At 35.9% G+C, this 70,690-nt stretch overlaps 8 protein-coding genes, 1 long non-coding RNA gene, 2 other non-coding genes and 1 pseudogene across 18 annotated transcripts; 4 read left to right on the forward strand and 8 right to left on the reverse strand.

Annotated features, from left to right (window-relative positions):
* Positions 1–287: 287 nt before the first annotated feature.
* Positions 288–5,776, forward strand: LOC141832063 (uncharacterized). Of its 2 annotated transcripts, none has more exons than XM_074719535.1 (5): positions 288–620; positions 2,203–2,369; positions 2,464–2,760; positions 3,703–3,966; positions 5,235–5,776. In XM_074719535.1, the coding sequence occupies exons 1-5, from the start codon at positions 353–355 to the stop codon at positions 5,607–5,609; spliced, it is 1,371 nt and encodes a 456-aa protein (XP_074575636.1). In that variant the 5' UTR covers positions 288–352; the 3' UTR covers positions 5,610–5,776. The 2 variants fall into 2 exon arrangements, with proteins under 2 accessions (XP_074575636.1, XP_074575637.1); XM_074719536.1 differs by having other exon boundaries at positions 513–620; positions 2,149–2,369.
* Positions 5,777–6,228: 452 nt separating this feature from the next.
* Positions 6,229–7,532, reverse strand: LOC141832064 (uncharacterized protein At1g66480-like). Its single transcript, XM_074719537.1, has 2 exons — positions 6,793–7,532; positions 6,229–6,486 (listed from the first exon to the last, which is right to left on the reverse strand). Exons 1-2 carry the CDS (start codon positions 7,408–7,410, stop codon positions 6,442–6,444), a joined length of 663 nt encoding a protein of 220 aa, XP_074575638.1. The 5' UTR covers positions 7,411–7,532; the 3' UTR covers positions 6,229–6,441.
* Positions 7,533–16,645: 9,113 nt separating this feature from the next.
* Positions 16,646–18,822, reverse strand: LOC141832070 (MADS-box transcription factor 23-like). Its single transcript, XM_074719546.1, has 8 exons — positions 18,641–18,822; positions 18,073–18,151; positions 17,550–17,611; positions 17,280–17,379; positions 17,156–17,197; positions 16,990–17,073; positions 16,769–16,905; positions 16,646–16,664 (listed from the first exon to the last, which is right to left on the reverse strand). Exons 1-8 carry the CDS (start codon positions 18,820–18,822, stop codon positions 16,646–16,648), a joined length of 705 nt encoding a protein of 234 aa, XP_074575647.1.
* Positions 18,823–21,126: 2,304 nt separating this feature from the next.
* Positions 21,127–23,528, reverse strand: LOC141832660 (uncharacterized). Of its 2 annotated transcripts, none has more exons than XR_012602117.1 (3): positions 23,480–23,528; positions 23,112–23,235; positions 21,127–21,908 (listed from the first exon to the last, which is right to left on the reverse strand). It is a non-coding gene; the product is annotated as an uncharacterized LOC141832660 (long non-coding RNA). The 2 variants fall into 2 exon arrangements; XR_012602118.1 differs by having other exon boundaries at positions 23,042–23,235.
* A 210-nt stretch (positions 23,529–23,738) lies between these two features.
* On the forward strand, positions 23,739–24,592 carry LOC141832311 (small ribosomal subunit protein cS23-like). 2 transcript variants are annotated; one of them, XM_074719801.1, is made up of 2 exons: positions 23,739–24,047; positions 24,141–24,592. In XM_074719801.1, exons 1-2 carry the CDS (start codon positions 23,802–23,804, stop codon positions 24,417–24,419), a joined length of 525 nt encoding a protein of 174 aa, XP_074575902.1. In that variant the 5' UTR covers positions 23,739–23,801; the 3' UTR covers positions 24,420–24,592. The 2 variants fall into 2 exon arrangements, with proteins under 2 accessions (XP_074575902.1, XP_074575903.1); XM_074719802.1 differs by having other exon boundaries at positions 24,144–24,592.
* Positions 24,593–28,108: 3,516 nt separating this feature from the next.
* LOC141831828 (uncharacterized) lies at positions 28,109–32,780 on the forward strand (annotated as a pseudogene).
* An 827-nt stretch (positions 32,781–33,607) lies between these two features.
* Positions 33,608–38,850, reverse strand: LOC141831829 (uncharacterized). Its single transcript, XM_074719230.1, is given in 3 exon segments — positions 33,608–34,765; positions 34,768–34,975; positions 38,644–38,850. Coding segments are annotated over 3 exon segments (1,287 nt in total). The 5' UTR covers positions 38,782–38,850; the 3' UTR covers positions 33,608–33,824.
* A 6,621-nt stretch (positions 38,851–45,471) lies between these two features.
* Positions 45,472–45,544, reverse strand: TRNAA-AGC (transfer RNA alanine (anticodon AGC)). Its single transcript has one exon. It is a non-coding gene; the product is annotated as a tRNA-Ala (tRNA).
* Positions 45,545–45,681: 137 nt separating this feature from the next.
* Positions 45,682–45,754, reverse strand: TRNAA-AGC (transfer RNA alanine (anticodon AGC)). Its single transcript has one exon. It is a non-coding gene; the product is annotated as a tRNA-Ala (tRNA).
* A 3,377-nt stretch (positions 45,755–49,131) lies between these two features.
* On the forward strand, positions 49,132–50,332 carry LOC141832376 (uncharacterized). The gene has a single exon (XM_074719876.1). It carries the CDS (start codon positions 49,207–49,209, stop codon positions 50,212–50,214), a length of 1,008 nt encoding a protein of 335 aa, XP_074575977.1. The 5' UTR covers positions 49,132–49,206; the 3' UTR covers positions 50,215–50,332.
* Positions 50,333–53,991: 3,659 nt separating this feature from the next.
* Positions 53,992–54,663, reverse strand: LOC141831420 (uncharacterized). The gene has a single exon (XM_074718775.1). It carries the CDS (start codon positions 54,661–54,663, stop codon positions 53,992–53,994), a length of 672 nt encoding a protein of 223 aa, XP_074574876.1.
* Positions 54,664–61,274: 6,611 nt separating this feature from the next.
* LOC141831961 (uncharacterized) lies at positions 61,275–66,276 on the reverse strand. 5 transcript variants are annotated; one of them, XM_074719410.1, is made up of 7 exons: positions 66,167–66,276; positions 65,881–66,058; positions 65,093–65,782; positions 62,703–63,066; positions 62,140–62,233; positions 61,767–62,018; positions 61,275–61,653 (listed from the first exon to the last, which is right to left on the reverse strand). In XM_074719410.1, exons 3-6 carry the CDS (start codon positions 65,748–65,750, stop codon positions 61,812–61,814), a joined length of 1,323 nt encoding a protein of 440 aa, XP_074575511.1. In that variant the 5' UTR covers positions 65,751–65,782; positions 65,881–66,058; positions 66,167–66,276; the 3' UTR covers positions 61,275–61,653; positions 61,767–61,811. The 5 variants fall into 5 exon arrangements, with proteins under 5 accessions (XP_074575511.1, XP_074575514.1, XP_074575513.1 ...); XM_074719413.1 differs by having other exon boundaries at positions 62,140–62,221; positions 62,703–63,054; positions 65,881–66,276; XM_074719412.1 differs by having other exon boundaries at positions 62,703–63,054; positions 65,881–66,276.
* Between the last annotated feature and the right edge of the window lie 4,414 nt (positions 66,277–70,690).

Raw genomic sequence — 70,690 nt, forward strand, 5'->3', positions numbered from 1 at the left:
AATGAAAAGTTCTCTCGACGAGCGTCCATTGCCGATCTTTCGACTTGCTTACTCTCCAATTTGTGATCACTTTGTTGTTCTTGGTGCCGAGTTATCCAATTCTGAGAGACTGTTCTTTGTTGAATAAACACTCATGGAGGAGATGGCCGGGAAACGCATGGATTTTAAATTTCTTAAATTTGTGGGGGCATTTCAGAAAAGTGGGAAACCTGATCTTATCATGCGCTCGCATCGAGCTTGCTCCTTTCTGAGAATCGAAATCGCGACCATGGCGGCTGCCAAGGTGCTGACCGCGGTCTTCGATCTTGCCGTCTCCTCCTCCGCCGCTTCTCTCGCTCAGCGCCGCCGACTAATGTGCCGCGCCGCCGCTTCCCGCCTCGTGCCCCACCCGCCTGATCTTGTCCGTTGGGTCCGCCGCGAGGGTGGCTTCGTCCATCCCGACATCGCGGTTGCCGATCGCGAGCCATACGGTTTAGGAGTCGTAGCGACCGGAGATATCCAGCCAGGGTCGGAACTCATCGCCCTACCCAGTCATCTTCCCCTTTTCTTCGAGCGGTGCCTGCAGAACGATGATGGTGGTGCTCATTCCACTCTGATGCAACTTGCTCTCCGAATTCCAGGTAACGAGGTTTCTTATCTGACTGTTTCTATTAAGGGTCTTCTGATACGAGCACTTTTACCTACTGTTTTTTTCCCAACACTGTTCTAGATGAGTTACTGAATTTTAGCTTAGTTCTACTAGCATGTTACCAGTTAATGTCTAGAGATGTATGTCAAGTATGATATCATCCATTACTATCAATGTTACTTCCATCTGAACCGTGCAATTAGTGAAATTCGCTTGCATGTATCCAGTGAGTTGGACAGCATGGATCCCGTTGATCTGATTTCTTCAGTAAAGTTGCCGAATGAACAAATATTTATTCCCCTCAGATGCCAGAAATTCAAATTGGCCTAGCATTGATAAAAATGGATTTTTTGTTAATCTGTCACTAATACTAATAAAAATATGTGCCTTATTTAAATTTTCTTCCAAAAGTGAGCTTATACCAAATGAAAGAAAAAAAGACTGGATACAAAATCTGACATAGAATTGTACACCATGTCAAAAGATTTCCTATAGATTTTTATAAGTTTTGCACACTTGTTGACCATCTTTTAAAATTTGAAGAAACATATTTAGTGTTAAATGGATAATTTTATTTAGGTACTGAACTTTTAGTGATTCATGCATTGTTTTGAGTTTCAAAGAAACAAAAGGATCACTTTTCTGTCTTCAGGAATCCAGTCAGCATTTTCCTCCCTTTGCTCATATTATTCTGCACTAGAAGTGATCTGTGTATAAGTTGTGTTCCAAATTTACCTGGTAGACAAACTAGGGGAAAGACCATTGTCTCCAAGATTAGTTGGGCGAAGCTCCGACACCTAGATTAAAAAAAAAACTAGAAGTGATCTGTGCAAGTGGTCTAGGATTTGACTTTGTTTGTGATGCACTTTGGATATGCTTTGATCCGCACAGTTTGCACATAAATGGAGATAAAGAAGCATCTTAACAAGTTGATCCAAAGTCTACAACATTTATACAACTTGATAGGACAGAGTCACAAACTTTGTGATTTAGACCTAGTTTTCTATAAGGGAAGGAAACAACTAGGAAAAGGACAGTACAAAGGAAATTCATAGAAAGTGGATACAACAATATTTTCTTAGTTGGTATTTCCTTACACAGAGATGGAAAGATGTAGAGTTTCACTTTTTACCATTTCGTTTCAAGGAAGGAAAGATAGAGGGAAACTTAAATTTAAATTTTTTTTTGCTAAAACATAAAATAAAATAAAAAATAGAATTGAGAAAAATAATTTTGATTTTTGAATCAGATTTAACAGACAAAGCACATGAATAGTGCCGCCTTCCAAATCAGGCATAAGCAGTTTTAGTTCTTTTTGATTGAAAAGTGGAAAAGTTTCCTTGTGTCTTTTTTTTCCCTAGGCACTGGGAAATCTTTCCGCCACCTTGTTTCCTTCAGTGTTTCTTTCCCTCATAAGAAACACATCCTAGAAAATGCCCCAAAGTTATCTTTTTCATATTTTTGATGGTTCTTAGACTTCATTTTTTAATATATGAGGTGCTCGGTATTTTGAAAATTAGGCAATACTGATATTTATTGAGGAGTAAATCGGACCATGTGGGAGTATTTAACAGACGAACTATGGTCAATGAGGTTGGGCTTGAGACTTCTCCAGGAAAGGGCAGCTGTTGATTCCTTCTGGTGGCCATATATCAGCAACTTGCCAGAAACTTATAGCGTACCTATTTTCTTCAGTGGGGATGACATAAAAAATCTACAGTATGCTCCACTAATTCATCAGGTCTGGCATCCTTTTGCTTATTAGATAGTTGTTTTCTGTTCTTTCCTTCATACATATCTCAATGTATATTGTGAACATACTGACATTATTTCAGGTAAATAAGAGATGCCGTTTTCTTTTGGAATTTGAGAAAGAGATAAAACTTATGCTTGACAATGTTTCTCCAAGAGATCACCCCTTTGCAGGTCAAGATGTAAATTCGTCATCTCTTGGCTGGGCAATGTCAGCAGCATCTTCTCGAGCCTTCAGGTTGCATGGTGAAGTTCTTAGCAATGACAAGAAAGACATCCCAATGCTGCTTCCACTCATTGATATGTGCAACCACAGCTTTATACCTAATGCTCGAATTTTTCAGGAACAAAACACCAACACTCAAAATATGTCAGTAAAGGCAAGTGTTAGTTGTTCATCCTTCTACAAGTGAATTGGTTTAACTCGATTCTTTTTCCCAATACATTAGTAAGCGATTGATATGATGTGTGACTGGTCTTTTTCATGTTTCAAAAAGTCTTTGCTCTGATGATTACATGTCTTTTCCCTTGCATACAGATACTTAAATATTATATTTTTCTCTGTTTATTCTCTTACCTCCTCTTAAATGTTATGAATGTCCATGTATGTATTCAGGATTTGGAGCATTTTATTCATAGAATATTTTGTTAAGTGTGGAATGTTTTAGCAGATATTTACTTTGATTAGCTGTAATTTTTATATATTAGAAGTTTAGAATGTTTCTACTATATGTTTATGTACGTCATGTTTTTTTTTTTTGTGATTTCTACTCAATCATAAAGCCATCTCACTTGACTCGAGAAGAACTTGATAATACAAGTGAGTAAAAGTTGAACTGTCCTTACAACTCTGTAATGCCATTTTATGTTTTAGGCCAACGGCAAGATGTTCCTTATCCTTGTTCCACCTAGCGATTCTAGCTACTATTTTCATCTTGCTTTATTTTTTTTCTTACTGTTACCTGTAGGATTCAAGAATAGCAGTACTTCTTAATCCTCTTTAGTGATGTATATGCATTTGCTTTTTCTTCATGTTTTGTTAGTGGTATCAATATTGCGACAAATCACAAATTAGCAGATCCGAGCTTCTTCTTTCCATGATTTATGATATATATATATATATATATTGATTTTTCTAGAATGGTTTTACACAGATTGTTCAAAAAATGACAAAGAACTAGCAACATGATAATGTTGATAACATGTGTTCTGCTTGCCAGCTATGTTGTATTTCGATGGTATATTAATTAAGAAATTGTTGCTTTTCTAGATTATCATATTTTAACTACTGAGGCTATTGTTGGTTGGTTGTCTAAAATCAGGTTGTAGCTGACATGCAAATAAAGCAGGATATGCCAGTATTGCTCAACTATGGATGTTTAAGCAATGATATTTTCCTTCTGGATTATGGTTTTGTGATACCCTCAAACCCACATGATCATGTAGAACTGAAATATGATGAGAGTCTTCTTGATGCTACTAGTTTAGCGGCTGGAATTTCCTGTTCAAGCTTTGTATCTCCGGCTGATTGGCAACAGAAGATGTTATCCCGTTTAAATTTATGGGGAGATCAAGCTTTCCGCAAGGTATTACTCTCAACGCATTGTTGTATACCTCAGTTTAAGAGCCAAAGTTCAAACATCTTTCTTCTCCAAGTATTAAGTTCCCTATCTGATGAAGCAGGGAGGAACAACAATTGAACGTCCCATGCCTTTTTTTATGAATTCACATTAGTTATTTATGGAAGCAACTATTGTTTGTTGCAAATTATTGTTGTTATTTTGATATATTAACAACATTTTTTTTGAATTTATAAATATACTTTCATATAATAGGTTTAGTTAATTAAAATCTAGCTATCTACTTGAGTATGCCTAAGCTTTTAAACACATTTCTAGTCTAGTTAAATTTTTTTATTCATAATGGATATCTTAATCTTTTGCCAAATAAAAGATTCACACTGAGGTACTACTGTGGCATCCAAATGTATTTCTTTTCTCTGTAAAATAAATCTGGCGAACATTGAGAATAATTTCCCCAATACTGTGAAATATGGGTACCAAGTAGTACTTGACATGAGCACTTTTCTGAATCATATCAGATCAGGCTGTCTGGGATCACTCATCGCTGACCACAGGCAAAGAATATTGCTGAAAACAACCAAGAACTCAAGTTGTACAAGGAACATGTAAGGACAGAACAACTTCTCAGTATTCATTGAAATGAGGTTTGATGAAAGTTTGGGAGATTGCATGAGGTTAACCTTTTGTTGTTTTCTCTTCTTACTGTGATATAATTGTGAACATTCAATGGAAGTTCCCATCATTGAAGCTAATTTAGTTGAATACTTATGGTGCCAGCCTCACAAGTATTCAAATTTAAAACCTCTTTAGGACAGAGTGGGGAGTATCCAATAGCTCAGGTGCTTGGTAAGGGTAGTGTATGCTGTAGCGATGCTGTGTAGGCAGGACTTCTATATATGAAGGCTGATTTAAGCATTACTTCTTATTAACTATATCTCAAAATACTGAAACTTGATCCAATAATTTAGTAAACAGGATGTGCTAGATTTGACCTGCAAATGAAATCCTTGTATCTCCTGGATCACTAGTTCTTCTGTCGCTCTTTTTGAACTTCCTGTCTATTAGAAACTGACAAATATTCATAAATTTCAGTAATTCCTTGAAATTTTCTTCTGTTTACTAATCTTTTGGTGATCCTAGTTATCTAAAGTAAGGAACTCTGCTGAAATTTTTTTCTCTGAAATATGCTTCCTTTTGATTTTTTTTTTTTTTTGCTGAAATCCTGTACTTCCAGGGCCCAATGTCAATGTTTTTTTGTAATTTCACTGCAGGTGAATTTGGGCGGGCTTGGACTGGTCGACGGCCGCTTGTTAGCTGCCCTAAGAACACTCCTCTCAGATGACAAACAAACTGCTGAAAAGCACAAGTTGGAAACTCTCATGACACTCTCAGATGATTTTCCTTTGGGAGTCTCGACTGAGGTCTCCACTCTTCGAACTGCAATTGCTCTCTGCATCGTTGCACTGGAATCTTTCCCCACGAAGATAATGGAGGACGAAGCCATTCTGATAAAGGAAATATCCAATTCAACCAAGTTGGCTGTCCAGTTTAGGATGCAAAAGAAGTTGATGATCATAGATGTTATGCGCAAGCTCACTCAGAAGGTTAAGGTGTTGGCCAAGCTAGGATCAAGTGCTCAAGGGTAGGTCTTTATCACATTCATTTCTTTAGATTCAGAACTCATGCCATGGTTTTTTTTTTCTTCAAGAGGCAAATTACCTTTCATTTGCACATCCAATATTCCCAGTTAAATTGGCATTATAATTGTCAAATATCTGACACTCGAACACCTGGACCAAATGAAAATTTTAACCATGCAAGCTTCATTGAGGTCAGTGAAGTCTACACATCCTCGACTTCTATTCATCTTCTTAACCATGATGGCTTTAGCTGGTAAGGACCTATGGATTGGTTCAAATTGAACTCTAGGTCCAGTCGGTAATACGATAGTTCGGATCACGACATGATTCAGCTTGAGCTAGGTCGCACAAGCCTTGGCTGTCTGCTCGAGTCTGATGCATCTCGGTCCAAGGTGGTATAGATTTTGCTTGAATCATTTACTTGCTTAGCTATAGTTGGAATGAATGCTTGCAGTTATACAAGTCTAGAAAAGAGAAAATGATGACACACGTAAGGCATGGAGGTGGGACTCAGGCCTTATGTGTGTCATGTTGGGATTTCATGCTGTATTTTCATACAGTCTATCATTTCTCCTTTTATAATTCTCCCATGACATGTAAAATACGTGAACAAGTTGAATATATATTTTGTAAACATATACCAAGCACATTCACTAGATTTGTAGATTCATGTGGGGGAATTGGAAGCACCCTATCGAGGCATGTAGCTTCTCATGCTCCACCTACACGCACATATCCTTCTTAATTAATCTCTTCATTTAATTCATTTTACAAGTACCCTAATCACCTAACCATGCTCCGCTAATCGAAGTTTAATAATCTGCTGAGCAATTAATTATCACGAGATGATCTCATCCGGCAACGCCACGAACCTCGTTCTCTTCTGCAAAACACATTAAAACCAATTTAATTGACCGAAAAAGATGATACGATCGAAAAATTAATAACACGCAATATGGATCGTTATTGTGTTTAACACGGAATTTTAACTCAGACCACATTGGCCTTGTTTGACTTTTGGAAATTGAGTTTGACTTTCGCTGTAAGCACTGGCAGATTCTAGTTTTCTTAATTAGCCACCTTTTAATTTCTACGTATTTGCAGGAATTCCTGTACTATTTATTTGCAGATTCTATTATTAAAATTTTATTTTATTTTATTTTATTTATTGCCATTAAAGATTTCTTACCTCCGTGCGTGGAGTGCTCGGGGTGCGCGGGGTGCGCAGCGCCGGGGTCGCAGGCTCCGGCGAGGACATGACTGACGAGGGCGTCGCGGAAGCGCTTTCTCTGGCGGCGCAGAGCTCCATGATCCTCCGGGCGGCCTCTTCGGGGTCTTTGCTCTCCAGCATCAGCTTCTCCACCTGCGCCTTCGGCAGCCTCATCTTCAGCCGGAGCCCGCCGTCCTTGGTCTCCTCCGCCGAGGCGACCGGCGACTGGCCGCCGGAGCCGGAGGCGGGGACGTAGAGGTCCGACATGGAGCGGCGGGAGAGGAGGAGGCTCTCGAGGCGCTCCTTGGCGCCGACACGGAGCGCGCCCGACCAGGCGCGCCGCGGGTCGCGGTGGCTCGGCGCCCGGGGGAGCTCCACCAGGAAGTAGAGATTCCCCGGAAGGAGCGGCGCCTCCGGGTCGATAGCCGGCGCGCGGACGCCGAGGCGCTTGACCTCCTCGGCGTCGAGCAGGGTGTAGCCCGGGTGGTCGCGCAGGACGGAGGCGGCCTGCACCGGCGGCTTCAGCCGCATGGTGGTGCCGTCCACCTTCATCACCTTGACTATCTTCTTCCTATTCCCGCCCAAACTGTTCCCCATCCGATCTATCGATCGATCGATCGATCGATCTCCTCTCGATTATTTGCTTTGGAAGAACAGAAGCAGCTAGCTAGCTCGTTAGGAGAAGTTTGGGAAGGGCTATAGGGAAGAAAGAGGCCAGGGGGAAGTGCTATAAGGGACGAGAGGGAGGAAAAGGTCAAAGAAGGAGAGCAAATTTGGATTTTCAATTATATTGTCAATTTATTTAGGTTTGACAGGGATTGGAATTAAGATGTGTGTAGGCGTGTTCTTATCTTTGATCTTATTTAATTAATTTTATATTTTATCATTCACACACAAATATTATTATAGATGTGAACCATATAAACCCTTATACTACGTGCGTGCGTAGAAGGGAAGAGGAAAGAATGTTGAAAGAAGAAAAGAAGGAGAAAAGAAAAGAAAGGAAGATCAACGAAAGTGAAATTCGCGTGGTTGAAGATAGAGTCAGAAAGAAAATCGTTTCGTATTGAATCTATATATCTATGACAATAAAAAGATTGAATTGTTGGGATACAATCAAAGTTTTACATTAAAAATATATTAAAAAAACCATTAGTTTATTATATAGAAGATATTTCTATTAGTACGAGGTCTTTTGGATTGAACCTCAAAAATAAAATCATGAAGGTTTTAAGTCCAAAGTGAATAATATCATATCATTGTAGAGGTACTTTGATTCCATCGATACTAACAAGTAGTATCAGAACCATGATCTATGTAGAGCCATGTGGGTATACTAAACAAGTGGTATCAGAGTTATGGTCTACGGGAGCTCTCGGTAAGGAGAGTTCGGATCTGGATCATGAGAATAATAGTAAATATTTTGATTCCATCGGTGTTAACATGAATATAATTCAACATTCCTCATAAAATAAACAACAAAAAGTTTTTAGCATGAATTTTTTTCTCAATTTTTAAATCTAAATTGAGCATTAATGTTTCATGTAAGTGTATCCCAACTTTATAGGTACATTAGTTGGGAAGGTTAAACTTTTTATTCATTTTATCTTAAAATGATTTATTTATTTTTTACCATTTGAACATGTAAGTTTATTTAATTTAGCTTTGCATGAGATAGCTCAAATTCAAAATATAGTATTGTAAATGAATGAAATGTTCATAAGAATTTATTGTTTAATTTGATTAAAAAATATTAATAAAATATAAATTTATTGATGAAGATGACCTTTTAGAAAAGTCATTTCAATTGGATTTGAATTTTGATCTTTATATCTTCTCTTAAATATTTTACCATTATATTAAACTAGTGGAGGCCTATGCATTATATTATATAAATAATGTGACTAATTGTAGATCCTTTTAATTTCAATATATATAATTTTGGATTAAATGATATACAATTATTAGGGAGGCAGTCACTCTTTGTAAGTAAAAAAAAAGTAAAATTTTCTCAATAATTAATAAAATTTTTATTGATATTTTTTTATAATTCAGATATTTAATTTTTCTGATTTTATTAATTTTGAAAATAATTAATTTGATTTTATGAATTTTTTTTATCAATTCTGCATTCATCGAATCCATTCATCTAAAATTTTTTGATAAATCTCAGTCGGCTCTATGACCATTAATCCATCACTTTAGGTCCAGTCACACGGAAATCGACCCTATGACCACCAAGGTAAATCGATAAAGCTGCAGTTGATCGGACAATCCAGATGCCCAGTATTGTTTGGCTTCGTTAGGATTCGAACCCTTGCTCTTTTAAATAAATCTGTAGCGTGTAACCAACTCATGGTGTCAAAGGGGATTACAATTCAGATGTCCACACAATGATTCATCAATTCCCTCTTCTTCCCGTTACGACACATGATGGACCTGAGTCATCACGGTTGAAAATAACGGCTGCTCGTCATAATTGCTGCTACTGGCGGCTAAATCCTAATTTTCTCAAAAAAAAAAAAAACAATAAATGCACACCAAAAAAAGGGTACCGGATGGCATTTAATGCAAATAACGGCATTCGATTTATTTGTAACGGCGTTGCCAATTTGGAATCCGATTTGCCATTAAATAACTCATTATGATTGAGGGACTTCTAATAAGGGTCCAGAACTGTTCATGATCTAGAGAGCTCCTATTAAGGGGTCCATTAGGATTGCTCATGGTTCATATGGAGTCATATGAGGACCTTTAAGAAAAACAAAGAAATAATTAAGGAGCTCCTAGTAAGGGGTTCATTAGAACCGTTAAGGGCTCCCAGTAAGGGGATCGTTCGGAGACTCTCAGTGGTCTTTTGTTTGAGGGGTAAATTGAGTCCCACATTAAAAATATATGTAAAAAGATTCTGGAGTTAATTATAAGATGGAAGATATCTCATTGGTACGAAGTCTTTTATGTATAACTCAAAATCAAAATTATACGGACTAAATTCAAAATGGACAATATCATACCATTGTAGATGAGATATATATAAATTTTATCAGACCTTTCAAGTGATATTAGAGCAGATTTATTTCATATTAGAAATACATAAAGAAGATTATGATATTAGATAATGTATGGATTCCATCAAATTTAACATAAAAAAAGTTTATTTTTTAACGATATTATTATAAGAATTTAAACTTTCATATAGAGTCAAAATTCATTTATTTAGAGTAAAAATAATAGTGCTACAAATACAAAATAAAATACACACTTGCTCTTAACAAAATAAAAAAACAATTATTTTATTGAGTTGTTTATTTGACCAATCAATGACTAATTGCCTATGAAAAAGATTGAATTAATGTGAATGTGATACTTTTTTAAAAAAAATTCTATGGAAATTAGTTCCCATTTTGACATTGTCTTATTTTGAAGCAAACGGAAATTGACAACTTCAAACCTTGGCCTAAATATTTCAAAAGAGAGAAACTTAATTAGATAAATTGTTCTTTAATTAACATTCATAAGACAACGTAGTTAGACATTCAAATATGATTTCCATGATCAACAAATCGATCGTTTTACCAATATGTCGATGTACATCTATCGAAGCTAGATAATCATGACTCTTCGGCCGTTATTACTCATTTCCAATAGGATTTAGTTGTAAATGTGTGACTCCAATGTCTACAATTTACCCTTTCCACTTCTTGACTCTTCGCCCGCTATCACTTATAACCAAAGCTAAGCCTTCGCTATTACAGGGAGTATCGATAGGTACTCAGAGAGTATTGCCCAAGTTCAGCACCCAAATATCGAAAAGGATAGCATAAGAGTGAGAACTATACAGAGCCTTTCAAGAGAAAGAATCCAAAAGTAATCAACTTTGCTCAAACTATACATTTAAAGGTAGATCCGCTATCAATACTTCAACGATCTGCCTAGAGCCGACCCTACAGATATAGAGAGAGACTCATTTAGGTACATAGGTGTTAGACGCAAACTATACGTTTAAGTATTGATTGAGAGAGTAGTTATGAAGAATAGGAGAGACGTGATTTATTCTATCATTATGCTTGTCATCATTAATGAATACGTGCGAATTAGTCTTAAAGGTCTATTTCAAATTTGGATAGCATTAAACATATATTTAATGTCGATAAGTATGAATAGTTAAGAGATAGCAATAATGTTAGAATATAATTATGTTTTTAAAATGAGAAATATATTAAAAATATTTTTTTTTTAAAAAAAAAGAATGCTCTTTAGATGAATATGACATGGTTTTTATCTAATATGAATGTGATGGCAAAGGTTGCCACGTGTCAAGTCCTAGTTGTTCATTAGCACCTTGTTTTAAATGGATGGTTAGGAAATGGACAAAGAGTGTGGATTTATCCAACTAACAACAAAAGTGCATATTAATAATTAAAAAACAAAAACAAAAATAAAAATAAAATAAAAAAAAAAAAATTAAAAAACAAAAAACAAGTGTGTGGGCACAATGGAGCCACCCTAATTGATAGGAACCAAGCTAGGGACCAAATCAAGGTTAGAAATAGGGAAGACAATGTGTGACCTAACTTAATTTGGACCCATTTGCCTCCTAGAAGGGGATTCACATTCTCGCAAGCGACCAAATTAATGTTCTTCGTCATTCGTTCGTCTCTATCGATATATGTTTATACTTTGTTGCCTCCAAAAGAAATGTGTTTTATATTTTATAATGTCAAATATAGTGTTGAACTACTAGAGCTTTACTAGTAGATATCTCCCTCTCAATCTTCTCTAATTGAAAGCACAACAAATGGAGTGTGAGATTAAGGGGGATATATAGACGACTAAGTAACTAGTTAACTAGAAGTCGTTTATTAGCGACATGTACAATCGATCATGAATCCCAATTCCCACCTACACCTTGACAAGGTTTTGGTTGGTGGATTATTTCTCCAAAATTTGGAACTGATTTTGATTGATATGAACAACAAGCATGGTACTGTATTTTGATTGCTCCTGTATTTTTTTGGATAATTCAAATATTTCGCCTCATTAATCTTGGAGATAGATAGCTTTTCCTCTTAATTTATCCACCGAATAAATTTAAAACATAACTTATGTACTTTTGTTTAATTACTTTGATTGATCGATATGTCTGTATGTTTGGGCTTCCACCAACCTTCAATCATTAACGGGAAGAGTGTGTGTTAAGAAATCTTGACTAATAAACAAAGGCACAAGAGTGATTTTAGTATTATTATTTTGTTTTGTTAATTTAAATATCCAACTCTTACAATCCTATTAATTAATCTTGGAAGTGAACAATCCAATCCTACAGTTTAGCCACTAGATAAATCCGGAAAGCACAGTGGGTCCTCATATGGTGGTCCAACATTATGAGTAATTCGAACACCACAGACCAGTTTGATATGCTCTACGAGAGAATCGAACTCTCGTCGTATGATTATCTCATCCTATCATTTACCATCGCACCGTGCCCCGAGACTACTATACCACTTGCTCTTTTACTCACGTACTATTTGTCTAATATACGGAGGCATTTTATTTTGTCTATATATATATATATATATATATTTCAAATGTTGGACTTTTGATAGTCATTAAATAATTTTATCAAAACTGTTTAAGCTGTCTCTAGCTAGAGACCTTAATTAGTCCTATTACCAATCAACTTATAATTAACAATCAAACTTATAACTAACAATCAGGACACGGAAAGAAATCTAATGAAACATGTTTTATGAAGAGTATTTTAATTAATTAGAAATTAGCCTATTAATATAATATTATATGTTGGGTTGCAAGGGTGCAAACATAGTTCCACATCTAAAGTACATGGAAAAGATCATGGAGTTAAAAGAATGGAAAGTATCTCCATTGGTATGAGGTCTTTTGGGAAGAGCCCAAGAACAAAGCGTTTAGGCTCAAAGTGGACAATATCATACGATTATGGAGATATTTTGATTCCATCAACATTATATATATATATATATATATATAGTTTGATTGCAATGAAAATGTAGGCCTTATCAATTTAGGAGAACACCAATATAATGCATGAATTCTTCTAGCTTGTTCAATAGAATTATATTAATTAAGATTCAGCTTTAATTAATTTAATTTGTTGTCTTTTCTCCTGGATTAGTTTCCTTTCCTTCTCGTTGTTGGGCATGTCTGCAAGCAATGCCAAACAAACCATATATATCGCTTGCCATGGCCAGAAACGAACCGAAGGTAGGCTGCCATCTTTTCCTCGCCTAACTTTGAAATCTTCTTCTTCATCTTCAATATAATTTTTTACAGTGGAATTTGATAGTAGTCCAAATTCAAAATCGATTATAATTGATACTAAAGACGGACAACACGACTGCTTACATATGAAATTTTTGACTCCATCCCTGATTGATACAATTAATTAATTCAAAAATATAAATAAAAAATATGTAAATATTAATTTTTCAAAAATATGAAATAAAATATTTAATATTTAATTCATTAAAAAAATATGGAATAAAATAATACTATTGAAGTTGTGATCGATTCTTCTTAGAATATAATCAAACTTATTATTTATTATATCATTATTAATTTTTTCAATCAACTCTCATTCAATATAGATAACCATAAATATACTAAAAACTCTTCTTTTATTTTATTATGAAGAACTATTTTAATAAATTTCATAGTTAAAAATGCTTATTTTGTTATTGTTGCAGAAATAGAAAGATTTAAAACAAAACGACTTAAGCTGTCAATTAAATAAGCATATTAGATTTACTATATATATAAAGGATATAGTTATAATGTATATACTATAATAAATGAGAAGAAAAAAATATTTATCAATTTCTTGATTTATTTATTTTAATTAATTTATGATATAATTCAAAAATAGTTGATAAATTCTGAAATCTTTCATGACCAATAATATCAAATTTATAGTGATCTAATTACATTTTCTAGTGGTTCAGATCTCATGCATCGAAATCAAGAGGATAGAATTTCTTGGCAAGTCGATAGAGATGTGATCAATATTAAGAAGCTTAGAATTTTATATAGGTTCGGAAGCACAATTAAGCTTAAGATGTTTGACTGTCTCATCTTTGAATCTACTATTAAGTTCTTCAACTTGAAAATTTATTACAGTAATAAATACATCAAATTGATAGTGGTGCTCAATTGTGATTGAGTCATTTTGTTGACAAAAACAGTTTGTAACAAATTTATAATGAGCTTCCATGTGAGGTATTTCAATGTCGTACTTGACATAAACTTCTTTCATATAACTAAGTAAAAGAACAAATCCTTCTTCTCTCAAAGTATGAAGCAAAGTTTCAATAGTTAAAATATAGTTCATTGTATTTAAAATATCTAGAGGTTTCTTTTGCAATACTCGACAAAGCATAGTTATTATCTCTATTATTTTTTGCATTAAGTGTAATATGAATATGAAATCAAAAGACTTTATCACAATCAACAAATTATTAGTTTCACCGCGAATGGAGTTAGAAGATCCATCATTCACCATATTTTCTAATACGGTAATCATAGAGCTATATATATCAATCATGCTACAAATTGAGTGAAAATTAGAACTCCAACGAGTCTTTCCAGACCATAGTAAATTTTTAATTTGATTATATCCTCTATCGGTATTATCATTCACTAGTAGCTATTATATGCGCAACTTCAATTCTTTGAGCAGAATATAACTCAAGATGACATTTAAGAGATTATTAATGAGATTACAAATGAAATTCAATTTAAAAAAAATAACCAAATGGATACCTCTTTTTCAACCGTTGCAGTTAATGATAGTTGAAATCGATGAAGCGAAATAATATACATAATATGCACATGAATAATCTTTCAAAAAAGAGCTTGTAATCCATAACAACGCGTATTGCTAGTCCCCACATGTTGTGGATATGCAAATCATAACGACCATGAGATATTTCATTTTTAAGTGTTGCAGCAGTTGTATCAGTCACATATACAATGATAAAGAACTGCTCTCGTTAAAAGCCATCAATATCCATAAATCTTAATACAATAGTTACCTGCTCTTTGTTAGATGTATTTCTTACTTCATCAACTAAAATACAAAACTTTGTGTTCTCGATTTCTTTACGAATCTTGGTTCTCACTTGGTTGGCAAGAACCTATAACAATAAATAATATTAGTACGACATATGAGTCGAAAATCAAACTAAATCAAATGGATAAAATTCTCACTCGAGACAGCTCGTAAATCAACCAATTCAAGCTGGAATTGACCTTCAAAACTCCCAAAATTGTAGCTAAATTGAGCTGACAAAATTTCTAACAATCAGTAGCTTGAAAAACACAAACCAAGGATCTGGAATCGAGTTGAAACTCTTCAACAAAATCCATTTGGGCTGGAGTAAGGTGGTCGTGCAGTGGTTTTGCCCAAATTGCAATCGAAAACTCGAAGGGAGGCTGTCAAAAATCTTCCTATTGAATACACACAATTGAAGACCTAAACTTTAGGAAATCTTCGACGAAATGACAGAAATCGAAGGAGAACAGCTCGCGTACAACCAACGCAAATTGGGATTTGTTTTTCACCATTTCTTGCTCAAACATTCTGATTCAAGCTACAAATCAATGCAATAGGAACTGAGTTAGGTTGGGTTAGGACCAGATGCCCTTTTTTGGTGGTATTTTTTCCAACGATAATCGGTCGAAAATTGAAAGGGGGAGGCGGTTGATGGCAAAGGCGGATCCACCCTTGGGCTAGTCATAGTTGAAATGAAAATTTGACAGTTAACTTGATGGGAATGACCAATATGGGTTTGTGGTGGGCTTGACGGGAATCAGCCCTTCCTTAACTAAACTCAAGGTTCATAATTAGAGCATGATAGTTAGATCCTGAGCATGATGATTTGCCTAATTCGCAATCCAAATTTAAAATTTTTTAACTTTTTAATATATTTTTTATTTTTTGATGGGTTAACTTGCCTAATCTGCAATCCACTTTGGATTGGGTTGAGTTGGGCTGAATTGAAAATTTTCAATCCGCTCCACCCCGTCCCGTCCTGCCACATCCCGTTCTGTCAGATGATGAATTTTTGATAGATCGATCATCTCGTCATTTTCGATAGATCGATCATCTCATCATAGGCCGACTTGTCTAACCGCTATAATGATAATGGGAAAATTTTGAACTCCAATACTTCAGTAACTTCATTGAGAAAAAGGATAGAAAAGAAAATTTTGACAGTACAGCGAAGTAAGTGCTACTCAACTAATTACCTACTTGGGTCCTCTTTGGTAGGGCTAATTGTATTGTAAATATGGTGCTACTCAACTTACCTACTTGGGCCCTCTTTGGTAGGGCTAATTGAATTGTAAATATGTTCAAATTAAAATCAATATACTCTAGAAAACTTTTTTAATGTATCTATGCTTTCACATCTAAATTCAACTATATAATGAATATTTAAATAGGTAGAGTAAAAATTAAAAAAAGAAAGAAAACTTCTGAGAGTTATGAAAGGAAGGATATAACAGAAATGCTGTTCAATTTTAATATTAAGAAAGTTAGGTGAGAAATCTTGAAATCTAAGAACCACAATACATATTTTATTTGACCTTTCCATGAATGTTCAAGATCTTTTATGAAGTTTGCCTAGTTCATACAATACAAAGGTTTCAAAGACCTTTTCAATAACCCTTAAAATATTACAACCAAACAAATTAACAGTCTGAATTTCTCAAGTCTGAACACCTAAAAAATATTTGCAATAACTGCTAGATCTTCACAATAACAAACACAGTTTCATTTGGAGCCATCTCTCTTTCAGTGCAGCTGATGTCTGCTGAAAATTCAGATCAGATCAAAAGTTCAGTTTCACATCTTTTAATTTCCAAAAGAAAAGAAAAGGCAAAAAAAAAAAAAAAAAGGAAAAGAAAAAGAAGCTACCCTGAAGAGTTGGTACATTCAGTTTGTGGCTGGCTTAGTTGAAGGTGAATGGGCATGTATGTTTCTTCAGTGATACTCAAACTGTGTCGAACACTCGAGGCTCTATCTGTGTCATCCTCCCCCCTTGTTTCATAAATCTGATCACATTGATGGTGTAAAATTGTTTCAAGTTCATAGCCTGGAAATGCACACTGAGTGAAATGGCCTGGATGGATATATACCTTCTTGTGTAGTTGCTCATTTTCTTGCCTCATCAAGTTTACCTTCTTGCATAGTTCCATATTTTCTTGACCAATTAGCCTTCCCTGGGAGGGGGGAAAATGGTTTGAGTTAGGCCATGCATGCCATCAAGATGTGGCATTAACATTACATTAATGTAGTTATAACCTTTCGATCGAGTTCTTGAATCTCTTCGAATAAAAGTTGTTCCTGCAAGAACAGATGTGTGATTAGTGCACAGCTAGCTAGCACATACTGAACACCTGAAAGATTAATGTGTTCCCCAGTTAACCTTCCTCATTCTGACACCTCGTAGACTCAATTCCAGTTGGTTCTGTAGATTCTGCAGATCTTCGACACTCAAACCAGAAAGCTCCTCCCCCATCAGCTTCCTGAAGTCGTCGACAAATTTATAATAACATGCATCACATTCGGCCATTAATTCGATGTTTTAGATGTGAATGATGTCTTTGATTTCTACAATTCATTGGCACTTTTGTCTTTAGGTAGACTAAATTCAACATACTTTTATGTGAATTTGGAGGGTTAGATTAACGCATACCTATGATTTTGTTGCAAGTTGTTGAATTGTTGCCTCAAGCTCGCTGCCTCCTTTTGCCAAAACTAGCAATAAGACCACACGAGTTTTGATAATTTTCGCTAGATGAATATGTAGTTTATTTCAAGTGAAATAGTGAAGAAATTAACAACTTATTCTTCTTTATATTTCTTTATCATGTTGTTTTGATTGATGCAATCTCATGAACAACAAAATGCTTCTTTTATATTCCTCAAACAAAGAACATATTCACTTACACATGATCTTTTTCAATCCATAAATCTCAATTAAATAGAACTAAAAATATTAAAAAACACACATATGAATTAGTTCAAAAACAATCTTCTTGATTATGATAAAATACATATATATAATTAACTTTCTAGTTAACCTAGAGTGTGTGAAAATTAACATTATAATTAAATTATATATATATATATATATATATATATATATATATATATATAACTTGATTAAGCAATGGACATTGTAGTTTGCAATGAACCAGCAGAAGCTTGAAGTGTACCTTAACCTCTGAACCTGCAAACACAATCAAATGGTTCTCTTCTTTTGCCTTGCTGTATTTCTCTATCACAGACTTCATGCTGCCATTTCAAGGAAACATACTCCAGCTTCAATGAACCATAATTAAAGATAAAACAATTCTTTAATGCTAGCTCCAACACTTAACCTAGTTAAGTGTGAAGTTACATGCTCATAATCAATTAATATGGATAAGCAATTGTTAGAGTTTTGAAAAACTAATTATGTCAACTATCTCTCATAATCTTAGGCTAGAAATGATTATTTTTTCTTATATTACGACCCTATTTTCACATGCATGATATTTGTCAAAATAATCTCAAGTTCAGAAACTAATTAACAATATTTTTCTATGAACTAATCATCCAAAACCACAATTAGATCTAGATTATATATATACACGAAGATGTATTCACTAGATCTCAAACCCCCTAAAGACTCTCTTAATTATAAGATCTTAACTTTTACAAATCCTACGAGTTTAAGAAGAGAAGAGACTCCCAAGAATATATAGAAAGAAAGAAAAAAAACATTTGATTTTCATCACTTACTTGGAGCTAGAAAACTCGTAGAGGCGACCAGTGTCAGAGAAGATGATGAGGCCGATCTCAGCATCACACAGGATGGCCAGCTCCTTGGCCTTCTTGAACAACCCAGTTCTTCGCTTCGAGAAGGTCACCTGTCGACTCGTCATGTTATCGATCCTCTTGATCACAATCTTTCCTCGCCCCATCTTTGAGATCACTGCTCTCCCTCCCCTCCCTCCCTCCCTCTCTCTTCTCTCTACAACAAGAACAATGAGTCAATAGCAGACCAGACCATGATTTTCAACCTTTAAACTGGAGGAAAATTGATCTTCAATCTGTTTCCATGCTTGAGAAGAAACCAATTAATTAACTGGAAGGTGGGACGAGACGAAGCTCTCTCTCTCTCTCTCTAGCTTTCTTTGTTGCTTAGCTTGTTTGCGGTGCCGGTGTTATTTATCTGCCAATGTGATGAGCGATTGAATATTAATTACTACGAAATAGATTATTAAAAGGGCAGGGAAATTGAATAAAGAACACGATATTGTTTTAGCCGATTTGTTTAGCTATAGATATATTATAGGTGGAATATGATGATTTCGAGAGAGAGATAGAAAAGTATAGGTGATGGGTTGGAACATGGTGGGAACAAATGGTATACTACTTTAGAATAGAGGTGTCAAATTGGAATTAGACCTAATCAATTGATTTTGTGGTGTATCAGGTCTGATCTAGCTAGTCTAGCTCAACTTGTTATGAGCTAATTGTCACCTCCATAGTTCGTAGGATCATAATCATAAGCAAAATCGATTTGATATGATCGTAGAATCGGACGATCCTATTAAAAGCTCTTAAAATTTTATGATATATGATTAATAATTTAAAAAATCTAAAAACATTATTTGCATATAAATAGATTAATAATTTTGTATATATATACAACCGTCGATATTCGACACCACATATGATATTATCATATGTATAAATTTAAACTAATTAGTAATTGACGTCGGATTATTCTGTAGACTAGTTCTAATAGAGAATTTTCACAGAAAGACATAGAAAATCGCCAAACACATAGAGTTTTCTCTAGGTTTAAGCAAAATAAAGATAATATCATAACATCAACTAAACAAATATTTAAATAGTCTCTAAACTCTAAATATACAAAAGATAAAAATAACCTTAGTAAAAGAATTAAATTTTTTTAAAATCTCATAAAAGAATTTAAATAATATTTTTTAAGCTTAAGAGTACTAGGTCATTATTGTAACACTCTATAATAAATATAGATTTCTGAATAATTTCGATTTGATATATTATAGTCCCATGACTTAATTCGAATCAAAAGTTATAACCTTTCCAAATCCTACCAATTAATTTTGCTCCAATTCTACGATTTCACCACACAAGTGATTCTGAACTATCTAGGAGATCGAGCGATCCTACGATCTGGATTGTGATTGTGCAAACTATGGTCACCTCTATTTTAAATATGCGTTGTAAAATTACTCACATACAATAATGCTTATTTTATTTAGTAGTATGCAAGTTAAATTTAAAAGTTTTTTTTTATTATTGCTATGAAGAGTTAAATTTAAATTCATATTTTTAATTTGTTATCTCTTTGAGCCACCAAAGAAATTAGATTTTTGAATACAAATTTTAGAGGATCAGAGATGAAAAATTGTCAAGGGGGAGATAAAGTAAAAGAACTATTAGATATACGTTAATTTTAATTACTATTACATAGTATTATTATAAAATAATTTTAATCACTATTAAATAATATTATCTTTTTGTAAAAAATCTAGTGGTACATGAACAGTGTGTGTTCTTTGTCAAAGATAAGCATTGCCTTTGTTTACATAAAGTTCTTCTATGAAACCTCACCCACATTTGGTTTTAATAGTGATTAGCACTACTTGTGTTTACCTACCAATTAAATCGACTAATTAGTGGAAGGATTAACTCGCTAAATAAACAAGATTAATGACAAAACTTAAATAATGATCTCCAATTATATTAACCTCGTCATCTACAACTTAAACTTTAGTTGTTCCTAATATAACAATTTCTTTAGTCCTCAAAATGGTTGCAAGGAATCAATCTTCATGAGTGGAAGACAAGAAGCACAACGATCGACAAAAATTAGGGTTAAACAAGTCGATTAAGGTTCCCGAGAGTTTATCTTTGGGTTGTCGTGCAAACTCAAGCAAGTTTACGCGAGAAAGGGAGAAAATAAATTAAAATTTTGATTCGTCATGCAAGATAGCCCTTGCTGCATAAGGAAAGAACATATCTCTAATAAATCTTAATGAAATGAAAAGTAAATCCAACTTGATTAAACTATGAATTTTACTAAATTATGGATTTGATGTTGATTTCTTATTTCACACAAACTAAGAAATGGATGTGTCATTTGCCAATAACATCAAATTTCAAAAGTTTAGTGGCACCAATTTGAGGATATTCAAATAAGTCACTATGTATTCACACCATTTAGTGCTTCCAACCTGTTTACTGTAATAATGATACATAATTAATCAGTCAATTAATTAACATAAAGAAATGGGTTGCTTGGCTAAGTTCCAAACAAGGTTCCAGCATAAATTAATATGAAGCAACAGCCTCAGCATCATCCAGTCACATACATGTCTTTTAGGGGTTTTTAAATCAAGAGATTGATTAAAGTAATCACAGAGTTAATGATCCAAATGAGTGCGAAACCAAGTGTCGAATATTGCCAATGGATCCGACTTGCCCAGTTGCTTACAACTTGGAAAGGTGAAAGAGATTGGAATGCTGAACATGTTTAAAGTAGAAGAAATGCCAAGAAAGCTAGGGCAGCTTTTTGGTTTGCACCTCCCCCCACATGACTCTGAGGGCCAAGGATTTAAAAACCAGATCAAAGTGAAACCAGATCAGGAGTATTCTATATGGCAATGTGATGTAAGATTCAGTCGCGCGGCTAACTTGTATCGGACAACTAGTAAAGATTGATCAAACAATTAGGTAGTAGAATCGATATAGACTGTAGGGCATGGGCTGTTCATTCACTTCAGCAGCCACCCTTTGGAGGCAAAATTGAATTGGTCTGGCCATTGTCCCTGAGCAGCAGCCAGTGTTCCTCAGTAAGAGATTGAAAACAGTTGATTACCACTGCTAGGCTGTTATTGTGCGCCTCTTGCTTGACAGTATTATCGACAATCGCTCCTGGGATGACCTACACATTTACTTGCAACTGTTGTAATTGCCATTGTGCAGTTTCACTTGGTAAGGAGGTGCTGTTTTCCTAAATTTCATGAGAAACACATAAATATATTCAATTAGTAAGTCAAAAGAGATTTATCAAAGATAGATCGACGATTAGTAGTGAGTTTACCAATATGTAATTGACAAATCAAATTCTGATTAATTTGATACCACAACATAGTTATCTTTAGAAGGAAAGGTAATGGCAAATGGTAAATCTAGGGACATTAATCAAAATTAGTCTGTAAGACCATTTAATCACAAACTTGGATACGCATCTAGACAATGTTAATGGCTAGTTCCTTACACCTTTATTCAAGCAAGCACAGTAATATTAACATAATGCAGAGTAAAAAAATCACTCTTCCTATTCGTTGAATTCAACTTCTTGATTCACTCAGTAGACAGTATTAACAAATTTGGAATTGATCAATACAAATAACAAATATGAAATTTAGCTTTCTCTTTGCTATGATGATGGATTTCAATGGTGAACAATGAGAAAGTGTGACTTTGCTAGGAAGGTAGACAGAATTATGTATAGAATTGTAAGATAATAATTGGAAAATGTTAACAAATCAACACCAACTAATGATATTAGATATAGGTAAAAAAAGTGTAAGAAAAAAAATAATTTCTAATATTAGAAGAAAAAAATAGATGGTGAAAATTTAAGGTCAAGAATATAAGAGTTTTTCAAAGATAGAATATTGCAAAAGTTTGAGATTTGAATTTGAATAATATTGTTATTACATAGACTATGATGACAAATAAAATTCAGAATGTAACAACATTGATTCTTGAATCTAAAGGTAGAGGTAAAGCATAGTGGTAAAATTTTAAATAAGTCGTGTTTCTAGTGGTAAAAATTGTAGAAAATCAAACCATCAAATTGAATGACAATAGAATTCCTACATTAGGGAAATTTACATGATATCAAAAGCATGAAAATTTTCCCTAATTCATATCAAAAACCAAAACATTCCAAGGTGGAGATAGCTTCTATCCTAGGTGCCTCATCCAATGGCACAATTAGATCGAATCATGTCATGATCCTCCATCATGAGAGGAGTTTGTAGATAGCTTTATCACCCATTATAGTCCTTCATATACAAGTATGTGGATAGGAATTTGAAAAAGGGGAAAAAATCAACATAGTGCAAGAATACTCACTTTGAGTGGCATCCCAACCAAACATGATTTGTCAGACTAGCATTAGAGAGACTTTTCTTTAAGAACTCACCTTGGCATATGAGGGGATGTCAAGATATACAAGCCACACTCTATGACATGTTCTACCCCATAGTCTCTTGCAAGAAGAGAAGATAGTAGAAGGACCACCAAATGACAAGATTCTGTTCAATCATCTGCAAAACAGTGGCACAAGGTATTGAAGAATGAATATCCTAGATTCCTATTAAAGATTAAATCAAGAGCGAACAGAACAATTCAATTTAGGATTTTGAAGCTGAATCACAAAAAAGGCATTCGTTTTGAACACATACTGTTCCGCAATACAGATTCCTTGGGCACCAGTAACATCATGATTGCTTGTTCCATGTCTGGCAACCGGAGAAGTAAAGAATAAGAACAGAGAGAGTAGAGAATAACCTGGTCTAGGGTTCGCCGATCTCGGACAGCCCGCCGCCCCCTTATCGGCCTCATCTCGTCCTCTTCCCTCTTCCTCTTCCTTGCGCGGCTCACAAGGAGCATACGGAAGGGCCTCCGTACGGCCCAATGAATTCTGGGCTGAGCCTAGGCCCAATAAAAGTGTTGTCCCATCAATATAGGCCCGCTAAGAACCCTTGAGCCGGCCCATGGCACTTTTTAGACCTTATCCAAAGCAAACACGCACAACTGACCGCCTTCGTCCAACCTCTCCTTCGTCCACAACTCGAGCAGAGCGCCGAGCAGCGAGAGATTGGCGAGGAAGATGCAGTCGGCGAGTCCTGCTACCGCCCGACCCGGCCTGCCCACTCTACACCATGCCCGAATTCCATCTCTCAAATCTCTCTTTGCTTCTTCTCTCGCCTCTAGAACCGCCGTCACTTCAAAGTCCAAGGGCAGGCGTTTCCGGCGGCTTTCACTATCGGCTTCCGCCGCCACATCCAGCGAGGCCCTAGAAGCCTCGTCCGATGTCCACCAGTTTGAAGACGGCCTGCAAGCCGCGGAGAAACAGGTAGTAGAGCAGTTAAACCTCGTCTTCCTGCGGCTGTTTTTCGTAAAGCTCGTCCCTTTTTGACGGGATTTCGTTTTGTACGATGGATGGTAGAAGTTGGGTGTGGTGGTGATGCCGATAGCGAAGCCGCGGCTGGTTCTGCGGTTCATATGGATGGAGAAGAACTTGGGACTGGCGCTTGACCAGGTGATCCCCGGACACGGCACCATCCCGCTGAGCCCTTACTACTTTTGGCCGCGCAAGGATGCGTGGGAGGAGCTCAAGACCAAGATCGAGGAGAAGCCTTGGATCTCGCAGAAGCGCATGATCATCCTCCTCAACCAGGCTACGGATATCATCAACCTCTGGCAGCAGAGTGGTAGCAACCTGTAGCACCCTTCCTCCACTTCTTTGCACTTATTTTCTTATTCTCTCTGATATAGGTTAGTTTCGTGTTGATACTGTGTTATAGAATTTACCCAATTATGCATTCACTTCCAAGGATGTTTGTCAAACTAATCTAACCTTTAATCTTCCATAATTCAAAGTCCTTGTGTTCAAAAGCATGTTGATACTGTGTTATAGAATTTTTCCAATTATGCATTCACTTCCAAGGATATTTGTCAAACTGATCTAACCTTTAATCTTCCATAATGTAAAGTTCGTGTTCAAAAGTACTGTTTGATTATACAATATGGATATGTTCACATATGCTGCATTCAAACATTGTCTTACCTTTTCCGTAGATAGTCAGTTGATGTTTAACCAATCGAAAACTCTCATAATTGGACAGGGCAAAGGTGAGGCATTATTTGCCCTGTTCAAATCTTACCTTTTCATAATCTGTATGCTTATTTTTCATGCCCCTTCAAACAGCCTGAAGTTTTGATTCAAGCTTCATCGTTCATTGCAAAGTTGCATATCTTTTGTTGATCATAGATGGCCAAACAATTGTTACAAGTTGTTCTCTTTTCTGGGTTGGCATCACTGAGATAGCAATTGCCATTTTTCTGGGTTCTTGGAACTGAAGTACATTAACCACACTGGTTTTGTTCTTGAGATCATAAGTCATTGTAGGAGTTAGATTTTCAGTAGACATATTACTGTATTTCTTAAGCTTTGTTCTATTATTCTTTAGTCATTTCTTTGGAAGTGTCTATCATTGTCGCTATCTTTTATGCAAAAGATTGTTTGTTCTCATGGCATTTCATAGTGTACCAAAACAGTTGGAATACTGCTTCTTGTTATTGTTACTACTATTATCCTTTTACTTCTAAAGAATTTAACTAGAACAGTATCAGCCACCAGTCACTAACCCAGTCTTCAGATTCCAAACTCTTTCTTTATCTGCAGACAATTCGGTTTGTTGTATCAGCTACATTTTTTGTAGCTATAGTTATTTGTTAAATTTTTTTAAGATTTGAAAATTTTGCAACTTTTTAACAGTGTATTTAGGAAGTTCATAGGTGCCAAAGAACAGTCAATCTCAATTCACATGGTTCCTGGCAATTCTGATCAATAACCATTGAGTTACTAACCTGATGTACTATTGCATAATCCTAACAGTGATAATAGTTGATTCAAGGTTTTTCATTCTTTTTCTCGTTACATTGTTGATGAATAACACAATGATGATTCATACTAATAAGAAATGGTTAGATCACTTATAGACAAGGAAAGGAGTCCTAGTAAATATGGTTGGATCTATAACGGCTTATGCTTATCTCTCTATTTCTTTTTAAGGAGATCATACGACTATATGCTATTGTGGCTTTGCCTTCTAAGTCTATTGCCACCACTCCGCATTAGTTATGGATACCAATTCTCAGTAATGAGACGATTGGTTTTACTCTCACACATGAAAGCAAATCTCACCTTATGTTTATATACTCAAAAGATGTTCTAAACACTTCAAAGTTTATGTATTCTTCAGAGAACAAGCTGCGATAGCATGATTGGATATGAATCACAGGATGTTAGATTCTTTAGAGACAAGAGTCGAGAAATGGAGGTATGTAGACTTTCTCAATCTATGTAGTAGAATCATATAACCAATGATCACATATTAGGTTGTTATATGTTTTAGCCTATAGAATGTCATCAAAGTAAGAATGAGACAACTGAAACACACTTATTTTGTTAAGGAGGAAATGAGCAATAAAGTGGGTATTCAGATATTATCATACCTCAGGATATTTTTCTTTAATTTTGTTGTTGTTAATTAGCATTGTAACATAATTATTATGAGCTTAGTGTGTTACATGATAATCCCAATCATCCCATTTCCCTAAAACTAATATTCTAATTAATATTAACCTTTTCTAAAGAAAATGGTATTATAAGAAAATTTGAATTGTTGTTAGTGGTGTACAAATCTATGCTATCAATTTAGTTGTTATATGCGAAAGGCATCATAATTTTTTAGAAGTTAGAATATGCTCGTACTAACATGATTATCTTATTAACGTCGCATGAAGAACTTGTGCTAAGTTAATCCATAAAATTTATATTAATGATAGAAGGTCCTTATTTCAGAGTTAGAATAAGAGTATTTTAGAAAGATGAAAAATAGAATGAGATATTCTTTTGATATTTATTTTTGCTCTTTGGCAATAATTAAAATAAAAGGTATCTTTATTTTTTTAATTTTTTTTCCTTTTTATTTCAATCAAAATTGGATAAAAATAGAATAGTTGAAATGGGAGATATAGAATACATATCCTCTGTCTTTATCCTTATTTATATTTTTTAAATTTTAATAATAATAAAAAATAATAATAAAAAAGATTAAAGATAAAAATTAACAAATTAGAAATAGGTGTCTCATCATCAATAAAATAAAAGAAAAAATTTTAAAAATTCAAATTGAAAAGGTTAGTGGGCTTTGGATTTTATTTAGGATTTGAGAAAAAAATTCTTTCTTTAATATATAAATAAATTAATATATATATATTCAATTTAATTGAGTATTCAGATTGGATATGGGTATGATTATTCGAATCCAAAAATTTTGATACTTGTTTATTTAATTATTTAATCGAATCTAAAAAATTAAATATTGAATTTTTTGTTGGAAACTATCATCCCTAATGAGATATACTAATATGTAATTTCATCCAAGTAAATGAGGTGAATAGAAGGAATGAAAACATGTTCTATTTACGCCTTTTACATAAACTAAAATTTATGGTAAGTAATAGATTCAATCCAAATTCAGTCTTAAAGTATTTATTAATATCATACAGAAAATTAAATCCTAATAAAAAAATATGTAACTTAAAATATTAAAATGCCTATTTAATACAATATAATTATAAATACAAACCTATAATGTTTAAGGTTAATTTTTTTTTAAAAAAAAACGCCTTCATTATTATAATTTCTTATCACAATTCATTTGGTCGGCAAGTTATCCTAATTTATTGGTATCGAAAATTTCACGGAGTAAATTACACTAATTACTCAATAATTAGCGTTGGGAGACTAATTAGTGATTAATGTTTTATCGATAGAGGTGGATCACAAGCCGAAGCAATAAATTTCGGATCGGATCGGTTTTTTTTCCACATCAAACCCTTCGACCGGTTCATCGTCTCGTCCGAAGGCTTAAAAGTTAAACCCCACGTTCAGCGGTTTGTTTCCTGTTAGCGACCCGGACGTCGGCGAACCGGACCGGGCCGACGGAGAAAAACGAGAACGGAACGAGAGAGCGAGTGACCCACGGCTTGCCTCATCGCCTCCCTCACGAACACCGAAACGCCACAAGGAAACCCAGAGAGGACGGACGTTTCCATTTTGATTCGATCGAGATATCGAGAGAAGAGAGAGAGAGAGAGAGAGAGAGATCTAAGAAGCCAGCGATCTTCCGGTTCTTCTCCGGGTAGGTCGCACAATTCGCTACCGCCGCCGCCTCTGCGGTGAAGCCAAATCGAATCGGTCGCCGCTTTGTGGAATCGCTCTCGCATGCAGTGAGATTTCTGTTTCATTCTCATCGATCTGAATGCTCCATTAGGGTTTGGACTTGGCTATAATTCTGCCTTTAATCTTGGAGAGGTGCAATTTTGCTTTGTGTGTGTGTGTGTGTGTGTGGGTGGGTGGGTGGGTTTCCTCGCGCCTACACACCCTTTTTTGTCGCTATTTCGTTCGTTGTGTTAGGGTTCGCTTAGGATTTGTTTTCTTCTCGTTTTGGTTGGTTTTCTGGGGCATTGTGGCTTTCCTCCCATGGATCTTTGAGGCTTGAACTCCTGGTTCTCTCTAGAAAGTGCTTCCCTGGAGGGAATCCTGTATGCGGGTTTAAAGGATTTGGTAGGCTAATTTTCGTGATGGTCCTCATTTAGTGCCCGTGGCAATGGCGTATTGAGAAGCTTCGCAATTCATTCTGATAGTCGCTTTGATCTTCTGGAGACATGTTTAATACAGGAAATAGATTCGTTGTGAGTTTGTTATAGACTGTTCATAGGTAGAGGGTATCAATTGTCTATAGATAATGGTCTGTGCTGCAAATGGAGAGAAGTGAGCCTGCATTGGTTCCACAATGGTATAAGTTAGCAAATGGGAGGAGTTCAAACAATGCCCTGCGGACAAGCACTTCCAAACGTTCTGGTACCTCTTATTCTGTGTTCTTTGGGATTCATATTGTGTTTCTTGTTGTTTCTTTCAGGTATTGACACACAAATTTTTATGACAATCCTCCTTGACTCCTGCAGATGAAAATGCTATGGAGTTTGGCTCAAGGGATAAATTACTCAGAGACCAAGATAGGAATTTGAGGAGGAGCTTAAGTTCTAACAGTTCTGTTGATTGTGATAGAAGTAGCTTTGGTAAATCACAGGCTTACAGCAGTTTCCGAAGGTCTTGCGACAAAAAACAGAAGAATTTTGAATACCTCGATCGAGAAAATAGATCATTTTTGGTTCACAGTGGCTTTGACTATCATGATTCATCTGTAGGAGTTAGAGCTAAAAAAGATGCCACAAGTTCCCATTCTTTGGTCACAGGAAGACATTTTGACTCCTGGCCAAAAAGACTTGGAAGTAGTTGGGATAATATTGCTTCTCCCAGGGAATGTGTGGTTGGAAGCATTGGCCAAAACATGGACGACTTTCCGTCCCTTCAAACTAAAAGGAGGCAAAGCTTTTCAGATGCAGATGTTGTATTATCTCTTGGTCCTAAGACTGCTGTCCAGAGTCTTCGAGTTGCTACTCCTATCATAATTGGAACTTCAGCTTTGGCAGAAGTACCAGTAAAAGTTGAAACTAATGGAGGTGTGGTATCTTCTGTCACTGGAAGCACTATGGCACAGACATTAGCACATACTCCAACACCAGTTGGTAACACTCTTCAGGTAATTTAAAACACATTAGCTGTTACCGTTTGTCAATTGGTTTAGCATAGAATGTTCTTATCATTAACATGTTTTACAGTCATCTGCTGACACTCAGAGGATTGAAGAACTAACTATAAAAAAATGCAAGCAGCTGATACCAGTGACACATACACTGCCTAAATCCTTGGTAAATAACTTCCTAACTTCCACCTCCTTGTGAAATATTTACTTTCTAGTTTCATGTTTGTGGAATTTATGGGATCTTTGCCCCCATTACTTATTGATTTTTGTTCTTTTGATTGATCTTAGCCATATTCTGTCAGAATTGCTAAATGATTTTTTCATGTATTGCAAAAAATTATGTGTGTAGGGGGCATTTTGTTCATGTAATGATTGAGCAATAACACTTCTAGGATGTGATCCCTTGTTATATAAGGAGTATCAATGTGAGATTAACATGTTTTGTTAATGATAAATTGACAGGAATATCAAATTTTTTGTCCGGCGATAGGTGTATCTCTTAATTTCCAATGTTACCCTTCATTATATATTCTTTAATTTACTATATTCAGTATTTATTGTTTGATTCTTGATTCATATCCTATCACACATTGATCTATTAATAAAATAAAGTTAATAATGAAATATTAAATAAGCCTGACTTTTGATATTAAATAATATTAATATATTATCTGCATTACATAAATATTTGTAAAATAATATAAAATAGTCATCACTTTTATTTCTTACTATTACATTTTTTAATACTACTAATTGTTACTACATTATATTTAATTTGATGATGTACAATACAAGATATATATGTTTGTTATATTTCATGGAGTATTTATTAGTTCTAAATGAAGGGGAGCCTTAGTGCAATGGTAAAGTTGTCATGTAACCTTGTGATCATAGGTTTGAGTCGTATAAACAGCCTCTTGCAATGCAGGAAAGGCTGCGTACAATAGATCCAATGTGATTCGATCTTTCCCTAAGACCTCGCATTGGCAGGAGCTTAATGCACTAGGCTACCCTTTATTTATTTGTTCTAATCTTCTATTTAAAGATGTCATCTCTTTTAATAGGAATCACAATCTATTTTCATGAGTAACCCATGGAAATGTTAGATGCCTTGGGAATTTTTATGGAAGTGATCATACCAAACATGATAATTGGTAATGAGAGAGCTCAATGGTTGAATGTAGATCATTGCTTAAACCTCAACCTTGAGTTGCTTAAAAACTAAAAATGGTTACTTTTTGTTTAACTTTGTTATTGCTTACTTAACCTCTTCAACACTTGCAATCCACTAGGATCTTAAGGAAAGTTGTCTGATGAGTCGATGCCTTTCTTAGCCACTCTTATATCTTGATGATGGTGAGAGAACACAATAACCATTGATCAACGACCTCACTCCTTTAAATAGACTAAATCCCTATATTGACAATAGGAGTATATAGTTGGAATGTTGATAGCCAGGATGGAGGGAGTGACTAGACAATTACCTTGTGTTGCAATTCTTGCAACAATACAAACTCAAACATGATGTTATATACAAGCGTGCACACCTGGTCAATATCAGTGCAATATATGTAGTTGAAATAAAGGACAATTAATCACAATGCTAACATATATATATAATGTGGTTCAGATACAACATATAACATATTCAGTGAGTCACCCTTAAATTACACTAATCTATCGCTTTAAATTAGACACTGAGGTAAGTCTCTACAAGCAATGATACGACACTAGAACTCCTCAAAATGACTAGCTACAGAGCACTTATTGAAGCACCCTCAACTAGACTCCTCCCTAGTCAAGTCAAGCTTCAATCTAGACTCCTCCCTAGGTCATGAAATAGATAGCCTTCCAAGCAAACCACTGAGATCCTGCTCACTTCCCACGACCTACCTCGGTTGTCCATGGTGTGCTTCTATTGTTGCTAGAGAATTTCTAGCAAATGATTCGATGCAATACAGATAAACTCCTAGAAGCAAATACACACTCAAAACTTCAACATCAACCTATAGAAATTTGTTTACTTCATAAATTTGGAAATGCCAGGAAATGAGCAATTGTTCATGTTTGTGTACATTAGTTTGTTGATTTTACAGTAATTTTTTGTACATTAGTTTTGCATCCCATTCTTCTTCTTCTATCTTGGTTGAGTAAATGATTTTTTGGTCCTCTTTCTGTTGTTCCAGCATTTACATTCTCATGTTTATCTTTTGTTTTCAGAGTTCTAACGTATCTGAAAAGACAAAAATGATAAATGCAAAAGGTGGAGGTGGGGATTTTTCTTTTACTAAGGTTGGCCAGCAGATGAACCTTCCTGGTAGGCCACCAGCTAGATCTGATATTGCAAAGACACCTCAAGTGGGAAATTTTCAAGTTCTTAACCGAGAGAAGAATAGCATCTTGCCTGCTGCCAAAGATGGTTCCAGTGTTATCAAAATTATTAACCATGCTGGGCCTGTTCCATCTGCTGCAGTTCCTCCAAAGAGCCAATCTGACCCAAAACTTAGAGTTCATGAAAAAAATGATGCTTTAACACGTGTCTCCATTGGGGAAAGAAACTCCTTTCTCGTGCACAGAATAGGAATGATTTCTTCAATTTGTTAAGGAAGAAATCATTAACTACTTCAAGCTCAATTCCAGAGTCAGGATCCATTGAAGCAATGGAGAATCTGCATACCAGTTCCCTTGTCAATATACAGAAGAATGGCCACCAAGGTCTGGATTGTTCAGCAGAAAATGGAAGCTTTACAAATGAAGGTTGTTTATCTACTGATGAGACTGATAGGCTCTATGCTGACAATGAAAAAACTAAGTCGTTTTTAGATGGAGGCATTGACCCAGAAGAAGAAGCCTTCTTACAATCGCTTGGTTGGGATAAAAATGCAGGGGAGGAAGCTTTGACGCAAGAGGAAATTGATTCTTTCCTTAAGAAGGTATGTTTAACTTCTTTTTTTATGAGCTCGTATCCTTATCTTTATATTGCTTCCTGATTCCATTCCCTTTCGCAGTACGAGTCGCAGGGAAGACCGAAGATTTCCATCAGCTAGATTTCCACCTGGATTTTGGTAAATTGGTATTTAGAGAATACCAAACATAAGCCGTTGATTAGCTGGTGGTGAGGAGGATTTGTGTTCAATTTTGTCCTTCAAGCTCTCAGAATGATTTAGAACGCTTGGGCTAATCTTCCATCCGAGGTCCTATGGCATGCTCCTCGTCTCTCGTGGAATGAAACCAGCAGTGAAATGGTAAAAGTTGGAGTGGTAGATTTAAGTTTAGATAAAGGGTGTCTTTTTTGCTTTAGAATTGATTGTTTTTTTTGTTCTCATAATTTCTTTTGGTTTATTGCAAGAATAGTTCCCAGTAGGCTTTTGTTCATGAAGATGAAGAATCTTGGTTTTTGAAATGGAATGAACTATGAATTAAATAATTATCCATGAAGAATGGAAAGGAAAAAGAGAGTACGTAAGGCGCTTCATTGGCGGCTTCACAGAATTAGAAAATATTTCATTGTGGTTCGTTTACAAGAATTTATTAATGTATTAGATAGCAATTTTTAAATGGTTGAACTTTCTCGCAATCTAGAAATTTATTCTCATTTTTTTAGAAAAAAATTGAAGAATTCAAAATAAATATTATTTATATTGCAAGGATCAATAATTTAAAATAGGTATCAGTTCCTGGTTAGATAAACAAGCTTTTGCCAAAGAAATGGCAGGTGCTAAACCCAGAACTGGAATTTCCCGTTGTATTAACATTAGATCGAAAAGATTATCAGGTTAGAGTTTAATATTTGATTCGTTAGTTCACAATCATGTTTGTTTAGAGGTTTACTGTTTAACATTATTTTTTTAATTCTCATTTTACGTGAGAATTAAAAATTAAATTTGAATAAAATTTCATCTTTAAACCTTAAAAAAATTTATAAAAAATATTGTATCAATTTGTTACATCAATAGGTGTCCATAGATTGCCTATAAATGGATGATTATTTTATTTAACTTTTAAATAAATTATTTTTGAAGTGAATTCGAGTCCTTTGTGAAATATTTAATTTCATTACAAATTAAATTCAAATTTAAGAATTCAAAATCAAATCAAACTTAGTCAAACTCAAGTTTAGGGGAAAATGAACCAAATCGAGCTCGAACTCTTACTATTCGATTCGATTACACTCCTAAATGTTTCACGTTACTATTTTTTCCATTTGTAAAAAATAACTGCAGCACTTTTCCCCTCAATAAGAGAACCCATTAGAATAAGGATTAATCAGCCTTTGAAAATGAAATCCACCAGCAAGGCGAAATGTTTGATAGCTTATCACTTAAGCTTCATTTCGAACAGTTCATAAAAAAAACTATAAATACTTCTATAAATTCAGGTAATGCGCCTCTTAACCTATGAGAAGTTGAGCAGAGAGCACATCATAGAAGATTAAAGATACTATATGCTTTTCAGCTCTTGTGAAGCCTTTCCTTCATCCTCTCAACTGCAGCCCTCAGCGTCTCCTCATCCTTGCAGAAGGTGAATCTGACCAAATTCTTTCCTTCCTCCGGGTTGAGATAGAACACGCTGGTTGGAATCGCTACGACACCAACTTCCTTAATTAGGTACTCACAAAAGGCAATGTCATTTTCAAACCCAAAAGGTGTGTGATCCACCATAACAAAGTAGGTTCCGCTTGATGGATACACTATGAAACCTGCAGCTTTTAGTCCCTCCACCAGTATAGCTTTCTTTGCCAAGTAGTCCCTCTTCAACTCCTCGTAGTAGGTATCAGGTGCCCTCAGAGCTACTGAAGCTGCCCATTGCATCGGAGTCGAAGTGGAAAATGTTAGAAATGAGTGTGCTTGCCTCAACCCCCATGTCAAATGTGGTGGTGCTATAGCCCATCCAATTTTCCATCCTGTCAAGGAGAATGTCTTCCCTAGAGAGTTCATAGTCACAGTCCTTTCATACATACCAGGAAGGGAAGCCATCGAGATATGCTCAGCTTCAAATGCCAATTTATCATAAACCTCATCAGCAAAGACCAACACATCGTTTTCTATGCAGAGGGAGGCAATCTGTTCCAGTTCTGCTCTGGTGAACATTTTTCCGGTTGGATTATGAGGTGTGTTTATCAGTATCGCACGTGTGTTCTTCGAGACTGCAGACTTGAGCTCATCGACTGGGACTGCGAAGTCAGGAGGGCGAAGAGTGATGGCCTTTATTTTAGCATCAGCCATAGAAAGAGTTGCTTCATAGGAATCGTAAAATGGAGCAAAGAGAATCACTTCGTCGCCAGGATTGATCAAACCCAACATGGTCGCAGCAATTGCTTCAGTGCACCCAGATGTCACGGTCACTTCCTTCTCGGGATCTATATGTAGACCAGTGTCCTTGTGGAACCTGCCGCGATGGCGGTATTAAGATCAGCTACGCCACAACCCCTTGCGTATTGATTCTTCCCATCCCTTATAGCTTGAATGGCAGCTTCCTTGACAAAATCAGGCCCGTCAAAATTTGGGAAACCCTGGCCTAAGTTAATGGCTCCATGTTTAACTGCAAGCATGCTCATCTGAGTGAAGATAGTCGTCTTAAACTTCTCCAAACGCTTGGCCACCTACAGTGAGTTCCATTGTCAGTTATGTTAGCATTCAGAATTAGAGGCAAACAAGCAGATATAATTATCTCATAGTCGACTACAAAGTGGAAAAAATAGTAAACATATGAAGTTTAATATAACCAAGAATTTGATGAGACTCGCCAACGTCCATTATCATTTATGAACTACATCTTCAAGTATCAATTACGTAAGTATTGATATTTTAAAAGACATCTTATTGTCCTCAAGTTCACCTCGTGTGATGCCCTCAACCCCTCAAATATACCAAGCTCCACAAGATTACTTCACGTGCTATCTTTCACTCCTCATCTAAGAGTACACCTCACTTCAGACTGCCTTAGAGTATACCTTATGTCAAGCCCTCACTACCTTAAATGCACTAGACTCTCCGTGCTTGCTTCATGTGCCATGATTATCCCCTTGTCTTCAAAGTCCAAATCCATGCCAAGCCTTCAAGCCATTGAACTAACAACCAACCAATTCAACTATGTCGAATCACCAAGCTCTTTGAGCTGTTATGTGCACTATTCTAAATTCTTCACACTTGATGCAAACACAAGAAACATAGGTCAACCCTCACTTAAATACTTTTCTAAACACATCAAAACAACCAGGTTGAAATTAACCTCTTGGGAGCATCATTGCACCAATATGCCACACATATAAAGTGAATTTGACCAAATAAAATTTGCAACATTTGTGCGAACACACTGAGCATGAAGTGAAATTTTTACTATTCATTTAACCTCCATCAAAGGTGCCTCAAAGATTTTTTTTTTTTCACTTTTAGAGTTCTTGTAAAAGAGGGATGACTACATTTTCACTCTGCAATGAAGCAAATGTTTGCCTATGGAATTGAAAATTTAACATTACACCAATCCATAAACTCGAGAGATGAATGAGAAGGAAAGGGCAATTAATTCTAGATGATGTCAAGCATGGTGTCCATCATGATGCCACATTTCATGAATTCAATGATAACCTCCAAAGAAAATGCAAAGGTGTGGAACCCGAACCAAGCCTTAGGAAGAGTTTTTGAGATGACAAGAAGATGAGGATGGTGGAAGTGCAGAATGGATGGACTTGGATAACAAGGAAGAGTCCAATGTGACTTTACATAAGCAGCTAAAATGGTGTCAATTGCCTCAGATTAGTGTACTATAACCATTCAAGAGCAACAAGTGCGATATCATAAAACTTTTAAAGTCCAAAATGAACCCATAATACAAGTACAAATCTTCCTGCATGTGTGAGTTTAGAGAGCATATGTCCATATACAGAATGCCAAATTCATAATTGTGTTGAATACTCTCCAAGACTAGAAATTAAGAACGACACTTTGTACAAGTATAGGCATTGAACATCAGTTTGCAATTGGTCAACATGTGTTGTTGACAATTTTCATTTCATATTCATGTAAAAGGAAAATACTAAAGCTCATCCTATGAGAAAAAAAGTCTCTTCCAATTGCAAATGGAAACTGGAATACCTTCCTCAACCTTAAACTAATTTTACAAAATGTTGTAACAAGCCATTAAGAAGCAGATTTTTAAAAAAAAAAACACCTAAGAGTCATTGACTGGCTATGATTCAATGGTAGAAGTACTTAGCTTGAAAAACAATCCTACATCATATGAGTCAGGTCAGAGCTGACTACATCCCCTCCCTCTTGACGTTGAGCATTAGATACAAAACTAGGTAATGGAGTCTTAACGCATCCTCCAAAATCTCTACAGACAAGGAGAAGCAGTTTGGTGCAGGTGATAAAATTGGTCTGTCTTTAAAGTTGAGTGGCATGAAGGTGAAATCACTATAGTACAATAGGCAATTTGCATCAATTTGAGAGATCAGGTTATGTTGGGGGATTTTATCAGTTCACTAGCCTAGTTTGGCTACTTTGATCAAGCAAAAGTACTAAGAGTTCCCCAAAAGCCAATGAAGCTACAGTCAGTTTGGTTGATAATTGGAGATATGGTGAGATAAATCAAACTGTGCTGTAAGATTTAAGCATAAGCCAAGCTGTGCCATAAGGCCTGAGTAGTGGCCAAACAGCATATAAGATTTTTGAACTGCTAAAAGTACAAAAAGGAAAAAGTGAGGAAAAGTGACCTTTGTGAACCAGAATACAAAATAATGGGCATTGAGATAGATCAAATGACAATGACATATTGTAGGAAGAGCATATAAAGCAGTGAGAAATTGACTTCACGTGAGGTTCACCTCACTTTGCACTGCAAAAAACCCACCACTGTGTGAAAAACTGAGCAAGATAAATACTCCGCTAAAATTTTCACCAATGAGAACACAACATGTCTCTAAAAAGGGTAAAAACTTGGGAATTGCCAGCCAGCAATACAATTACCAAACAATTAGCTCAATGAATAACATGCATCCCAAGGCCTGAATGCCACCATAAAGAGGAACTTGAGTTATAAGTGCATTCACCCTGAGCAATGCCCACCGATAACTAGTTAAGCCTGCAACCTTGTGCAGATTTTATACCAAGCCAGACCTAATTTAGCACTTGACCATAGCTCTTTCAAAGAATCCAAACTTGGACAGTCTAGGACCCTGTACCTATGTTGCTTAATCTCCTCAAATCTCTACGTACCTGGCTCAACTCATATAATAATGGGCATTTCACATCAGATACTTCACCCAAATTGATCCAATTAACCAGTGTGAAAGAATCTGTTTATTGTTCATCCTTCCTCATTCACCTCAAATCTCAGGCACAGGTTACCCAACTCAGCAACAGTTCAACTTTGAATGAGTGCCATAATTAAACTTGCAAGCTGAAAGTACTAGTTGGCTAGGACAGACATCTACAATGAATTTGAACATATCAATGATCATAAGATAGATCACTACCAGATCTAGTACAGAGAGTGATTTTTTTGATAGACAAGATAGCATTCAAGTTCCATGAGCATGAAACATATGCACAATGATGGCAGGGAAAAGAATAAAATTGATGTGAGAATATTGTGTGTGGTGACAAGGAAACATAATGTGGAATATCTTGAGGCCTGAGGTCAACGTGTAATGTGAAGATTAGATGTTTAGAAAATCCTGTTAGAATTTCACTATTGAAAAGGCCTCATCTTTCACTTTTCAAATTTTTGACAAAAAAACACTGGACACTAGAGGGGAAGGAGAAACAATGTAAGAAACGATTCAGCTAAGTTTATTAATCAATTCTGATAAACCATTCAACTACGAAGTCCATTGTCCGAAGCCTACCGTCCTGACTATGAGTGTAGGTCTAAGGATACTGGCCTGGAGGCGTATTCAAACACGTTCCAATATATTAAGTAGAAAATAATAAGTCTTTTTTGCTTCACCCGATTGGAGTGATGTAGCCGTGAATAGGATGGATGGAGTAGTAAATGCGTCATTATCTAGGTTCATATGCCCAATATGCTAGTCGCAAAATCTCACCGCAGAGCATCAAAATTGCAACCCAAATTTTGTTTCGGTGAGGAATAAAACTCAAAAAGGCGGTGACATAGACATTTCCGCTCAGATCCGGCTGCAATCCGAACATCAACCCGGAAACACGGTCGATTCAAGATGCGCCAACCATAAATGAAGAAAAGGCTCGATCAACCTGTCCAAATCTAAAGCTGGGAACGCAATTAACCTAATTTAGTATTCAATCATACCCGAACAGGAGGGGCGCTGGGCGGAGGCTGCTGCGGCTCCTTCGCTTCGCAGGCTGTGGAAACGGCGGCCATACGGGAGGCAGGAGGATAGGAAAATCGCCGAGCGGCGTAGCGGAAGAAGCGGGAGGAACTCAGCATCGACGACGGAGGGCTTAAATAGGCGGGGGAGTCACCGGCGCAAACGTGGTATCGAGCGGGCGCCACCCGGCCCGGCCCAACCCTCGGAACAGGCGGCCGCCGCCGCCCCCCAACCAAACAGGAAACACGAGTATGCAGTTGGATTCGGTGAAGGACACGTGGTTGACTTCTTCTCCAACGCGTCACGGTAGGAGATCATCACACGTGTGCTTCATCCACTCGCTTTGCAATTTTCTCGCTTAAGTATAATCAACACCTGATCCAAACAGCAGGCAGGTCCATTGGATCTGGACAACAAGGTGGATATTTCGAACTGATCCGGCCCGAGTTGACTTGCAACCCGATCCGTCTAGTTGCGTAGTCGAATAGGATTACACATCGAAATAATCTTTTATTTAAAAATAATAATCGAACAAAAATATCACCTAATGGACACGATCTGTTTTCCAATAAAAGCCTAAATAAACGGAAAAAAAAATAAAAAACGGAAAAAAAAACTTGAGAAAAAAAAAATCTAACAAACACATTAGAAAATGTTTTTTTAAAAAATTTTGCTTCTTAATTTATTGCTTAATAAAGAATCAAATTAAAGTTATGTTCGACCTGCAAAGACTTAACATTAATTATTTTTATTAATATGTTTATTGCTTAATATATATTTTAGCTTTATTTTTGGGTCTTAATCCTTACTTATAGTGCTTTGCTTTATCCCTACTTATTATTGCATAAGTATTATCCAAAGTTATAATAATGAGATATGTTTTAAGTATCATATATAAATGTGTAATTTCATTGGAAACCTTTTCTTTTCTTGGTGATTGTGTTACTTCTGGCTCATATTTTTGTAGTCACAATTGGTTTAAAAGATTTTTTTTCTCTGAAATTTTAATCATTATTTGTTGTTATTTAAGATATTATTAATGACTAAATGAAGATATGATATTATGTTATTTTTATTTTTTGACATTTATTCTACTTATGCTTATGCTTATAATTATAATTATAATTGATATCTTAGGATACTAACCCCCTCTTTGGATTAGTAAGTCAAGCTTACATGACTCTATTTCAAAACAATATTATTGTTTATGTTGAAAAAAATAATATTATTGTTTATGTTGAAAAAATATGAAAGAAAAAGAGGTGGATGAAAGATATTCCATTATGAATAAGAGTTTAATCCAATTAAGTGGCATTAAGATGAATTACAATTGTGAAAATTGTGGATACGCGCGTATCGATTGGAGGGGGTGAGAATCCAAGGTCCAAATTACATTGAACCCAAGTAACTCATATGTGAGCATGACCTGCGCGAATCAACATGTGTACTTGCCACCTGAATCCCTTTTTGTTAATTGTTCAAGTGCATAATGGGCACATTAATGATTCAATCTAAAACAATCAACGTTAATGGCAAATCCGTAACTGCTTGGGTGAAGCGGGTGACTATTAATTGCCAACAACTAATGTTTTGAGTTAGACATGTAAAGGAAGTAAATGACCTTTAATCGACCATTCAATTCTGGCAAGAGGTGGTGCTCTATTTAAGAAAGTCGTGATTTTGAGTAGAAAGGAGAAACAAAAAGAAGAAAAAAAGAAACTTCATCCACCTTAGTTCCCCTCATTTTATCTTTCTGTCGTGCATTTTGTTCAACAATTCTATCCATGATAATGTTAGGGTACATGCTCAGTTCGGACCATAAGGATAATAGTAAAGGCCGATAAAATCCATGATAATCTCTCGAGGCAGGTGATGCTCTAGGTAGTACACATAAACCATGCGGCATAGTGGAAACAAGTGGGTGGTGCTCCAAGTAGTACACATAAGGTGTGTGATGCAGTGGAAAGGAGCGACCTTAATTGGAGTATGATGATCCTTCGTTTGAAGGGAAGATTATTGGGGTTATAATCAAATACTCACATTGAAAATACATGGCTCAAGATCTGATGGAGTATGGTGAGGAACCAAAAAGGACAAAGAGCATCGAAGATGACGAATCTTGGTAGAAGACGCAATGAACAAGAAGGATGACACGGGAAAGGAGTCGACGGGTTCGACAGCTGAGGGACAAGAAGTTATATCAAAGTACTCTGGCATTTGAGACGCACGATGCTAGGAGGAAGACTAAGCCAAGAGGTTCGAATTAGTGGATCGATTTACCGAACCAGATCGGTCAACCGAATGCCACGTAAGCAGACTGTTGAGTGGATGTCGTACTATGTCAATCTGCCATGTCACTCGGATCAATAGATCAAACCAGATCAGTCTACCAAATGCCACATCAGCAAGTAGATGACTTCGTTAGTCTGCCAAGTTAGCAAACGCCTGTTGCAACAGATAAATGTTATCCACGGCGTCAGCAAACGATAGTTGCAACAGATTAGATTTGATCGGCTACATTACACAGATTGATAGATCGATTCGCTCGATAATTTATTATTGGGATTATAATCAAAGTCCTATATTAGAAATATATAAAGATGATCATGAGTCTATAAGATGGAAGATATCTCTATTGGTATAAGATATTTTGGATAAAATCCAAAAATAAAAGCATGAGGCCTTGAGCTCAAAGTGGACAATATCAAATCATCGTGAAGGTATATTGATTCCATCAGTTGTAATAAATGATATCAGAGCCGTAGTCTATGTGGAATTATATGGGGAACCTCAGGAAAAAATGAAAGAGGTAGGGGAGGCTTGAACCATAAGGATAATGGTAGGAGGCTCTCAGTAAAATCTACAATAAACTCTCAAGATAAACATGTCCTAGTTTGTTAGTTGGACCGGATATTAGATAGTCTTGACAGATCAAAAGAATTGAACATCAAGACAAAGAGGGCATGTTGGGTGAAGAGATCGGACGTCAAGTTGGCCTCGATTGGAGTATGATGGTCCTTCATTTGAGAGGAGGATTGTTGAGATTACAATCAAAGTCATACATTAAAAATGCATATAGAAGATTATAAGTTTATAAGATGGAAGATATCTCCATTGGTATGAGAACTTTTGGGTAAAGTCCAAAAGTAAAACTATGAGGGCTTAGGCCCAAATGTATGATATTGTCTACTTTGAACCTCAGCTCTCATGATTTTATTTTTAGATTTTATCTAAAAGGTTTCATATCAATGAAAATATCTTCCATTGTATAACCTATGATCTTCTCCTTATATTTTCAATGTGAAGTACTATCGGAGGGGGCGAATCTATTTTAAGAAAATTATGTTAAACATAAGCATCAGATTCTCTCTTTCCCGATTCAAACTTGCTTTCTGACTCGGCATTCAACGACCTATTTGGTCTTGGCCTCCAAACTTGGGCCCAGGCAGTGGCGACCCATTTGGACTTGGTAATCAGACCACTCGACCGACTCAGCACTTGGTGTCTCGACTCAGCACTCAATGTTTTGACTCAAGAGCACTCATCGTACCACTAAGGAGCAGCTCGGTAATCAACAGCTCAGGAGCACTCAGCAGGCGGTGACTTGTCTCTCGACACTCAACCAACTCAAGCAACTGCACCCGACATCCCACTTAGGAAGTACCTGGCACTCCGGTAACTCGGCACTCGACGACCCGAGCCTCTCAGGCCTTGCGACACTCAGTTGAGCTCAAGCACATGATAGCTTGAGCACTTGGCCAGCTTGGGCACTCAGCAACTCAGCCTTCATGGTGACTCAGCCTTCCTTACAAGATCGACACTTAGCTAGCTCGACACAAGGCAACAGAAATCTACTCGAGAAGTACTTGACAGTGGCAACCCATTCAGTGCCAGCTTCCTAACTTGGTGCTCGAGTCACTCAGTGGTTTGGAAGCTCGACACAAAGCAACTTAGTATAGCTCGATTTTTCCAACTTTGGTTGGCAGTTTGAAATTATCAGCTCAAATCATGTTGATAGATAATTCTAAATTTTGAATTATAATTTCAAGTTCAGATTATTCCCTATAACTCCAACAATAATCTCAAAAAGAAGATTACCCAACAATCTTAAAACAGTAAGATTGTCCCATATTTTACATATGCAAAGATCTATAATTACATATGCAAAGATCTAGAATTGCAAGTCAGACAATTTGAAACCTATAATATATAATTTGTGGGAAATTTTTAATTATACTAAAGGGCATTTAGCAGCTCCTAACTTAAAGTTCGATCTCTTGAATTCTCATTTAGCTCAGTTACCTTTTGTTCTGCTTCTATTTTATTTTTCAGAGTTCTTTATGTAATTTAGTGGGGTACATCGATGATTGATCAAAGTTGATCAAATTGACCAAGATCGAGTTGACTAGAAATGAATTTCGATGTTTGATCAATATGTTAGTTGGTTGAGCAAAACGTAAGTAAGTCAATGTTGATTGGATGTTTGATAATCAATCAATATATTTATTGACTAGAATGAAGAGTCAAGTGAGTTAAGGTTGACTGGATATTTGACGGTAGTGAAGTTCAAGTGGATCAAGGTTGACTGAATACTTAACGATGAGAAAAAGTTCTAGTAGGTCAAGGGTAACTGGATGCTAGGTATGGTAAAATCCTGACAAGTCAAAGTTGACCAGATGTTAAACAACATTAAGGTCCAAATAGGTCAAGGTTGACTAGATGCCAAGCAATGAGAATGTCCCAGCTGATCAAGATTAACTAGATATTAAGCAATAAGAAAGTTCCAGCAAGTCAAGCTTGACCAAATATTAGGCAAAGGAAGTTTTGGTAAATTAAAGTCAATCGAATACTAGGCAAGGATGAGACCCTAATAAGTCAAAATTCACCTGCAATAATCATACGAGTAAGTTCTGAAGACACAAGGGTCAGTATTTGATATGAATAGTATTTCTGACATCGTGTACAACATTTAGAATTTCTACTACAATATTTATGGTTGCTATAGAATTTTAAGATTTATTGCAGTATCAGGATTTGTTATAGTATTTGAGATTTATGATTTTTGCTATAGTATAGTCGACTGATGGATTTTATCAATCGAGTAATACACTATAGCAGCAAGCAGAAATGTTGAAACTTAATTGTAAACAGTGTTCTACTCCGATAACGATCTATTGATAAGTTTGATTTAGTCAATTGTTATTGTTATTATAGCAAACAGAATGTTTGCAACTTAGTTGATCAACTCGATCAATTGATACCAATCAACCAATTGATGTTATAGTTTGAGTGACCAGAGAGTTTGGAACTCAGCTATTCAACTCGACTGGTTGTGATCAATCAAGTGCTAGGATTAGCAATTGACTGATGTTACTATTCAAGCAAACAGAGAATTCAGAACTCAACTATGAGATTTGATTGATTAGCAATTGTTGACTAATGGTAATGAATAATTGACTAATTTATAGTGGATTAGTTGACTAATGAAAGAAGATAGTTGACTGATGAGTGGAAATTAACTTGACATCAACTTATAAAAAAGAGTTTCAACGAAAATTAATCTTGAGGGTTTTAAAGGAGAAGTGATTAAAGCTAAGTATTCGGTTAAAATTAAACCAAACCAAATTAATTGAAACTGAATAAATCAAAATTTTTTGAACTAACCGAACTAATTAAATTTTTAAATAAAAATTGAACAAATCAAACTGTTAAAATATTGGTTAATTCAATCAAAAATCAAATTAACCAAAATAATCAAAATTGTGAAGTATTATGGGAGATTTATCTATTAATTAGGGATTTATAGATTCACTTAATTAGGTATTTATTGATTTTCTTTTAATTTTAATTTATTTGATTTAATCAAATAAGATATTTTAAAATAAAAAACAAATCGAATTAACTGACATAATCAAATTTTTAGAAAAAAATTAAAATCCTGAAATAACTAAATCAAATTTTTAAATCGATCAATTCGGTCAGTTTGATCAAACTTTCTCATCCCTACGTACCTATTTCAATATAAGTATCAAACTAATTCAATCAATTTTATTAATTATTCAAATTTAAAAATATTTAATAATTAATTTTTAATAAAAGAGAAGCTTCATAGAAAATTCTCATGACTAAATTTTTAAAAATTATTTTTTTACATTGTGGCAACTATAAATTTATATTTTTTAAAAAAAAATAAAAACATAAGATATCATTCTGGGTTGTAGCCCAGCCCTATAAATCTTATAATAATATATTATTAGTAAATATTAATGAATGACCTAGTTGCGTAGTTGGCTAGCGCGTGGGTTTTAGTTATCATGACGTTGTGAATCATTCTATACATAATATAATTATGAATTGCTTATTTTTCTAATTTAATTTTTAAAAAATTATATAAGATTAGGCTATTTTAGGCTTTAATTTAATTTTAAAAACATTTGATATATAATATAATCTCTAAGAGATACATATTTATAATTTACAATTTGGTATCAAAGAAAAATTAATGAATTTTTTCTTTGTTCGTTGTATTTTGATGTTTATCTTATTTTTTTATACTCTACTAATTTCTAGCTAAGCTACATCTCCTACTTCAATATAAGTACCAAATTAATTTAATCAATTCTATTAATTATTTCAAATTGAAAGTATTTAATAATTAATTTTTAATAAAAAAGTTATAAAGAATAAAAAAATCTGATAACTAAATTTTATTATATTACTAGTAGTTATATTTAAATATAATTTAATTTTTTATAAACTTAAAAATTATTATATTAAATTATATTTTAATAAAAAATAAAATAAAAATATGGAGATGCGGGGTATCGATCCCCGTACCTCTCGCATGCTAAACGAGCGCTCTACCATCTGAGCTACATCCCCATTTGAAATGATGTTGTATTCTAGACCTTCAGAAAGTAAATTTGAAACTATCTAAGCAAAGTTATTATGTAAATTATAGCTTACATTGTATTTCAAATATATTAAATTATATTTTAATAAAAAATAAAATAAAAATATGGAGATGCGGGGTATCGATCCCCGTACCTCTCGCATGCTAAGCGAGCGCTCTACCATCTGAGCTACATCCCCATTTGAAGTGATGTTATATTCTAGACCTTCAGAAAGTAAATTTGAAACTATCTAAGCAAAGTTATTATGTAAATTATAGCTTACATTGTATTTCAAATTTTTTTATATTTTGTATTATTTGTATTTATGAAAAAAAATTCTCCACTTCTGAAAGGTATAGGAAAAAAAAGATTTGTGGTGGTAGAGTGCTACGACAAGGTCTTAGAGTAACATCTTTAAAAAATTATAAATGCAGTAAAATTTCAGTATTGTATATGTGGTGTCGATTTCTCTTTAAATTTTTACTATCAATCTAATCGATGCAAAAAGAGTTATTCACTCCTTCTCTACCTCATATTGATCCCAACATTCAGATATAAACTCTAGGATTCCTTCCTAAACTCCTAGAGCTCCCCAAGTTCTTCTTTAAGGCATGAGCTCCCTGTTTCGAGTGCTCGACTTTCACTTATTTGGCTCAGATTTTCTCTTAAATTTTAGTATCTAAATTCATGAAAGGATGATCCATTTATCTTCAGTAGTTTTTGCTACTATTTTTTTTATCGGAAAATGAATTTTTGATTCTTACAATAGTGAATAGTTTGCACATGAATTAGTACTGATGATTTACTTGGTAGAATTTCATGCCTATCCCGTATCTAAAATTTATGTAAAGATGATCCATTTATCATCAGTAGTTGTTATTTCTCATTGTTTTAGACGTTGGACAAAAGTAATATTTGATGTTAGGATGTATACAATAAACGACACTGCACGATAAATATAATCATAGAAGTTTACTAGGACTAAATGCAAATTTTCAACTGTTTTGATCCATGATAAAATAGATGCATATTAAGTATTAATCCAAATATTAATTTCTAGCTAAATTGCCATTACTCAGAAGAAAGAAGCTTCTTCCTCAAAAAATAGTTGGACGCTTCATTTCATTTCATTTCATCTAGGATGAAAAAGGGTAGAGACTTATTATCCTGAAGAATTTCTTAAAAATAATGATGTGATTTTTTAAAGTTAAATTAGAAGGGAAAATCACTTGCTCTCTGAGTTTCATTTACATCCTTATCGATCTGTTATGTAAAAATTATTTATCCAGCTTTATTTATGCTCTCACTACTAATTTTTTATGAATGTTGTGTCATGTTTTTTCCAATTTGTAAGGAATCAGTCATGACCACTGTATTTTGTTGGCATTGTCAAGTTTGCTCATTGTCTCATAGGGTGATAAACTGTTAATGCAAGTTACATATGTAACTTCCAATTAATAATTGAAGTATCAAACTTCTGTATGGTTTCAAGGTTTATATTTTGTAAAGTTTGTGATAGTTATGCTATTTTAATATTTCATGAACCACTTTTAGTTTCTAGTTCATAAGATTGCGTGGTTGGTAAAATAGAGAAATACAGACAACTATAACTTTAAAATTTATATTTGTTATAGATATGGAAATACAAATTTGGGCATATTGCTGATTTTTTTTCCATCAAAGCATAGTTCTGATTTTATTTTATTTTATTTTATTTTTATCAAATTATAGTTCCAATTGTGAATGCCATATCCCAGACCTTTAATTAGTTGTGCTCATTAAGGAATGTAAGTTAGGATGTTAATGTTATTTTTATATGACTAGATGTGCATTCTTTTGTTTTGTTGAATCATTAATTTAATTTTAATAATATGTGATATTAGTTTTCTAATTTGACATTCTCATTGGAGTTGCTAAAACTGTGCTTACAGTCCATTGATGGGAATGATGCTAAAGAACTTTCAAAAAAAATCTGATAATTAAGCAGTAAGGAATGCTTCCTTGTTGGTTTCTTTTGTTTCTTGTATCTCTGTAAAGTTTAGTTTTTTCATAAATTATACTTGAGAACTAGACTTTGTTAAATTCCAGGTGATATCGTCGTAACTGTATTCCATTTTTTCTATTAGCCAACATCGTGATACTGTTTCCCTCATGCCTACTTTTTCTGATGCTATTTGGAAAGAAGAGCTGGGAGGTGATTGACTCTACTGTATCTTGTTAAAGATGTTTTTTAGGTGGTTTCTTAGTCGACTTCTGATGCAAGAAGTAATCTATCTGTGTGAACCTAGTTGTAGCTTGGCAGAGTCAGCTATCAGGGAATAATACACAGAAACAATCTTGATTTGATTTTATTATATATATTGTCTTTCAGAATCCTATCACGCAGATATAGAATCCTATGTATGCTGACTATGTACTTGTTTGTATACAGGACGTGGTTGCCTTTATACTTCTTAGGTTCCACATCAACTGCTTAGGTTGCAATTTTTTTTTAGATTAGACGTGTTAAAAGTAACTGTAAGATGGTTCTTGACTGAATGGATTTGAATCCTTTTTACTTTTCTTCTGCATAGTTAGAGTTGAAATTTTTAATTTCTACTGTATCTATCACTTCCAACTTTTTCATTACGTACAGTAGGAAGCTGCTAGCGTCCAAGAATGGAGAAAGAGACCTGTGTTGGTTGGTTGGTCCACACAATTAAGGGTCGGCACACTCGAAGGAATCGACCCTGACAACGAGAAAGAAAGAACAAAAGAGATCAGAGAGAAAGAGTAGTTAATGCAAATTATATCATAGTGATCTCAATATAAATGATTTAATTATCATTAGCGTATCATCATTAACTAGCGATAACAATAATAACGATAGCAATAATAATAAACTTACAAAACTTGCATACACGTGAAGCGGTCTAGCTTCCATGTAGGTACCTTAATTCATTGATGTCCTGCAGGCCCATGCATGCAACGTAAATGCTCGGATCAACTCCGCCGACGGTCGACGTGGTACTACTGCCAAATTTGCCATGCAAGACAAGGCAGCGGTGCCAACTCTCTCTGTTCTGCTGTCCCACAAAACAACAAAGCGAGGTCCATTTCACATCATGTGCCTGTCAAATCACTTCATTTATCATCTTCATCCTTCCAGTTACCTAGCTCTATCTCGTAGAATTTGGAAGAGGTAAGCAAGGTGGCTGCACCGGCCATCGCCGGCCTGATGTGATGTGATCGACGAGCGAGCGACAGATTTCGAGTTCAGAGACGTCGACTCCTTGTCTTGCGCTGCTCAGTGAGATCGACAGAGGGAAACAGTAGTAGTCGCCGATCGAGGAGAGGACACAGATTTTCAACGTCGATGTCTGCTTAATATTCAGACTCCACGTACCGAGAAGTTCAGTCAATTTCGCGTACGTACGTTGCGTGTGCATCTGTTTGTTTGAGACCGAGATGAATTTACAGTGCCGAAGTAGATGAATTAATGATCGATCTTCTCAGTTGTTTTTTTTTTTCACCAAATAAGAGAGACTTCGTTATTAATTACTTGGTAGCTTCTTGAATGCTTGGATCATTCGATGAAACCATGCACGAAAAATAGTGTGAGAGTTTTCCTAATTCGTATATAATTCCAAGCGCCGTTTGATTTGGGGTGCCATGGAGGAAATCACTCAGGTTAATAGCCCTACAACTACTGCTACGCTGCTTCTTCCTCCTCTTCCTCCACCGCCGCCGCCGCCGCCTCCTTCTTCCTCTGAAACCTCGCCTTCTCATGAATTTTCCTTCACCATAACTTTCCATTCTCCTCCCTCCACCTCGCCACCGCAGCAGCCGCAAGCACCGCCTCCTCCTTCTTCTGCTACTAGTGCTGCAACTACTACAACTGCTTCAGCAATTACCGCTACCGCGGCCGACGATGACATCTTCCTGCGTTGTCAACTCCTCCCGCTCCACCACCTCCTGCCGCCTCCCAGCCCTCCCCGGCCGTCCGACATCACCTTCGAACACTTCGCCCTCGCCTCCCTCGACCGCGACGACGACGCCATTAACAAAACTCCGAATCGCTGCGACGAGGTCAGAGGCAGCAAGTCCAGGAGCTTGCTCTCTTCCTTCTTCGGCCTCGCAAACTCGCGGAAAAAGGCAAGCGAAGGCAAAGTTTGCGAGGCGAAGGCGGAGGCCGAGAGCGGGAAGAAGAAAAGCAGAGGGCTGCTCAGCGTGAGCCGGCTCCTGAAGAAGTACTACGCGAGCGTGATGGAGCCGCTGCTGTTCTTCAGAGGGGACAAGGAGAAGGAGAAGGACAAGGAGAAGGAGAAGGAGAAGGAGAAGGAGAAGGAGAGGGAGAAGAAACAGGAGGTCCTCCAGTGGAGGGGATTTCGGCGGCGGCCGTGCTCGTTCTCCGGCGATGCCGGTTGCAAGGAGCAAGGGAAGAGGGGAAAGCACAGGCGGAAAACAGAGCAGGTACTGTCGGCGCCGAACTCGGCGAGGACGTCGCGAGCCAACAGCGGGGCGCTGGCGGCGGCGCCGTCGTCGGTGTTCTCCTCGTCAGACGGGAGCACGATGGAGGAGCTGCAGAGCGCCATCCAGGCGGCGATCGCGCACTGCAAGAGCTCCCTTGCGAACTCCAAACAGCAGGGGAATGGGAATTTGGCCATGGTGAAAGGATGACATCACTACAAAAATGGAAAATTTTTTTGTTTTTGTTTTTACGTTTATTGTTAAAATATTAAAATTATTGATGGAATCTCAAGAAATTAATGCGAATGAGAGAGATATTGTTGACTCATATTTGTATCTATTTTCTTGAATAAAGTTAGTGATAACATTGGATATATACGACCTGGTAATATTATATAATTCAATTTTGATATTTTTATATTAATAATTTTTAAATATTAAACTAAAGGATAGATAGGTTTTTAATTTATCTTTAAAATAATATTATGAATAAACACTATTGAGTAGATTATTATTAGGAAATTAAAGAATCGAACATAATTGAATTACATTTACTGATTTTGTTTATCTTTTTTTTTTTTAAAAAAAATGTCTGATGCGACATTTATTTGCATTAAACATGTACTAAAATATTTATAATGTTTTATATTGCTTAAGGAAGACGGCAATGAAACAATTATGATTTGCATGAACTATCTAGCTTTTAATGCTGTTGTTGCTTTGCCACCTTCTGTAATTATCATTCAATTAAATCTAATTGACAACCGTTCATAAGTTTCTTCACCAATATCGTTCAAAGATTCTTTTTTTCTTCAACAAGTTGATTAAAAGATGTTTGAGCTTTCTCAATTAAGATCATGATTTTTACGTAATTCTTTGTTTAACTTAAATCATGGCATAAAGAGATTCACTCCTTGCAATAACGTTACTTCATGATTATATATAATGTGGTGAAATCCTATTCCTCATACATGGTACGTATAGTTAAAAATTGAGTAAAAAGTTAAAAGAAAATAGAATTTATCTGAAGACCTATATGTATCAACTTTGGTCATTTCAACCACCTTGGCAGCTCTATCGCTCGACAACAGCTTGTTAGTTCGGCTACTCGACAGCTTGGTAGCTCGGCCACTCGACAGCTTGGTAGCTCGATTATCTAAAGCCACTCAGTAGTCTCTCGGCCACTCAGTAACTCAACATCTCAGCAACTCAACCCGCAGCTTAGTAGCTGCAACAGTGCAGCACTCTCATATCTTATGGCTCGATTAGCTAAATCTCTCGGCCACTCAGCCACTCACAAACCTCTCGAGATCGACCACTCAAGCTACTGATCTCAAGGTCATCTCTCGACCACTCAGTAACTCAACATCTCAGCAACTCATAACACATAGAACACCTCCTGACATTTTAGTCTGATTCGGAAACTACACATACTCCTGAAACATACAACAGCTAGCTAAAAAGATATAAAAGGAGATGCAATTACTAGGTTGTCAAACTCAACCATACAACCCCTCGAGCACTCTCATATCTGCATATAACGCCAAACAAAAGTAGGGATATTCAACGATTGTTGCAGAATAACCATGACGGTTACGGGGTTATCAGACCTGGTCCTCTCAGATACCCCTTTCTTCTATACATAATGTCAAAAAGAAACAGAAGCGATTAACACTCGTCAGATTTAGTATCCTTGTACACTTCCATAATGATACTGCTCTAGCCGACGTGGAGATATACCCTCTCAACGACTATATAAATCCTAAATAAAATTTTCTCAAGGACTCTCCTTCTCCGCTGGCTGGTTCGACTTTTTGAACTCTTCTTCTTCATCTCCGTTGATTGGTTCGACTTTCTAAACTTTTCTTCTTCAGCATTTTCATTTTTCCTTCTACGGAATATTAATTTGAGTGTCGGAATAATCTACCGGAAGCCCAAGACTCTTCGATACCATTCTCATCTTCGGTTGAAGTGCATTTCATGTTCTCATCCTCTCCCTCGAGCTCCATCAGAAAATCGTACATGTCAAATCGTTGATTGATTGGTGACTTAACCATCTGTAATATTTTACCGGAATAATATATAAGAAGCGACAGCATGCAATTAAATGATGATTAACGTGATTAAGTAACTTTAATAAAAATCTACTCTAAAAGTTTAAAAGAAAATTTCTTTTAAAAATGTTTTTTTGGACAAATAATGGTTTTGTTATCATCTATATCTAACAAATTATCTTGTACTACATAAACCTTTACTAAATTACAACATAAAATTAATCTATACGACTTAATCCATGCATGCATCTTTCATTTAACTTCTTGTATTAACCAACTCTACTCGATTATTATAAATACAATTCAATGATCATTCGATTAATTTTAGAGATAGACAATCTTTTTATTTTATTCTCTTTTAGTATTTTACTATTGCACGCGGGTAGAACCCTCGCCGTCGTTACCACTTGGCTACGCGACTGGGTCCGGGCTTGAAAGGAGCCAAAAGACAACCTATTCATTGTGTTTGTAGTTGTACTGCTTGCCGATGGCTACAACTCATCAGACCCCAATAATGTAGCAATTCGGCACATAAAGACACCCACCCCCCACTCTGATTAGGCAGAGATGAGCCCAGGTCAGACCCGTACTGACCAGCTGACTTGACCGGCAAGTCGCTTCTCGAAATCTAACCTCTAACACTTGAATAAAATGGACGTTTCAACCGACCAATTATTAACGACAACAACAACACCACTTAAGTTAATTAGAGGTTCACCTAGCAATTCCGTCGTTGTCGTCGTCGTAATCAATGTCGGCCAACTGAATTCTGCTGGTAGACTTTCCGGCCAGTGAGCCGCCGGTCGATGCGGTGCTCCTGGCACCGGAGGAGCTTGCTCGATCGCCATGCTTCTTGTGGCCTGCAGTGTGAATAGAGCTAGCTCTTTATAAGGATATTGGTCAAGTGGTGGGTTGGAAATGGGGCCGGGCTGGTTAGGTCAATCGAGTCGATTATATCGTTGGAGTGTAGGTGAGCCAATCAAGCTAATCGAATGTATCTGAATAGACCTAATAAGTCAAGTTGATTGAGTTGATCAAATCAAATACAAAAAGCCATCAATCCATTGCCATTTAAAAAATGATCATTTTGGATGCTATGATTGAATTGTGTTAAGGCTGTAAATGAAATTTAAGATAATCAAGTTAAACTAAATTAAGTCGAAGTTTGAATATTCTTAGATATGATTATAAAAATCAACCCAAATTTTCAATTATTATAAATTGTTAAGGAAAGTTTTTTCATATTTTATTTTGAATATAATATTATTTCTCACCTATTTTATTTTTTTTGGAATAAACAAGGCGTGGACTAGTTAAGTAGGAAAGATTAAGCATATCAATGGAATTGAGCAAAAAACTTTCAAATTGATTTAGCCAGCCCAAATCAGGCCCATTTGGACTTATTTCTAGATGTAGATTGGCCAAGTCATTGGGCACAATAGTGCAGTTTAAAAGTAGTAAAGTCGAGATAATGTCCTCTTCTGTAGTGATCATAAAGAGATCGATAATTCCATTAGCTGGATTTGGTTACTGGGGTTTGGTTTTGCAGGATAAGGAAGCTGAACGCTACTCTGAAGGGCTTCTTGACATAACTAACCTACTCAAACTAACTAATAGGGATAATATGATCATAACTGTCGATCCTTGGAAGTGAGCAGTTAAATATAAGAAGATATCGCAGTCTAAAATTATGGACCAATTTCAGGTTTTTGAAATATATTTGGGATGAAAAGACATGTTACATTGTTGGATCACTTAAATTCTAAATTCAACAGAAAAAAATATAAATCAAACTTGAAACCCCAAAGAAATATATTGGCAGTAGAAATCAATCAATTTTGGCTGCTAATGTAGAAGGTCCTTTGCTCAGAGTTCCTTTTCATCATCTGTTTTCAATCAAGAATAATGCAAGAAACAAATTTTTATGTTTGTTTCATGTCTTGTTCAAATTTAGAGCACGCAGAAGCCACGGGGGGCTCTTCACCATTTCCCTATCCAGGCCAGAAGAGGAATCACCACAATCCTCTTCTTTCTCCTGCTTAATCTGCCTCAACCTGATATCACTTCCAGTTGGATCTGAGCAGCCAATTTCGGCATTCGGACATGGCGAAACACTTTGATCTTTCTTGTTTCTAGGACTGCAAACTATGCTAAGTGTCAAGTCAATTTCAGCTCCATCATCAGACCATGTTTCTGGGAGCTGTTTGGTGTTCCTGTCTCCTCTGAAAGTGTTCTCTTCAGCTGGTTGATCCAATTCAAAGCCCATGGCATGCGCATTCGATCGATCACGAGAGCAGAAACTCAGCTCCCTTGAGAGGAAGCCTCCTGCCCTTGTGCTGCAAGCTGCAGGTTGGTTGACATTACTGATACGAGAAGATTGGGTTATCTCGGAGGTTGAACCACTGCTCCAGATTCTAGTCTTTGTAGCTTCAGTACTCGGCAAGGAATGGAGTTCTGCTTCCTTGTTCACCAGCTCAGTCATCAGCATCTTCTGGACTTGATACAGACGATGGAGCTCACGAACCTGCTGCCTGAAAATGTCTTCGTGCTTCAACATTGTGTTCCTCACAGAGTCTCTGCCATGGCATTCAACATGTTTCTTCATTGGAAACCTACGTTGGTCCAAAGCATTTGAATCTGAAGTCTTCACTTCTCCAATTACTGCAAGATAAAGTCATTCAATTCCTTAGCCAAAATCTTGATCCTTAACGTGCATTACTAACAGCTCTAGGGTTTCAGGTTTCTCCTTTTAACCTTATTTTGCTTCTGATGATCAGAGAAGAATTCAAGTTTTTCAGGAAAGAAAAGGAAGAGAACATACTATATATCATCTCGAACTAATGCAACTTATTGGATAATCTTTAATTAATAGCTTAACAGTATTACAATTAGCCAGAGATCAAGGAAAACATATTCCGGAGGATCATATCTCAAGTTGTTTTAATTGCAAAGAAACACTAGTGATTCAAGACTATTGAATAAGCAAAAGGATCATATCTCAAGAATGTCTGATCATTTCAAGGGAGAGAAAAAAAAAGCAGTTAACAGAATTATTTGGACTAATTGATGAACTAACTAACTTCAAAAAGAGGAAATATTTTTCACATATCAACTTTAGGATCCTTCATGAACTCACTATATCCAAGAATCTTCAAATGAACCAAATAAAAAGGAAACATAACAAATGATGAAAGGTTTTTTTTTCACCTTCAAACTCATCTTCTTGAACTCTCTCCCAGTGTCATCACAGTGATGATGCCATCATTGACTCAAGAACTCCATAGGAATTGCTCGCAAGGATAGTAAAAGGCTGATGAAACCAAAGGGGAAAAATGAAGATCACCATACAATTACAAACCTCACTTAGTCTACATGTAATCATTGAAGAAAATATTCCAGACAGAGAAACTCCTCACCTCTTTAGAGGACAACAGATACTAAGTTTGGGGAAATGCTCCCTCTTTCTCTCTCTCTTCATGAATGACCAATCATCTTCACGATTTCTTATTTTGTGTGCGCTTACAAATTGGAGATACACATCCATTAATCCTTACAGATATGTGTGTTTTTATCCACTAAGTTAGGCATGCTTATCTAATCAAGAACAGCAATCAGAATCCTAGCATTGTCGTTTCAGAGCGGACCCAACTATTGAAAAATCTAAAATGGGAGAAAATTTAGACTTCCTTTCCGTTGAATTTGACTTCATCTTATGATTTATTTATTATAAAATTACAGATAAGATCACATAGGACAATTAGATTTTAGGTAGGACAGAATAAGAAAACACGTGCTCAGAATCAAGGAAGAATGAATACAAGCTCTCGAATTTAAGACTAGATTCAGTGATTGTTATGGGGATTGCGTGTGCGGGCTTCTTGCTCTTGTAAATAAGGATTCTTTGCCTTTTCTGGATCAGGAAAAATGGAGAAGAAAAAGATCATCTTGTAGAATAACGCATGAGATGGTAGCACTGAATTCCCTTGTTTTTAATAAAGGTCTGATTTTCTATGATAAAATCTCATATTTCACTGCAAAACCTCTTGAATTTACAATGAAAATTTGAGCTTCCAGCTAAAAATTGGAGTTTTAACCATTGGCAAAACTAATAAAAGAGTAGGATATCAAAGAAGGTTAAACAGGATGGGAATTCTCCTCTTTGCTTCACCATGAAAGAATGGCTTTCGAGGTTCAATAGGAGCTCTAGTTCATTATAATATCACAAATCCTCAGATTTAACTGCAACTACTCTTGGATTCAACATGAAAGATTCAAACTTTCTGCTAAAAGTTGGATTTTCAACCAATACCCAATCCAGCAAAAGAGAGATTTACTGAAGAAGGGAAAGAGCAAGCACCACACCAACACCTTCTCATTTAGTTTTCTTTTTCCTCCAGAAGGCAGACGAGGGGGTGCATATCTGCCATCTAATTGCTCTAAACTCGCAGAAATGAGAATTTCTGCCAAATGAGTTAGAGACACATCAAATCTAGTACTTGGATTGACGTGCACAAGAATATTGACAAGGATTGTGGCTTAGAGAGAGAGAACATAATCTAATTTCAACAAGGCACTTAGACTTAGATATGAAAGTAGAATGATCCTACTTGATCGCAGCCTAATTTAGTTTTCAACAAAAATTGTACTAAAAAAATAAAACCCTCCTAAAACTAATCTGACAGAGCTAAAACTAAGTTAAATATGAGTAATCAGAAATAGTCAGTAACATCAAAGTGCATGATTAACTGAGAGAAAAAAAAAACTATGCATTTGAAGAATTCTGTTATAGGCGAAAAGCAATTCCATGCTAAAGTATAAACAATTATGTTTTAATCGATAGATACAAGTGAAAACTCAATTTACCACCATTATGAAGTTTCATCACCAGTTCACAATTCACTTATTGGCAACATAATATGACAAAAGGACAAGCAATCTCTTCAGAGTCAACAGTCGTCTCATAGAGTGACCCGTTTGATAGCTCCACTGCTTAATAATATTCGCACATCGCTGTTGAGTTGGAAGTTAGAATAATCCACGTTGGAGATCCTTTTAATAATCGATTTAATATCTATTAAAAAGAAAGACTGAAAGAAGTCGTCGCCCTGCAAATTATTGCTTCTCCTTAATTTCCCCTCTCCTCCACAGGTAGCAGGCTAGCAGCCACATCCACAGGAAACAAACAATTTGTGCATCGTTCAGACTCGCAGGCATAGCTATGGAACCAGCTTTGGCGACCGCTGTGGCTCGCTTCATGAGCCCGTGGGTGGCTGATCTCAACAAGAAACTCAAAGAATTAGTTGGTATTAAAGGGAGGATGGAGCAGTGTTGGGTGCGAAAGCGTAGAGATGAGAGGAAATAAGATTTTAGATTGAAATGGGAGTAATTACAACACACTCTTTACAATTTCTCTCTTGTTCACTTGACTCTTAAGTACGTATATGTTCTGATTTTATAATGCAGAATGTAATATGACATTAAAACTAATTAATCATAATAACTCTTAACAAGTTTCAAAGAGTTCTTTGACCATGTAGTGAAGTATAATGAAGTAACTCTTCGATTTCCATGTTTTGACCCTGCATTCTTCAATTCTTTAATTTCCCAAAGCTTGATCATGTAATTCCAGATTTTCAAAGATTACAGATTAATATTATTCACTCCCTTTTAATTTGTAATTTGAGTACTTCTTGAATTTGTTGAACTTATCAATGGTAATAGCTTTTGTCATGATGTCTGTTGGTTGATCATCAAGTCTTGATAAACTCCATACTTATTTCTCTTTGATTAACTAAATCTCGAATAAAGTGATGTCGTAGTTCAATATGCTTAGATCGTATATGGAAGATTGAATTCTTTGTTATGGCAATTTGGGCATATTATCACAATAAATTATTATTGATTTATTTTACTTGAATTTTAAGTCTTTCAAAATTTTTTTGATTCAAACTGTCTCACAAGTTGTATCTATTATAGTTATATATTCAGGTTCTGCAAAAGATTGAGGTTCACAAGAGAAGAAATCAACCTCAACAAAATCATATATTTCACTTAGTAATCTGGATTTTCTTGAGGGACTTTCTGAATCACTTTCTTCATTAACTATAGAGAATTCTAGTGCAGAAATTGGATTAGTATGACTTACTTGAGATGGACCAGGTTGAGATGATACTGTATTATCAAACTGAGATACACCCGAGTCAATAACTTCTTTTTCTTTTCAATCGCAAGTAACTTTCTCATCAAAGATAACATCTTGAAATATAATAAGTTTGTTTGTTGATGGTTCTAACAAGTGATATTCTTTTGATTCATCATTGTAGCCAATGAAAAGAATTTTCTGACCTTTCTTATCAAATTTCTCACGATGTTGTGATGGTATAAGCACATATGCAATGCTCCCAAATATTCTGAGATGATCAACTCCTAGTTTTTCCTTATACCAAGCTTTATACGGGTTTTATTTCTGACAGCTTTAGTTGACGATCGATTGAGAATATATATAGTTGTATGTACAACTTCTGCCCAATAGAGATTCGGAATTCCCTTGCCTTTTAGCATGTTCTTTGTCATTTCCACAATCGTACGATTTTTTCTCTCTATCACGCCATTTTGTTGAGGACATTGACTAACTGTCAATTATCTTTTGATGTCATTGTCTTTACAATACTCCATGAATGGATTATAGAGAAATTCGCCGCCTCGATCAGTTCTTAAAGTCTTCATAAAAACCCACTTTGTCTTTCTACAAGTGTCTTTAAATTGTAGAAAAATAGAGAATGTTTCAGATTTTTGACTGAAGAAATAGATCCATATCATTCTGGTAAAGTCATCAACAAAGATAATAAAATATTTCTTATTTCCAGGAGTAGGAATTTGCATGGGTCCACAAATGTCTGAATAAACAAGTTCTAATGGTGCTTTTGCTCGCCATGATGACTTTGAAAATAGAAATTTATGCATCTTTCTGTAGACACATCCTTCACAAATATTATTTGCTATTTGAATATTGGGAAGACCGATTGCCATATTTTTCTCCTTTAGCAAATGAAGACCCCTCTGATTAAGATGACCATATCGCAAATGTCATAGATGAGATAAATCTGCATCTTCAACTTTAAATGTACAATTGTTGTTTAGTGGCAACATGATAGAAAAAGTTTTGTTCCTCATTTCAACATTTGTCATAGTAATATTTTTCTTTTTATCAAAAATATTGCACTTTACATTATCAAAATGGACTGAAAAATCTTTTTAAATAAGTTGTCCAATACTTAGGAGATTGTATGAAAGACTTGGAATAGAAAGAATATTAGTAATGAGATTTTTGTTACCTCCCTTTGTTTGGACAGTAATCGTGTCTTTTCCTTTTGCACTCCTATAACTTCCATTGCCAAGAATGATGCTTGAGCTGATATTTGGATTGAGATCCACAAATATATCTTTGTTTCTAGTCATGTGGTTGCTAGCACCACTATCCAAATACCATTGATGTTTTGATGCATCCCCATGTTGAGAATAGAATAAAACCTCATTTCTTCTTCTTTCAAGAAATTTGCAGCATCTTCTTTTTCTCTTTATTTTGAAACCAACAATCTCTTTCAGAGTGATTAGGAATTTTACATCTCTTGCATTTAAAATAGGAATCTTTTGACTCATGATTTGATTTTTTGCAAATAATACAAGAGTGAGCGTTACCAGATTTTTGTAATGCTTTAACTTTCCAGTTGATCTTTTTTTCATTCCTCCATTTGCTGAATTTTTCTTTACTATATTTTGAGCCTTGATTGCTAGAGTCTCCATAATATCTTGAACCTGCCTTCGATGATTGCTTTGACTTGAAGGCTTGTTCGGTTGATTGAGCATTAGAACGATTGATTCTTTGCTCATGTGCGAGAAATGAACCAGTCAACTCATACATAGTCATATTTGATAAATCCTTTGATTCTTCAATTGCGGCAGCAACATAATCAAACTTAGGAGGGAGAGATCGAAGTACTTTTTCAATAATTCTTTTATCTTGAATCTTGTCTCCGCAACCTTTTATTTGATTGACAGCATTTGAGACCCGTGAAGAAAAATCATGTATGATCTCTCGTTCCTCCATTCTTAAATTATCAAAATCTCTCCATAGAGATTGGAGTTTTATTGCAATCGTCTTCTCTGTTCCTTGAAATTCTTATTTTAATATTTGCCAAGCCTCTTTTGCATTTATGACACCAAAAATACAAGGAAAAATAGTTTTTCCAACTCCTTGTTGAATGTAACGTAGTGCCATCGCATCTTATTTTTTGTATTCTTTTAACAACTTTTCATAATCTTTATCGTTGCTGGTTGGAGCTTGGTACTCGTCGTCATCAATAATATCTCAAAGGTCCAAAGAGATAAAGAATGTCTCCATTTGACTATTCTAGAACTCATAATGTTCACCTTCAAAGATAGGTACTTGGCTCAGAGAATATGCAAACAAAGTAGATGTCATTTAATTAAGAAAAAGAGCTCTCCTACACAAGCTCTGTTGGAATTTTTTCTAATGCAAATGATGATTGAAAAAACTTGCTTCAAACAACAACAAATCTAAGAAATTCAAAAAATCCTGCTCTATCTTCAAGAGAACCAGATTTAGGAGGAGGATGGATGACTCTGATACCAAATTTGTTGGATGCAAAAGCATAGAAATGAAAAGAAAAGAAATGAGATTTTAGATTGAAATGGGAGTTGCTACAGCACACTCTTTACAATTTCTCTCTTGCTCATTTGGCTCTTAAGTACTTACATGTTCTAGTTTTATAATGCAAAATGTAATATGACACTTTAACATTAAAGCTAATTAATCACGATAACTCTTAACAAGTTTTGAAGAATCTAGATTCTATTTTGCTACAAAAGTCCATCCTTGAAACTTTGCCACAAGGCACTGTCCGGATGATGTGTGCCTACAGAGAGATGTAGGCATTGCTCTCAAGATGGTTAATTGTCTTAAAAAGGTGACAATGCTCATCCCAAATATCCTCATTGCATACTTTTCTTTTCACTGCCCTTTTCTTTATGTCATTAGTCGTTTCTTGTAGTTGAATGCTCACCCAGTTCTGTTTCAGGACTTCCACCTCACATTTACATATCATAAACAACTTTGAAGATAGCACATCACATTCGTCACCAAAAGAACAAAGACATTCGCAATAAGCATATATATATAAGATACTATAGCCTTACGAATGCATGTGTACGACGAAAATAACATATAACTTTGACATCCATGTCGGTGTTCTTTTTGATATTGCAGTAGTCCACCTATGCAAGAGTACAACCAATCGAGACAAATTTGTATCACATACAAGCAGAAGCCTCTTTTGTAAATGATTCTTAGATTACCAAACCAGTCTTTACTGATACCCTGACTCAAGCAGGAAGATCACAATCAGAGGGGGGTCATAAGTGTTACCATGCACTGTTTGTTCATAGTCCAACTCAGTTACTGCCATCGAACCTTACCAAAAAAACACAGCAACAGTGAGCTGAGAAGGAATAACCAATCCATGCCCTCCCAAATCAAAGCATGCAGTGCAAGATCTGTGATCTGAAATTAATACAGCTGCACAAATGAATGTAACAATGAGCTTCCAACGAATTGGAAAGTAAACCAGCAGCAAGTAATAGAAGAAAGTCAATAATACTTGAAAGTCAAATTGCATTTTATTAACTTACTGCTGAAGGCCTGATTTTAGTGAGGTTGAGAATACAGTGGGAGGGCTAGCAAGCATGGCAAGCAAAGCAACCAGTAAGGGAACTAAAACGACCACTCTTGCAGAAGAATGGAGTCTTTTTAGCCGTCGCTGCTACCTGGTTGATTTTTCTGTCAGCCACTGCACTTCGCATTTCCTCTGCTTTCTTCTGAGCTGATCTAAGTTTGTTCAGAATTTTCTCCATAGTGGAAGATCTTTTCTTTTCTAGCTTCATCTGCAACAAGATATAATTATAAAGCATCAAACTATTCATATAGAGAAGGTTCAAAAATATAGAATTGTAAAAAATACCAATCTTCAGTCTAATGAGAAAAAATACACAAGTACTGAAGCACCTCTAGTTTCCTAATCTCTGTTTCAGCTTTCGCTCTCTGCAAGTTCTCCCACGCTGTGATCTTGGCTTCTTCTCTTTTACACCTTTCCAAAGTGCTAGAGAATGGTCAGACAATAATAACACATGCTTCCAAACAAGAACATTGCAGTTGCCTACATATATAATAAGGAAATGAAGTATATCTAAAATCTAATCGTACGATATTGCAGGCATGAAACTTCTAGTAAAGATCACTAGTTGAAGAAAACTGCCATTCTTTAATGTGGTTATCCTTCATGTTTTCATGCTTGACTAATATTTCCTCTACAAATGCCCTGAAAGAAAATTCTGTAATAAGTCATCCATTGTTAGACAGATTATGTTTCTGATTCCCTACATGTTGCACATGATTTCATGAACAGGAAGTGACTACAAGTAGATCAGTTAAACGCATGCATGTCATCACTCACACCAAAAACATCCAAATCAAACATATTTCTTGTATAATTGAACTTATAACAAAAAAAGGCATACATAACGTGGATCAATGAGAAGTAACATAAAACAAAGAAGCAAAGGTGTTACTTTGACATGGACTTTGCTGTCTCAGCAACTCCCCAACCAGAAGTATTTGCCTCTACTGTCTTTTTCTTCCATTCCATAATGCTTGATGAACGCCTATCAGACCCTCGTGATGTATGTTTTTTGGACCATCTAGTTACAGTAACCCGATCATCTACTTGCACATCTCGAACCTCAAATTTTGAGAAATGGTTCTCTAGTTCAAGGGGTGGAGTTGAAGTAGAAGGGGAAAAACGAATCTCTTTGGGAGAGGATGGAGGACTTCTCTCTGGGCTCATCTGTGTTGCAACATCCTTCCTAAAAACAGAGATTGATGCTGTGGAGGCTGCTTCTTTTGTACCTTCAAATTGCTCATCTGTAATTGAATCTAAATAAGATATCATAAATTAAACACTTGGAGAAAAAGGAATTGAACTCATACAACTATATACAGTAAAATACAGTAGAGTTGTCTTCCAACATTTAAAGATTATCTGACAGGGCTTATTGACAGAAAATATGGCACAAAGGAAAATATTATGCAAAGTGCATCTAAAATTCGTGAGCATATAGACAAGTACGAACTACATCAGAGCTATGAGCTCTTCAGTCTAAGGAAATTTGTACCAATGGGGTGACAATTGAATAATCATGCCTTGTGCGACGTGAGGCCAGTAAGTAGCGAGCATTAGAAATGGACAAAATACTATTCATATTTTTGGCAATACAAAGTAAATTAAAAGTCCTCTATAACTCATAAGAAACATGATAAAAAAGGACAGCGTAGTGCATGAAGCTCCTACCAATACTAAGTCTAGGAGAAGGATCTATTGTACACAGTTTTACCCTAATTTATAAGACGTTGTTTCCGAGACTCGAACCTCTAGATCACACGGCAACAACTTTACCATTATACCAAGGCTCCCCCTTCAACTCATAAGAAACATGATAATGAAAAAAACTGATGTAATAAACAATGATAATTTAGTTTACTTTAAGAGTGAAATGTCAATGAGTTAGAGGATTCAAACAAGGAAATCATATTGAAGTTCACATAAAGTAATCATGTCCTGGTGTGACGTGAGGCCAGCTAATAGAGAGCCTTAGAAATGGGCAAAGCATTATTCATATTTTTGGCAATACAAAGTAAATAAAAAACCCTTTATAACTCATATGAAACTTGATGAAAAAAAAAGATGTAATAAACAATGATAATTTGGTTTACTTTAAGGGTATGTGCCACACGAGTTAAAAAGATTCAAACGAGGAACTCATAATGAAGTTCACATAAAAAAAAACATGACCACATGTGATGTGAGCGCAGCTAAGTAGAAAGCATTTGAAATGGACCTATCATTATTCATATTATTGGCAATACAAAGTAATTAAAAGCCCTTTACAACTCATAAGCAACATGATAATGACAAAAAAATAGATGTAATAAACAATGATAATTTGGTTAAGAGTAAATGCCAATGAGTTAAAAGAATTCAAACAAGGAAATCATATTGAGGTTCGCATAAAATAATCATGTCCTGGTGTGACGTGAGGCCCGCTAGTAGAAAGCATTAGAAATGGGCAAAATATCATTCATATTTTTGGCAATACAAAGCAATAAAAGGCCCTTTATAACACTCATAAGCAACATGATAATGAAAAAAAAACATAATAAACAATGATAATTTGGTTTACTTTAAGGGTAAATGTCAATGAGTAGAAAGGATTCAAACAAGGAAATCATATTGAAGTTCACATAAACATTCATATTAGGATTTAGGATTGAACATAAGACTGTTGCAGAGAGCTCAATGGCAGATAAGATAATAACCCGAACAAGTTAGAATCATAGCTTACTATGTCACTGATATTTAAGCATATATCACTGATATTTGAATAGTAAACTATGGGAATTGAGGTGAAACCACTCTCACATAAAGAAAATCCTGAAACTCTTCAAATGGACTTGATGAATGCTTAAACTATGTTGCTTTAGATTGTTGATATTTCTATGCAAGTTGTCCTTAACAAAAAGAAATAGGAGTAAGCATACATATTTATCATGAGAATGACGATTACTAGAATAAGCATCAGGAATTCTAGATAAATAGTTTATGAAATAAAATGGAGATAAATCTAGTGTGCAGAATCATGCAAAAATATAAATCACACCTAATTTCATGTGGACTAGATGTTGCACTTAGCTATCAGCATATACAAATTAAAAGTATGTGACTTTCACAAAATATCTCATCAGCACCTAAAATGTGGGGAATCAATTATTTTTCTATCCATTAAGAACAAGCAAAATCCCCAAAAATGGTTGTAATTGCTTCTTATCAATGTGGTAACAAGAACCGAAAATGAATGAAAAGAGCAAACTGAATGAGATCATGAAAACTGAAGTCCAGTAGCACCTTGAGAACAGGGAACAGAAGAAGAAGATTCCATCACTGAATCAGAACACCTACGGGTACTGGCGGATCTGACTATATATGGCTCTTCATCGGCAGAGCGAGCTTTCCCACTCAAGCTGCTGCCGCCGCTGACGCTACCATCAACTCTTCCTATTCCTCCTATGTTTACACTCCCCACTCTCACGCAACCGTCATGGCCTGAAAAACTGTGTTCCGGCATCAAAACTCCAGCCAAGAACGGCGAGGCCGCCGTAAAATTTCCAACTCTACCACTGTCGAAGCAAGGAACCAGCGGCGAAGCTGATGAAAAGGCACCGGATTTCGCAGCAGGTGCTCCGAGAGGGCCACTCTTCGACTTTGGTCGCCTATGATGCAACGGTGGCATGAGCGAACTCCCATACCCATCGCCTGAGACGGGGCTGAGGATCCACCTCTCGGCGTCCTCCCATTTTGAGGGCAAAGTCCGCCCATTGGCGAATGGCAAGAGAACGCCGCTTCCCGCATACCTCCGGTTGCCATTCGCCGGCAGAGGCACCCGCTCCGAGCTCCACCCTTTCTGGTAACCAGCCACTCCGGCTCCGTGTCGGTAGGTGGGCGTCCCGGGGCTAGGAAACATGCCAGATTTGGTGGAAGAGGAAGCAGCGGAGTTCTTCTTCATCTCCAGCAATTATACCACCACAGAATGGTTACCTAGGAAAAGATATAGCTTTAGATCTGCAACTCAAGCTATTCAATACTAAAGGGCAAGTAAAATTTCACAACTTTGCATTCAAGATATTGCCATGTACCTCGACGAACGGGAGAGGAAAATGTTTCGAATGGTTCAATGGCTAGTTTTCCCCTTCTTCTGCAACTACATCTCACTTAATTCATAACCAAAACTGGTACTGTGAGATCTGCTAGGGTTTCCAAGATTGGTCGGCTCCCCTTTTCGGAGGGCAAGAATGCTGGAAGTGGCAGCGATACCTGCTCAACTCCAGGAAAACGGTAAGAGTAGAAATGTAATGGCGAGCTTTGGAAGGATTAAGTGACCGAAAGCCACGGCATGAGAAAAGGAGAGTAAGAATGTAGGACCTTCCTTCTGCTTCTCTTCGGGACCGCAGCGGAAGGACCACCACCAGCACCGGCAAGGGTTGTATCAATCAATCACGAGAGGTGGTGTAGTGTCTGCTAACAGGGGGAGTGCCCACCGACTCCTCACAAGGCGCTGCAGCATAAAATGAACAGGATCTGAGATGGGGGAAGCCCTCCGAAGTGTCGTTTTTCGACCCAAGATCGTGCTTTTTCCCTTCTGTTCTTGCCTCCTCGCTCTCCTGTCTTGTTCCTATATTTTACTCTAAAACAAACTGTTATTGATTAAAGATCAGCAGATGAGACGAAATCCACAGGACCACAGAAATCAGATCTGATCAATCTGTAGCCCAAATAGAAAACTAAATTTTATTTAAGAACAAAGAAACCCTAAGCGATTAAAATGTAGCTGCAATTAAGAAGACGAACAGACCTGGAAAGAAAAGATTCCCCTTCAGCATTTTGCATTTTTCTGCACTTTTGGCTTCGAATACATACCACTATTCAAAATTGCTGTCAGATGCTTTGACTTCCACTCTTAAATGTTGTTTCTTACAACGCAAGAAAGGTTAGCAAAATCACATTTCCTATCACAAATTCATAGGAAGAAGAACACTGCTACCGAAGGCGATCCGTTGCCCGGCCTCCGCTTCCGCCGCTGCTGGTTGTTGCTCTATTCCTTCCTCTCCCCCTCCCCCTCCCCCTCCCCCTCGAAATTATAATCCACGCCCTAATTCGCGCAACCTGATGCGGTGATGGCGGCGAGTTCGATATCGGAAGCGGGAACACTTTTGATTTCTAGCGGATCCGGCTAATGCTTGCGCTGTCTCGCGACCGTAAAGAGGCACTGAGGGGATTGGTCGACATGGGCGCGCGAAGAGGCCAGGAGAAGCGGATTTTAGGCTGCGCCGCAGCGCAGCAGAAGATCGACGACAATACTCCGTCGGCGTCGCTGTTCGGTGAAAGAGAGCGACAGGCTAATGGCTATCGCGCGGTCCATTGTATCATGTGTCAACGTGTTTCGTGGCTCCGCCAAGACAGCTAATCCTTCCTGGATTCTATTTTTGGTAAGGTTCAAAGGCATCCCTTTAATGCAATGGTGATAATCTTTCCTATAATTGACAAATTATTGATTTAGAGAGTAAATATGTTTGGATTCTTGAGGTGTCACATCATCTCATATAAGACATGTACTAAACTCACAATTAAGACACCCCTAGTGATTTACACTCCCCGAGACATCGGGTAGTGGCAAGAGACAGGGATGATTCTCACGCAAAGGACAATCAACATTTTTGAATACCAATAGAATTCAAACTACTTGTGAAGCTAGGTATCTTGCCATGATTCATCTGTGCTTCTCGAATTTACCTGATGGTCGATTTGTGAGGCTGAGTCGTCCACCTCAAGAATTAGTCAGATCACAAGAGTTAGGTACCTAGATTAAGTATCCTCTTTTAAATTGTGTATATACTAAATTAAACATGATAAAATAATTAGAAAAATAAATAAGAGGATTAGAATTTGAATTCCAATAAGAACGAATATTGTGGATGTTGACCTCTAAATATGCATAAGTTGTGCTTCAGATTTATTCGGTAGATGAATCAAGAGAAGATAGTCTATCTTCAGGACTAGTCGGGTGAAACTCGGACACCTAGATTATCCAACAAAAACTAAAACTAAAACGTCAAACCCATAAAGCATTCATGCATCCACCTCCATCTTTGTCTCTATTCCCACTTCCTCCCCAACGTTATCATATGCAATATTGCACCTTAGCCTTCACTTTCTTTGTGTGGGGTTCATGTGTGGACGTGCCTTAATAATTAATCTATGAAACTCTTTAACTATGATTTTGAACTCCTTTTGCCCATTAAGGTGTTTTGGTCAATTTATCTTCACTACTTCAAAATTAAAGTAGTGTGAAATCATATTATATGATCATCATTGCATATTTATTCAAAATTTTAAGTCAATTTTTTTTCATCAAGATATTTTACCCATAACACTTTGACAACAAAAAATTACCTTAATGGCAATAAAAGACTCAAAATTATATCATGTAGCCACTATTGCATCCATGTTAGTCTGCTAATAATGTTTTTGATTTTTGAATTATGAGTTGTTTTAGACCATCAAGATGTTTTAGCTAATGGCTCAAGAGGACTCAAAAAATCATATCATATAAGCTTCATCATATCCTTACTAATCTAATGATAATGTTTCTGGACCATCAAATCATTTTGGGCATCAAGCTCTTTATAAAAAAATGGTATGTAATATTGTTTATAAATGATAAAAAAGAAACTTCATAGGTTTTGCAGTAATCTTTCTATTTAGCAGATTGGATTGGTTCTGATATCAGTTTGTCTTTTATATTTTTGTTTACATTTTCAGCTTATCTTTTAGATTTTCATTTGTTCCACTAGTCATTGATGATTTTTTCTTTCATCTTCTTTCATATTAGTTCAAATTGCACATTGTGGTTTGGTAGTTAGCACGATCATGACTCGACAAAGATCGTGGCCTATCGATCATTAGTTGATCATGGCCTATGAGTTTCAGTTCATGTTAGATTTCATAGTAGATGAGTTTTTCACATGAGGTTTTGGTTTTAGTTTTCTACTTCCAATTCTGTGATATTTGTTGTTTACTGATGCTGTTAGTGAAACTTTCAGGTTACTTGTTAGAATTCAGTTATCGAAAAATTATTTTTAGAAATATCTTGTGCCATGTTTCTTCTTGCAGTGTTTGTGACAGCTTGTGTCATGTTTCTCCTTGAAGTGCAGGTTTTTGAGCTATGTTCAGTTTAGCTTGTGTTTCAAATTCCTTGATTGTCGGCAAAACTTGGACATTGTGTTCGAACTAACTGTTCGGTAGCTTTCGAGTGATTCTACTCCTAGTGATTGAAACATTGAATGATATTGAACATTAAGTTCAAGTATATATATTCAGAAATTTGAACTGAAACAATCATGATTGAAAAACCAAACACAATTCAGATTCAAACAGATTCAGTATACAACTATACTGAACTAAAACAATCAGGATTTAGATTCAAGCAGATTCAACACAAACTGAACTGAACTGAACTAAAATATCGAAAGCAGAAAGTAAAAAATCAGAAATCAGAAATCAGAAACAAGCAAGTTAAGATTGTTTTAGGTTTAGATTTGTTTCTGAAAATTAACTGATAATTAACTAGATACAAGTAAAAGGATAACAAACAAATTTATTTGGCCTGCAAATAAAAAGGTAATAAATTGAAAAGGCACCTGTAGATTAAAAGGAAACAAGAAGAGAAATGGATTCCCCTTGGACAGTACGTTGTTATGAAGACAAGGAAGAAGAAAGGAGGAGGAAGAGAAGTGGAACGAGTTGTTGTTGTGGAGGAAAAGATAGGAACATAATAGAAGAGGAAGAAGAACAACTAAAGATCAAAACTCTGCATTCAAGATGGTGCCATCTACCTCAACGAGCAGGACAGAAAAAATGCATTAAGTTTTGGCAGTTTGTCATCAGTCAGTACAGTGTGAAGTCTCCAAGGAGACCTCAAAAACACTCATATTTCCCCAAGATTCTTCCTCATTATCGATATCTTTAGAATTTATTTCAAATCTGAACCATTAATGAATTGGAATTCATGTAATGTGCATGGCGATCATTACAGAAACCTAGTTGAGTTAATAATTCTCAAGAGTTTTGATTGTAGATAGAGAGACAGTAGTATTGCAGCAGGAACCAGTATTACTGCAGCATGCTCAGATGGCATTAATGGCGGTCTGCCCTCTACAGTTCGCTTACTGCAGAACTTTAATGCTACTGTGCAACGTTATTTAGTTGTTACGATGAAAGTACAGCAAACTTGTCGAGCCAAACAGGAAGCAAGATTGAGACATTGCGTTGAAGTTTTGCTTCTTGCCTGTTTAAAGATGAATAAATAATTATAATCCATTGTTGGAAAAAATATGAATGGAATAAAGTGGTGGATGGAAATATACTCCGATATAAATAAGACATTAGTCTCACATTGGGACATAGTTGTTGATGTGCAAATCCAAAGTTGAATTGTAGTAGCACTTATGTGTGAACACTATTGAACATAATGGACTGATCGATTTTACGTGGACCAGCTAGTGTTTACCACACAACTCTTTGTTGCTAAGTTTTTTATCAAGAATTGTTGCTCAAGAAATTAAGAAGACTTGTTGCTAAGGAAAAGCTCTCCATATAAGGAAGGTTGAGGTTGAGCAAGAAAGTATTCCCGAGCAAGTGGTTGAGAAAGAGAGTATTCTTGAGAGAGAGATTTTAAAGAGAAGAGATCCCTCTACCTTGATTCTCTCGTTTCGTCTTCTTTCTTTTTACCATGCAATTCTTCATTAGATACCATGATAGTGTTCAAATATACAATTAGTTCATCATGGCAACTTGTGCTAAATTGTGATCATGATTTTGATATTTTATTATAGAAAATAGACGTCCAACGTGACTTTATAACATCGCTGGAGGGGACAAATATATTTT

Source organism: Curcuma longa, chromosome 7 (assembly GCF_044706935.1).
Source record: "Curcuma longa cultivar G26 ecotype Majalengka, Jawa Barat chromosome 7, ITB_CL_G26_1.1, whole genome shotgun sequence".
In the NCBI taxonomy this organism is placed as follows: Eukaryota; Viridiplantae; Streptophyta; class Magnoliopsida; order Zingiberales; family Zingiberaceae; genus Curcuma; species Curcuma longa.

Bases quoted from the DNA above. Each gene is read 5' to 3' on its own strand.
- LOC141832063 (XM_074719535.1), top strand. From the start codon at position 353: ATGTGCCGCGCCGCCGCTTCCCGCCTCGTGCCCCACCCGCCTGATCTT. The intron at 621-2,202 runs GTAACGAGGTTT...AGTATTTAACAG, and splicing joins ACTTGCTCTCCGAATTCCAG to ACGAACTATGGTCAATGAGG. The intron at 3,967-5,234 runs GTATTACTCTCA...ATTTCACTGCAG, and splicing joins GAGATCAAGCTTTCCGCAAG to GTGAATTTGGGCGGGCTTGG.
- LOC141832064 (XM_074719537.1), bottom strand. From the start codon at position 7,410: ATGGGGAACAGTTTGGGCGGGAATAGGAAGAAGATAGTCAAGGTGATG. The intron at 6,487-6,792 runs GTAAGAAATCTT...TGTGTTTTGCAG, and splicing joins CGAGCACTCCACGCACGGAG to AAGAGAACGAGGTTCGTGGC.
- LOC141832070 (XM_074719546.1), bottom strand. From the start codon at position 18,822: ATGGGGCGAGGAAAGATTGTGATCAAGAGGATCGATAACATGACGAGT. The intron at 17,380-17,549 runs GTATGCGTTAAT...CGACGACTTCAG, and splicing joins AACTTGCAACAAAATCATAG to GAAGCTGATGGGGGAGGAGC. The intron at 17,198-17,279 runs GTTAACTGGGGA...CTGTTCTTGCAG, and splicing joins GAGGTGTCAGAATGAGGAAG to GAACAACTTTTATTCGAAGA.
- LOC141832311 (XM_074719801.1), top strand. From the start codon at position 23,802: ATGCAGTCGGCGAGTCCTGCTACCGCCCGACCCGGCCTGCCCACTCTA. The intron at 24,048-24,140 runs GTAGTAGAGCAG...GATGGATGGTAG, and splicing joins TGCAAGCCGCGGAGAAACAG to AAGTTGGGTGTGGTGGTGAT.
- LOC141832376 (XM_074719876.1), top strand. From the start codon at position 49,207: ATGGAGGAAATCACTCAGGTTAATAGCCCTACAACTACTGCTACGCTG.
- LOC141831420 (XM_074718775.1), bottom strand. From the start codon at position 54,663: ATGAAGAAACATGTTGAATGCCATGGCAGAGACTCTGTGAGGAACACA.
- LOC141831961 (XM_074719410.1), bottom strand. From the start codon at position 65,750: ATGAAGAAGAACTCCGCTGCTTCCTCTTCCACCAAATCTGGCATGTTT. The intron at 63,067-65,092 runs GTGCTACTGGAC...TATCTTATTTAG, and splicing joins TTCTGTTCCCTGTTCTCAAG to ATTCAATTACAGATGAGCAA. The intron at 62,019-62,139 runs GTGCTTCAGTAC...ATCTTGTTGCAG, and splicing joins CAGAGATTAGGAAACTAGAG to ATGAAGCTAGAAAAGAAAAG.